The sequence below is a fragment of the Hydra vulgaris genome, chromosome 03 (genome assembly GCF_038396675.1).
Source record: "Hydra vulgaris chromosome 03, alternate assembly HydraT2T_AEP".
In the NCBI taxonomy this organism is placed as follows: domain Eukaryota; kingdom Metazoa; phylum Cnidaria; class Hydrozoa; order Anthoathecata; family Hydridae; genus Hydra; species Hydra vulgaris.
In genome coordinates, this window is record NC_088922.1 from 35,968,510 (window position 1) to 36,031,654 (window position 63,145).

Here is a 63,145-nt window from a genome sequence, read left to right on the forward strand (position 1 = left end):
CCGATATGGAACTAAAAGGAAAAATACTGTTGCAACATGTAATACAGAGCCAATAATTCATGGAAGATTTTTTTAATAAACTAAAATCATTATTATTTAAAAAACTACATTTCTTGTGGATTGAACTTAGGCAGTAGTTGCATTGAAGTGAATGATAATTAGAACGAACAATTTTATTACAAATTTTGCAGAGTTGAGACATACTAAGTAGAAATTTATTTAGAAATAAAGATATTGATATTAATAAGATTATTACAACAGAAATAATATAACAATAGTAATAACTATACGATAATATAACAATGATGAAGTTAATGATAGAAATACTAACAATATAACAATAATAACAACAATAATAATAATAACAACCATAAAAATAGCAATAATAAAAATAGTGACAGTAATAACAAAAGAAGTAGTAGTAATGTATAACAAAACATAAATACTATAAATATGACTAACGCTTAATAATGAAATATACAATTATATAGCTAATAATAATATAATTATAATATGATAAAATTGATATATAAAAAAGAAAATAAATTGAATGAGCTAAAAAAAAGAACAGAAAAAGCAGTAAAATAAAAAAAAAAGTTAATAAAACTTCAAATATAACCGTAAGGGGCTGTTCAAATAATACGTGAGATATCAAATAATACGACATTTTGAAGAACCCCCTTCCTTGTGTGACGTGACAAAGACAAAAAAAAATTTTTATAAGTGCATATTTTAATTGTAATAGTTTATTTTTATAAAAAAATACAATTGATGAATATCTGTCTAAAACCTAAACTTGTTCCCAAATCGGACTTTGACCTTCAAGTATTGGAGTTCCGTGTTCTTTAATAATTTTTGAAAGTCAGTTGAGGTCAGAGGTATCAACATCGTCCAAAATTTAATTAATAATTCGGCAAAATTTGCCTTCTCTATAACTTTGTCTATTGTTTCTCCTCTTGAATTAAGATGGCTTCCAAAATGATCAAATGGTAGTATAATTCCTGCTAGGACATGGCTTAACGGAGACATTCTTCTATCTACCCTGTTTAAGGCACTTCTGCGAGGAGCATTAGTGGCCACAAACATTTCATCAAGGTCAGGTTTGAGTCTAAGTCTAAGCACAATGAATTGTTTTTTCATATCTTGGATTTTCATCTTGCCCACCATTAACAGTTATAATCATGACTGGTTTGCTAACTCCACCTAACTTCCATCAGGAAGATGGTTTATTATGTTCATGTCTTCTAAGTGACTAAGTGCTGTTGATCAATCATGTTTTGCACTTCTGATTGCTATGTATGTTGGGCCAGAGTATGTGACTGGTTATTTTTCCATGCCTTCCTTTTTAATTTCTATGGCTGCAATTACTGAAGGAATAAGTTTGTGTTGAGGAGCATTTACAAAATCATGATCAGCTAAAGTTACCTTGTACTCCATATGCATCATCATTGGTGCTTATTTGTTTGCAGCTGTCAATCCAATTGGCACCCTGGATTTATCATCCTGGGAGTGAAACGTCACTTCTTTAGGACCCAAAACTGCCGTAAGTTCTTCAAGGGCACTAATGGATGATTTGGCAAATTTTGTGTCTGCATGATATTTATGCTCAGAATTTTGTGCTTTAACCGGACAGGTGCAGTTTTAACATATCTTTTTCCTTCTGTGCTCAATGATCTGCTTGGAAGTAATATTAAGTTAACTCCTGATCTCGAGAGATTGTAACAATGATTTTTCAATTCTTCAACCAAGTTATTTAATATTTTTACAGTTCGAAACATTTCACTTTTTCTCGTATCATCAGAAGCAGACCCTTTAATGGCAATACCTATAGTTGCTTTTATTAAACTGTCCTGATCACAAGCTGGCGGTCGACCTTTTGATACTGAATTTTTAATTCCACACAACTTTTTCCTAATATCTAGATCTAATGCTTCTATAGCTTTTTTTCTTTTTAGTCTGGTTGCTGTTTGGCGTTCAGTGGCTTTTTGACGAAGTACAAGATCTCGGTTTTTTTCTACCAAAAGTTTTTGCTTTTGCCCTAGTATTTCGTAGTCTTCTTGTGACAACAAGTTGCAATTTCTTTTTTCAGTGAAATATGCAATATCTTTTTGTAAAATAAAAATTTCATTTTATAACTGATCTTGTTTCGGAGCATGTTTTGTTAAAACTTTTGAGAAATTGGAATTTTCTTTTTCACACTCTTCTCTTGTTGTAACTGATGGGGTCGCATCAGCCACGCCATCAAAAGTGATTTTAGATTCAACTGCACGCTTTTTTGGTGTATTCGGTACTTGGTTCGGTAATTTTGTCCAGTAAGATAAAATACCAACTTTATTTCAAAATTGAACTTTTGTTCAATTTGTTTTAGTTCTTTAAATTTTTTTTTAACTTCTACATTTAATTCGGATAATGTTTTGCTCTTTGTTTTAATCTCAGACCAGATTTTATTTGTTTCTTCTTGAGACTTTTACTTTGATTTATTTGCAAATGCTTTTAAATATCCTTCATAAATAGATTTGTAAAGTTTTTCTTTTTTACTAGACATTTTTAATCTATAACAACAAGAAATTAATTTTTCTTACCACCATTACGTTAAATAAGTATTTAGTAAAGATAGTATTAGTAATAGCATTAATAATAGTACTACTATTACTAAAATTTTATATCATACTAACTAAATAACCTAATATATAATAGAAATGATACCGTAACTAAAGTAGTTCGACAAATTCATTAGAGTAACACAAAACATTAAAAGTAATAAAAACAATAACATTAAAAATTAAAGTATTGTAAAACTAAAATATTTATAGATCAGATGACGATCAAGAATAATATTTATGTTTAAAGATCAAATTTAAAACAACTATTAATACTAAAATTTTTAGTATGTTCATACAAATATTCGTTAAAAAATAAAGTTAAATTTTTAACGGTAACGTAAATTGCTTTTAAATTGTCGCCCACTATCTGGTTTTTCTATGTTTGTAGAATCAAAGTTTCTTTTTATGGCCGCGATTACCACAAGTAACTTAAAAAAAAACTAGGGTCATGGCACCCCCTACCGTGAAGAAGCACCTACCGTGGTTTTTGAAAAAATCAGTAAATTTTTTTTTTTTTTTTTTTGATTAATTTTTTTACCATTGTTTTATACAAAATTAACTTATTTCACTAATAAATAATTTTTAAAAAGATGTATTTTTAAAGATTTGAGATGTTTTTTTACGCGCAAATGTTTTTTTATTGCTTAAGAAAATCTTTAACAGTAAAAAAAAGTTTGTCTGGTTTTTTTAAGGCTTAAAACTTATATAATTTTTTTGATAAAAGTTTAAAATAGTTGTAAAAACATTGAATATTTTAAATTTTATCAAAAAATATTAGTATTTTTTGTATAATTGAATATTTTAAATTTTATCAAAAAATATTAGTATTTTTTGTATAACAAATTTTGTTTAATCTTTTACACGATAGGTGATTACGAAAATTATAATACTTAGCACTTACCGTTTATAAAAATATTTTTTCGGACGTGTTTTCTTTTGTGAAGTTTTCTCTCTAAAAAACCATTTCAGTTCAACTCAATTACCAATTAAAGGTAATTTAATCAAGGGAGTATTTATTTGATATGTTTTTTTATACTTTATTTATTATGTGAAATGAATTTAACCCTAGGGAGTATTTATTTCATATGTTTTTCATACTCTATTTATTATGTGAAATGAATTCGATTAGAAAGATGCAAGGTTCAAAAAAGAAAAAAAATATTCAAAAAAAGCTTTTTTATTCAGAAGAACAACTGCATGCAGCACTGTTTTTAATTTAGACGAAACTGGTTTTGAGTTAGCACCAAAAACTGTAAAAGTAATTGGCATTAGAGGAAGAAATGTTTATGAAGAATGCAACAACAGCGATAAGGAAAACCTTACAACTCTATTTTGCGTAAATGCAAATGGTCAATTTGCACCATCATTGTCTTTGTACAAGTAAAAGTGACAGCGGCTGGATGACCGCCGAATGCTTTTATGAGTACTTCACAAATGTGTTAGTACCATATTTGAAATCTATTAATACACAATTACCTATATCTATGTTCATGGATGGACACCGCTCGCATCTGTCTAAAGAGCTCAGCATGTGTTGCTCTTCGGAAAGAATTCATTTGATTTCGTTGTTTCCTAAAGCTACACACATCTTACAACCATTAGATGTGTTAGTTTTCGGACCAATGAAAAAAAAATGGCAGAACATTTGTCGGCAATTTAAATTGGATAACGATTTTAATGAAATTTGCAAAGAAAATGTACCTATATTGTTGAATAATTTTGTTATGGATCCAAGTATGAAAAAAAATATTATTATCGGATTTAGTTCGACAGGAATATTCCCATTTAATGCGACAATAAAAAAGTAATTCAACGTGTTAAATTGAATTCCACAATTGATAATAATGAAACGAATCCTTCAAGCCATAATAACGTGGGAAACTTATTTGAAAACAACGTTGCACCTGAAGTATTGCTACAGTTTGAAAAAACTGGAAATAAAGAATGGGGAGGTAAAACTGACTTCAGAGAATTATTTAATTTTTGGAAAAAACTTAAATTTAACGATAGCTCCAAACAAACCATAAATTTAATAGAAGCCAACAATAATGTATTGAACAATGAAATCGATAAAGAATTGTATTTAGATAATAGCAGTACGCAAAATGAAATCGTATCTAGTAATGTTAACAAATTTGGAAAAAGGGTAATAATTGATGAATCCGGTGAAAGTAAATTAGCAGCAGATCCACCAGATTCAAATAATAAACAAATAGTAAAAGATGTAAACCCATTACACGACTTTCTTTTATGGTCAAAACAACCAATCACGAAAAAAAGGCTGAAACAAGTTGAACGATTACCGAGCGTTGTAACTTCATCCAAATGGTTAGAGATTCAAATAACTAGAGAAAATGCAAAGGAAGAAGAAGATATCAAAAAAATTGAACGTAAAAATAATGATTAAAAAAAATAATTCAAACAAAAACAAAAACAACAAAAATCTAAAACAAAACAAGCTGTAAAAAAAAAAAAAAAAATAAAAGACAAAAAAAAAAAAAAAACATTAAAAAAAAAATTTTAAAAAGAAAAAAAGTTTAAATTCAAAAAAAAACTTTGGTGGATAATTTTTTAACCAATGTCTTCTTTGTTTTGTAATCATATTAAATTTATGTATTTGTTTCTTTGATTTAAATATATAAAAGTAAAATTAAAATATACGATTTTCTTTCATACACGGTAGGTGGAGAATCGATTACGGTAGGTGGTGCTTTATCACGGTAGGTGAAGAAACGTACTAGATCTTACAAAAAATTAAAAATAACATTAAAAAAATAACTTTACTGAAATTCGAATTATATAATTTAGTTAATAAATGAGTATAAAATATTAATTCGAAAACCCTAAATAAAAATCTGTTATGGTTTTGGAGTTAAGAAGTTTTGAAGTTAAAAGTTTTCTTAAAGTCGCGGTAGGTGGTGCCACGACCCTAATTTAAATTTTTTATTTTCATTTGTTATGACTCCGTTAAACAATAAACGCTACTTGTGAAGTTGTTGCATAGCATTTTTCTTGAAAATTTTCGTATTATGTATAATTATCTCAAATTTGTTGAGATAATTATACATCAGATGAATTTAATTAAGACGCCAGCGTGGAAACTTTTTGTTTTAAATATATTTTGATGTTAGTATATATTTACAATATTTCGCTGACCTATAGCGGTCAGCATCATCAGGTGTAATAAAAAATGTTACAAAAAACGGCAGCATATAAACTTTTTGTTTTTAATATATTTTGATGTTATTATATATTTACAATATTTCGCCGTCTTAATTAAATTCAACAAATATAAAAATATCGTATAACAAGAATGTGACTTTAAAATATTTAATTACTGCTTTTTACGGCAAAGAGGTTCACAAAAAAACGAAGGAAAAAAACAAAAAAGAATATCAAATTTAAAGTTGAAAATATAATGAATAAAAACAAGAGAACTTAGAGACTATTTTGGTCAAAATTTTAACTGACGCCATTATATTAATTAATAAAAACTATTTTTATTTTACGCCTGATATGTCTTCCTTTTTTGACGGTTTGAATTCTTTAGTTTTGTAGCAATTTTTTGTTACGTTTTATATCACACCTGATGATGCTGACCGCTATAGGTCAGCGAAATATTGTAAATATATACTAACATCTAAATATATTTAAAACAAAAAGTTTTACACTGGCATCTTAATTAAATTCAACAAATATGAAAATATCGTATAACAAGAATATGATTTTAAAAGATAATTATCTCGGAGTTTGCAATTTTAAAAAATTACGCAGTGATTTAAAAAAATTTAATTTAAAAAGTTGTTTACACGTCACAATGTAGCAAACCGCACACCCCCTCCCCCATATGATATTTGGTGACAATTTTTAATACCCCCTCCCCCTAAGACTGTCACGTATTATTTGAAAAGCCCCTAAATTCTTAAACTTCTTTAATTCTTCTTCTTTTTACTTGACTCGCTGATGGATGGCAAAAAATTTAAAGTTATTTTTCTAAATTCGAATTACTTTGTTGTTTTTCCTTTTTTTTTTATTATTATCTGTAAGCAGGTATAATCCGCCGCATTCAATATAAACTTTATTTAATCGATTACTTATTAATTGAATAATTTTTAACTTAAGTAATTTTTTTTAAACAAAAGATTAGAAGTTAACTTTTTGTCAAATGGTATAAAGCACGACCTGTAATTCTGTTAGCTGGAATAACATTAGGAACTTCTTCTCGAATAATAATTTTAAAGTCAACAAACCGAATTTAAATCACCACTTTTTCTTTGTTGAGTAAGGATACTTTATCTATCAGAAGAGTATAAAGTTTGGCCTTTTTTATTTCTAAGAAAAGATCAGCTTGAATCAAATGATAACCAACAATGACAATAAGTTAATTTAGCTAAAGCAATCCAATAAAGTTTCCTTGCTTGACACTTGTATTAGTATTAAATATCTTTTCGTTAGATTCACGAAATGCCAGCAAAAATCCCCCCAAAAATAATTGCTTCAATAATGCAATCTTCAAGGATGTGTTTTTTAAAGCGAATTCTTTTTTTGCAATGTTGTATCAAGCTTTATTTGTATTTGTGTATCGGGATAATTGCACATTCTCGTTGCATCATTCAAATGGTGCAACGCATACGAATGATATTTGTTTGAAACATGTTTGGCAAGATGTTTCGCTAAATTTTTCCAATCATTAGCTGGAGTCAAAAAAAATCGCCCTTTACCTTCCTTATTACCAACTGGCAAAAAAAGAATACAAGCACCACAGTATAGGCATTAAAACCATTTTTTTCCTTACTGTACCTTAAGTAAGGATATTTATCGAGTAGTTTAATGGGAAAACGTCACTTTTTTCCATCACCTGATAACGAAAGTGGTGTTGACACAGGTCAACAATTTTTATCTTTTTTTTTTTACTAAAGCCCTTTATATATCCAAAGAATCACTTTGTATTAAGATATATTTACTTTTATTTAAATTTTAGTTAAATAGTTGCTAATTCTAAAAATTATTTAACAAACTTGATAAAACTTTAAAACGCGGATTTGCAATTTTTTAGTCTCAAATCCTATAACTTCTTCATAATGTGGAACTGAATAACAAACTCTTCTGGTGGAATAAACTAAAAGAAAGTTGATGCAACAAACTTTAAAAATAAAAATTTATCACTAGATTTACACTACAGAATGCGCACTACAGAAAAAATCAAAATTTATCACTAGATTTGAAACTCTATTATCGATATTGTATAATAGATTTGAAATACATAGATAAATTTATAGAAATATATAAAGAATATAAATGAACATATAGATTTGAAACTCTATTATTGATATTATTATATGCCCACGACGTTTTGAATAAGACTGTAGATTATTTATCATCTTTGTATATAAAAATGTATTTTTTTATTTTTAATCTATTAGCCCCACATTCTGGATGAATAATATTACAACGTTTTTATTATTATAAAGTCTACTGAGTTTTAAAGGAACTACGCAAATAATCTACAGGCACTCTTCATTCGTCACTATTTTCATTTTAACTTACCTGTTTGTAAACACTATATCCTGTAGCACCATTGAAACCAGCCTTGCATCTAAACGTCAGTTTAGTTAATTCCTTAGCATTATGTTTTGTATACCACATAGCTTTTTAAGAGTGTTTAGAAAATCTTTTAGCGGTATTTGTACTGAATAGCCATCCATTTGAACGTTCTTGGAATAGCATTTAGCTTTTGAAGATCCTATACTATTATACAAAGGATATATGTTGCAGCCGTTTTTTCAGCACCATTTTTTTTAGAAGTTGGAATGTTGATTTTGATATATCACCATTAATTATGAATGCTAAAGCTTCATTAAATGAATATATCTAAGCAAGTTTAATGGGTATTTATTTTAAATAATAGAAAATTTTGTGCCAGTTTTGTACTTAAACTCACTTCTTAGTTTCAATTTTGTTTCATGTTGCATATTGCATGTTGCATGTTGCAACATGCAATATGCAACATGAAACAAAATTGAAAAGTAATTTATGGTTAAATAAAATATTAAAAACATTGTTAAGCTTATTCTTTTTGTTTTGCTACAAGCTTTTTTAAAAGAGCGACATGGTTTCCCAACTTCATTAACTGATGATGTTGCATTAATGAACTGAAGGTGTATTGAAAATCTTGAGCTAGGCAGTTTTCATTACTTCTCTAAATGAGTATTATTATTTTTTGCAGCTATCAACTTTTTACATTGTAATTTTATAAATTTTTTCACTCAGAATCCTCTAGTTTAATATCTTCAGAAACTAGAACAGTTAATTTTAATGAAAAGAATGCCATATCATAAAAACTAGTTTATATTGTTGTATAAGTCCGTAAATGTCACCAATTCTTATATTATTACTATATAAAAAAACAAAAAAAATGTTAGGTTAACAGTGATTTCAAGCAAATAAGATAAGCTACAAGTCATTATTTTAAAATGTTAAAGAAACCCAAAAGGGGAAGTTAGGGGCAATGTATATAGTTCAAATAGGTTATACACATATTACATTTACAAGTTCAAGCATTCAATATAGGTTCTCGTAGGTTCCCTATATTATGTGACACTTTTTGTACAAAATAAAAGTATTAAATGTTAAAAATTTACCACGATATTTTAAAGCCAGATTATAAGTGTATTATAAAGGCTGATCTTTACTTTATTTTTTTTTTCGAAAAGATTTACTGTTAAATATTTTAAATTTATAAACTAATCCTGTAAGCTCATAAAATATTAAAACTTACTGTTTACTATAGCTATGCATAAAAAATAAAAATTTTACGCTTTTTTTTAAAAAAAATTTTTTTTTCATTTTACATGAAACCGCAATTGGTTTTGTGGTTTTAAAAGATACTATTATACTCAAACAATTTTTAAAATTTTAAACGAGAGTATTACAAATATATTTTATTATATGGTTTTGAATATAATAAACATTTATTTTTTAGGTTTTGTCCACCACCTGGCCCACTGTGGATTGTTGAGCTACATTACCATCAAAGTCAGATTGTTAAGCTGTATCACGATCAATGTCAGATTGTTGAGTTGTATCATCATCACTGCCAGATTTTTGTGCTACAATATTATCACTGTCAGCTGGTTTGTGTTATGTCAAAAGTGTTTGGAGTAGATCATAGTTTTCCAAAGAAATTTGTAATTTTAGTAAGCGATTTGGCTGCTTCCTTTATAACCTTTTGCTCTTCGGCATGCTTGAATTCTGAACCTGATTTTTTTCTTTTAGTTGATTGTAACATTTCTAAAACTATAATTTTTAAATAATTGACTCATAAAATAATATAATTACCATTTTTTGTAGTGTATTGAATATTATTTTTTCAGATATTTTGTTTAAATTGGCCCTATATGTTGTCAAAATATTGTTAACTAGATGTTAACAATATTTTAACAACATCATGACAAAACGTTTATTGCAGCAAAAACATCGAATGGAACTTTTGCACTTTTAAACGTGAATAATTTTTCAATTAATTGCTTATAAGTTATAGTTCTTATATAAATATTAATCAAGATAAAATTTTATATCCAACCGTATAAAGTTTATAAGATTTTAGAGGTGTCAAAATAGACCCTTTTTTGCCCCTAAAATTACCTTGGGTTTTTTTTACGCCCACGCAATGAGTGTGCACTTTCTCTCTGCCAAATTTCAGCATTATTCTATTTTTGACTGAGTTTGACCGTATTTTAAGCTAATTTTCTCTGATTGCGCTAATTTTCTCTGAATTTCGTTTTTACTTTTTGCGACACTATTCTGTATTTACTTTATGTGACACTATTCCGATTTTATTATTTGCGACACTATCCCGTTTTTACTATTTGCGACACTATTCCGTTTTTACTATTTGTGTCACTATTCCGTTTTCACTATTTGCAACACTATTCCTTTTTTTTGTTTTCAAAACTATTCATTAAATTCATTTGCGACACTATTCTTTTTTTTTGCGACATAAGGCCTTTTTCATATATTCGACACTATTCCGAAATTCATTTATCGACATTATTCCTGTCACCCTTTTTTAATTTCAATTAATCAACTGATTTTTATTATTCTAATAAATATTCTATTGCAACATTTGAAAGGCGCAAATAGGACAAGGCGGGCGGTGGGGGATGGGGGAGCACGTGCTTAACTGTGCTCCCCCCTCCCTACGACCCTGTTTAAACATTTATATGTTTATACTAATGTCAAATAAGGATGCTTTGCAGAGAATTGCAATGATTGGAGCCTGGGAACAAAAAAGACCTAAAGTTTTAGCCCCCCTCCTCCTGCTCCAAACGTGAGAGCAACAAGTTCATGAAATATTTTTTGAAATATTTTCAACTAGACTTGTATTCATCGATAAAATTTAAATTTGATTGTAAAATATATTGACGGGATTGCAAATTTTATATGGTCATAATTTTGAACGCTGAGAAATTATACTATGAAACTTAAAATTTCTCGATGAATATAAGTCTAGTTGAAAATAGTACAAAAAATATTTCATCAACTTTTTGCTCTCACGTTTGGGGCAGGACGGGGGGCATAATTTTGAGGCTTATTTGTTACCAGGCTTCAATCATCGCAACTTTTTGAAAGCATCCATATTCGACATAAGTATAAACATAAATATTTGGAGTTTGCTACATATCTGGAAGCTAGATATCTCGAAGACCAAAAAATGCTGGCGCCACCCCTGATTACAACTGGTTTTAATTATTTGGTTTTACTTGCATTTTCAAAACCTAAAAAAAAAAAAAACATTTTGGGGGTTGCGTTAGATCATGAATTATAACTTAAAAATATATATATATATATATATATATATATATATATATATATATATATATATATATATATATATATATATATATATATATATATATATATATATATATATATATAATTATATTTAGATGAATAAAAACAACTGATTAGCGGGACTTGTTTTTATTCATCTAAATATAATTATATATAGCTCTATTATTCAGTAATATTGAGCACTGTAACACGTACAAGAGACTTCGTATTATTACATCAAAATACTTAACCTCGAATATATTCTATATATCGATATCTATACAAATATATATATATATATATATATATATATATATATATATATATATATATATATATATATATATATATATTGTATATGTTTATATATATATATAATAACTATATGAGTATATGTATACAGATAACTTTTTATTTAAAGATATTTATTGTTTATAGAAAAATTAAAAAATTGTTTCTAATATCTAACATATTAAAGTAACCCTGGAATATTAAAAATGACTGAACTTAAAATAATAAAGGAAGCAATTATAAAACAGTTTATCGTTAATCGCTCCTTGAAAATGTCGATAAAATATATATTTAAGCTAAATGAAAACGTTTAATAGGCTTAATTAACAGTTTGTATACCGGTTTTTGCATTTAATCCGGAGGTTTTTTGCATTTGATCTGGTGGTTTTAAAATTTATATAAACTTTATAATTCCTGTTATGAACCGCTTAAATAATTAGTAATAAAAAATATTTCACATATTCCAGTTAAAAATAAATATAGATGTGTAACAAATAGTATAATCCAATAGTATTGAGTAATAATGATAATTATAATAATTGTAATAACAAATAATAATAACAATATATATATATATATATATATATATATATATATATATATATATATATATATATATATATATATACAAAGAGTTTGATTATTTGAAAAAATACAACTTTGTAATGGAACCTAAAGTTTCATGCCCTTCGGCAATCATAAGCCATATTTCATTCTTTAAATTAAGGAAAAACCGTTAAAAAATACAAAATACAGAAATTGACAGAAAAAACATAACAAAGCAATGGAATAATTCCATTGCTTTGTTATGTTGTATTTTTTCAAATAATCAAACTCTTTATATATTAATACTGATCTATTTTGTAAACAATCTACTTAATATTGATCACTCTCCAACGAACAAGAGACTTTGTATCATAACTTGGTACAATAAAACAACATCATATATATATATATATATATATATATATATATATATATATATATATATATATATATATATATATATATATATATATATATATATATATATATATATATATATATATATATATATATATATATATAATTAGAAAAAAATCACTTATCAAACTTTTATATTTTACACTGTGTTTGATCAATAAAGGCTCATTAGAAAGAAATGATATTTTCAGAAATAATTTATTTATATACTTATATACACAACTTTTATATACACAAAACAAATTTTTAAAAATTACCGCTTTATTCTTTATTAATGTTCTCTCCATTTACACATTGCATAAGAAAAGATTCGCAGTGCCTCGCGAAGTTTGAAAGATCATGTTCAGTAATGTGCTCACAACTACTTCTCATTTGTTCTAATAAGTCGTTATTTCCGATAGGAGCTATTTGAATTTTTTGTAGTATTCTTAACTTTCGCGAATGTCACTTCACAAGGATTTAGAAAAGGTGAGTATCGTGGTAAAAAAAAATTATCATAGGGATAATATCATAAAAATCTAATAATGAATGATGAAAGTTAATGTTGTACATTGTTGTACATTAACTTTCACCAAAATACTTTTAAGTATATTTAAGAATCCTTTAAAGATATCTGCTGTCACCCCTACGCCTATTATTGCTTCACTCTGGACTATGCCAATTTAATGCTAGTATCATGGTTATGTTACGGCCTCTTGATGACAAAACGCGTTGATTTGGGGTTGTTCCTCGAGACTGTATCCGTGGTTTCCAATCATATGAAGATTGAACGGACTTTCATCAATATAAATAATATTTCTGTAACCTTGTTGCAATGTTAAGTTTAAATACCGTGAAACATGTTTTTCTTTCTTCTTTTACCTCTGCAGTATTACGTTTTCCAAAAATTGTGCAAATGCCATCTAGAAGAAATTTTTGTTGCCTTTCAAAATATCGTATTGCGAAAGTGAAAAAACAATGACAATCCTACGAAAAATGTGTTTTAAAATTGCCCATCCATTAATATACGCACACTTTTTTATCAGTTGTGAAAGTTTCTTTTGCTTATATCTCAAAATGAGATTTTAGATATGTTGTTGTTGTTGTTGCTGTTGTTGTTGTTGTTGTTGCTGTTGTTGTTGTTGTTGTTGTTGTTGTTGTTGTTGTTGTTGTTGTTGTTGTTGTTGTTGTTGTTGTTGTTTGTCAATATATTACTCATAGTGTTACTATTATTACTTACTTTTGTTATACTACTGTATTTATAGCTTTATTATATTTATGTTAATATTATTATTGTTGTGTTGTTATTGATATTATTATTATTTTTATTATTATTATTATGATCATTTTTATTATGAATATTCTTATTGTTTTTATTATTAATATTATTACGGCTATTACCGTAATATTGTTGTTATAGTTCAATCTCTCTAATTGAAATCTCCTTGATTCGAAAACCTTCATATTTCAATTAAATGCTAAAACATACTGAAATACGACCGTTTAAAGTCATAACTTACATTATTTCCGAGCAAATTCGTTTGGAGAGTTTGAGTTACTTGAAAGGATAATAAATAACTCGAATGATGAAAGTCGTACATGCATAAAGAGAAAGCAAATTGATGAAAATTTTTCAAAATGCTATTTTTAAAAAAATGCAATAAAAACCTGAATAAGTTGTGTTTAATGGCGGATCCATAGGGTAGCGGTGGCGGCGATCGCCCCTCTTAGACATTTTAAAAAGAACTTTTTTGAATATTTATATATTTAGCAAAGCATGTTGCTTGAAAACGGAAGTAAATTATTGAGATTGTTTAAAATAGAATAATTAAGAAATTTTAATAAAATTATGTGGTGTAAAAATATCGGAATCAGTGTAAGACTTCTACTCTAAAAAATTTTTATGATTAATGGGCTTGCGGCTTACATTAAATCTGAAAATTGCCCCTTTCCCTAGAAAGGAAGGAAGGATGTAATTTTTTGATTTGCTATCCACTAAATCAAAAAATTACATCCTTCCTTTTTTTCTAGATGGTCTGGCTCCTCAAATCAAAAAAGTTTAATATCGCTCCCCTCCCTTACTAGATGATCTGGATTCGCCCCTGTTTGTGTTGCAGTATAAATCAAACTGAGGCAGATAAGTTTAGCGTAAGTTTAATGGACCAGTTAGAAGTTTGATTTTTGAAACAGCTTACTCTTTATTTCCGCCGGCCAATCAATCGTGAACGACTGAAACAATAGCAAAACTTCAAAAAAAATCAAAAGATCAATTGAAAGAAAAATTCTTTTTTTAATATGCAGGGATAGTCTTGTTAGAAAAATAAAAATACTTAACGCTATTGAATTGTGTAGTGAATATGGCGAGCACTTTATATACTTATAATCATGCTGATGCTTGTTGTAAACAGTTTTTTATTTGTAAATACTTTCTTGCCATTTATTTTTAAAAGTTATAAGGAAGTAAAAATGCTAAAATCTAATTTTCACAAAATGTATTTTTTTATCTTTTTAAAAATGTTTACAAAGTTTATGGAAGCAATATTATATAGCTTTAATTTAAAAAAATAATCCACTTTATAATCTATTGAAATCAGGCTGAAATTTCAATCTTTTTATTAAAACAGTTTTTACATTTTGCATTTCATTTTTTATAAAAGTAATCTTATTTAAATGCTAATTAAAATGTAGTTACCTGTCGAGCATAGTTGTCTTACATATTCTTCTTGCTAAGTAGTTGTCTTGATTTTTATGATTATTCACTAGTTAGTAGCTAGCAATCCGCGTGGCCAAGTCGCTGTCTTTTTAGTTATGAGTTATCGCTAGCTTATATGGCTGGCGATCCTCGAAGCCAAATTGCCGTCTTTATTGTTTCGAGTCGTCATTAGCTACTCTCTAGCTTATATAGCCAGCTAGCCACTAGCTTATATAGCTAGCTAGTCGCTAGCTTATATACCTCGTGAACAAATCACTGTCCTTACCGTTATGAATGTCACTAGCTAGTCGCTAGGCGATTTCCCACCGGGCAATGTGTAAATAAAAAATATAAAAAAATTATGTTATTAAAATTTTTAATGACAACTTCAAAGAGCTTAATTGATATATATTAGTTAATTTAGGATAGATACAAACAGGTGCGGACTGGGGTTGCAAATCCTTTCAGGAAATTAAGAGGATGGGCGCTATAAGGGCGGAAAGGGATTGAAAATGGGTTGGGGTGGGAGTATTTTGCTACTTTAAGTTACAACATTTATCCATATGAAGATTTTCTTAAATTTAAATATAAATAGGTAAAATAAAAACTTCTAAAGTTCAAAGTTCAATCGGCTTACAATATAATTTAGTCTGTCATACATAATACATTATTTGATTATGTAGACAATAAATCTATATAATAATGCTGAATTTAATAGTAGTAGTAGTGCCCTTTCGAGCATGTTTGACACAGAACTCTTGGCAGCCATTGCAACCGAGGTAATGGCGAGAAAGAGTCGCTGCACTTTGTTTATAAGAAAATATGAGCGAAAGTGTATGCAAATATCTAACTTATGTAAACTTTAAATTATGTAATGTTAAAACATATATACACATGCGTCAAGTTTTGCAATTTGATTTTCACTTAAAAATTGCATTGCGTCAACCTCTCCTTAATTTTGATCTATAGCTTTTATTTCTGTTAAAAAGAAATATTATATAGTTTTAAAATTTCGTAAGTCGACGCGCCAGCGTGGCCGAGTGGTTAGCGCGCTGAGCTTCTGAACACAAGAGCCATGGTTCGAGATATATATATATATATATATATATATATATATATATATATATATATATATATATATATATATATATATATATATATATATATATATATATATATATATATATATATATTAGTAAGAAAACATCAATTAATACGAATTCTCTTAACAAAATTAATAATTTGTTATTAGAAATTTTTATTGGACTATGGTTACCAGTAGTTCGTAAAAAATTTATACAAAAAGTTTTTTTGCAACGTTAGAAACAGTTTAAAATTAACTGACGTCAGCAGTTGAATAGCTTCTTACTTACTTTCGTAAAAGTGTAAAAACGGAGCCCAAAATTTAGTTTTCACAAACTGTCCGTTATCTAAATTAATTCTGCCATGTAAAGGTGAACATTGATACCTCTGTATTTCAAGAACTTTTTGATCAAATTTTTTCGTTTTAACTATAATTGTTTTTACGTTTTCCCACTTTATTTCATGTGAGCCAAACTTATTATGGGTGGCTATTGCCGACTGATAATGTTTTCCCTTGTTTAAACTTTTTAGATTTTGCTGAGTTTGACTCCTAATTTAAAGTTTAGTTTCGCCTACGTATCTCTTTGAGCATTTGCAATCAATCAAATAAGTTCAGGGTTGACTATTATGTGGCACTTTAGTTTTGTTTTTTGACGTTAGTAATGTTCTTAAATTTGAGTTTGATTTGAAGACTACTCTATAGCCAGCTTTCCGAAATAATTTCCTTAGTTTCGGGGACAGTGATGGTATCCACGATACAGTAGGGAGGTTAAGAAAGTCTGATTGAATTTAGTTAACAGTTTGACCGTTGACCGTTGACCGATTTTTAAGGACCGTTTATTTCCAATTAAGTTTGCAATCTGTTTAAGTTGGCATATGTATTACCCATTTTTGTTAAACATTTGAAAAAGGAAATTAATCTCATCTTGTTAATATAAATTACTGCATATAAAATAAGCTTTGTGAATGTAACCTTTAAATATTGCGTTTAGAATCTTAGGGTCATGATTTGAGTGAGGTTTAATTTGGATATTAGTAATGGCTTCCTTTCTGTAAACTTTAAACTCGTATTTTTCTTTGTTGTTATTTATTATGGTTAAATCGAGGAAGCTTAGAGTTCTATTTTTGCTTTCAGTTTCAATCGTATATTGTATCGCAGGGTTTTGTTTACTCAAGATAATTAGGAATCGTTCAGCTTCTTGAGTGTTGGAAAATCTAGCGTGACTATCGTCCACAAATCTTAGATACTGCAATTCCAATTTTGAATGCGTTTTGTTCGTGATGTTGTAAAAATGATTCTGCAAGTACGACCATGAATTAAAGACCTATAGGACCAGAATTCTCAAGCTCATATATTTCACTGTTCTACAGGAAATAACAACGGTGTAAACAAAGCTCTATGAGTTGTCTTGTTTCAGTTATAGTAAGCTTTGTAGAATATTTTCCCAAACTCTATTGTCCAGTTATATAAAAATTTGGCTGTTCCAACACTAACTTATGGTCTTGAGCTTTGTGAAAATTAAAAAACATTAATGCGAAAAAAATTTCTATTTACAAATTATATATTGTATTAAGAGTACTCGTATTAATTGATGTTTTCTTACTAATATAACATATACTCTTATACACGATGCAAACACTAAAGATACATATTTCAGCTAAATGCGGAGCTGATGTTTACAAATAAATTGAACAGTTACAATTATTAAAGAAGTCGGTTGCAAAGTCTAAAAACCACTATACATTTTTACAAAAATGTGAAAAGCACAAACTTATTCCGGAATCATTACGAATTATCAGTCCTGTAAATACAAAGAGAGCAGCGAGTATATTTATTTGACATAGATTTGAAATTTTAGTTTGTTTTAAAAACGACGCTAAAAAACGGTATTATATGCTTGTCAATGAAACTAAAAATCTCAAGAAAGATCTTAAAGTAATTCTTGATAAAATAGACTGCAAAAAAGTTGAACAAGTTACTGAAAAAGCTCGCGAAATAATGTTTCTGAAATCAAAAGAGAAATTATTTAAAAAGGTTAAAGTTCTTCAAAACGAATTTAAAAATAAGTAATAAAATCTGTAAGTTAACAACCCATACAAAGAACGCTGTTTTAAACTTATGCAATGTTGATGTTCCAAAAAACCAAAACAATCTTCTTAATCTTGGACCACATTTTGTACCTTCGTTGAAATATATACCTTATATGGATATTATTGCAACAACAGAGATATCGGCTTTAAAATTGGAATATAGCAACAAGATTGAAAATACGCAGGATTTAAAAAAACTTAAAATGGGTAAAAAAAAGAATCAAAATTTAACAAGAGAACAAATAAAAGCTCTTATTGAAGTTAAGAAAAACAAAATTATCGATATATATCCGTTTTGATAAGGGTAATGGTTTTGTAAGAATAAAACAAGATAAAGCTTTAGAAAAAATTTGCGAACAAATTGGCCCAATGAGAGTTTTAAATGAAGATCAAACATCTAGTTATGCTAATAAAATTAAAACTTACCTCTCACAGCTTAATAAAAACAGCGATTTTCAAAAACGGAATATGATAGTATATATCCAAGTGATCCCATCCCGCCTCGTATGTATGGTCTAATTAAAACTCACAACCCTGAATAATCCTATCCTATGAGAATAGTTACATCAACTACCGGCACTACTAGTTATGGAATTTCGAACTACTTAGTAAAGAAAATACAACCTGTCTTAAACAAAAACCAAACACATCTGAAAAATTATTTTGATTTTATTAGTAAAGCAAGTTCATGGGAGATTAACAAAAACGAGGTTCAAGTTTTATTTGATGTAATAAACTTGTATCCATCAATATCAATAAAGAATGCCACTTTAATTCTTATAGACTATTATTCTTATAGATCCATTTATTTAACCATAAAGTATGAAAATTTACAATAATGTTTTATAAACATAAATAAGGGTAGGTGTAACTCATATAGTTAAAAACTAGTAATGGAGTGACACCTAAAAAAACAACAATGAAAACAAAAAATAAAAAATAAATAAATATTAAAACATAGAAGAATTTAAAATAAAATAAAGAGGGAAAAAAAAAATGAAAGAAAAGAAAATAAAGCACTTATAAATAAAGATAATATTAATAATTGCAACAATATTTTATTGCATATATTATTGCATATATTTTTTTATTCATATTATTATTATTATTATTATTATTATAATATGAATAAAAAAAACATTACAAATAGTAACTATAAAATGATAACTGTACTAAAAAGTTTAACTAATGATAAAAACTATGGTAAAAATAATTATAGTAAAGTTTATAACTATGACAGAAATTACTACAATAAACATAACATTAGCAAAAATGAGGGCAATAACCATAACACTATTACTACAATGGAATTTTTAAAACTGCTTGGGTAGAAGCTGTTAAGTGGCCAGCTGCCCTTCACATTGAACTGAGCCCGTATCATGGGGACTAGTTCGAGGGAAATGAATGCAAAAAGCTTCTTAAAAATGTAAATGTGCTCTAGCAACTTGCTGATACAAACTCAGTTCTCAACATTCTTCACATAAACATTTACTTTTAGAATTAACTTTTTCAAAGTGTTTGTTTAATCCATCTTCATATTTCGATCATCACTTTTCAGGACAATCACCTTCAAATTGTGTATCAAACACTTTTATGCCTGTGAAAACTCTAACTGAGCCCTCTTTTTCCAATACATGTCTGTGAGACCTGCAATTGATCCCTCTTTTTCCAATAAAAACATAGGATCAATAAAACAATAAAAAAATTTTCGCGTTTTAGTTACTTCTCGTATTTGTATGAATTTTCCTAATGGTATCAGAAATTTGGGTTTTAACTTGCATCAGGTAGGTTTTTGCATATTTTTAGTGAACTTATGATATCTTTTTTTTTTCCATGCACTGGTAGGTATGTTGCAGCACTTTTTCTGCGCCTGCACCAATGAACTTGAACTAATCTATAATTTAAAAAGATATCTGTCAATATTTAGTATGTTACCAAAAGTTAAAAGGCTGGAACTATTAAATCTGTTATTTAAATTCTTAAAAGTAAAAATATGATTGGCTAATGACAATTTTGTTGTTCTTAAAGTTTAAGTCAGTTTATATTTACAAATTCAAAAGACTGAATGGTTTGGAACTTATTATCTTTAAGCCCGGAGTCCCGGAGTCCTGGAGTCCTTGCCACCGTTAAATCTAAGGACTCCAAAGTCAAAAATTGATTGTTCCTCTAACCTAAAAGTCTAAATTTTTTCTTAAAAGTTGTCCATAAGCTTCTTCACATTTTTAGAGCTCCTGGATACCAAAAATCAGAATGAAATAATGTTTTTGTGACTTTAAAATGCGGAGTCCATTTTGGCACTCCGCATTCCTATCTGGCGCAGCTTTTTGACACTTCGCATTTTTACCTGGCGCTCATAATTTTTTTTTAATTTTGCTCTCAAGTCTTCTTCATTCAGATTTTTAGTTCTAAAATATCATATTAAAGTTTTTTCCAATAACATGTAAAAACTTTGTTTTTAATTAGTTTAAAAGTTATAAGTATTTTAACAGGTTATTACTATTTATTTCTTGGAAATTAATAACATTGAATTAACTGCGTCCAAATGTGTAGCTTTGCTCGTCAGTTTCTTGCTTCTGCTCAACATTAAGATATAATTGGAAACCAAACAATTTTTACCTTATAATGGTGTTATATTTGCTGTTATATTATGCTGTTATGTTATGGTGTTATATTTAAAGATGTTTGCTGTTATATTTGCTGTTATTTTTATTAATAGTTTTGCATTTATACTTGCTGTTAAATTTAATGTCACACACGTGACAGCAAATACATCAGCAAAATATCACTGCTATGTAGGTACGTGCGTATCTGGCTTTTTAAGGCACCGATTTCAAAGACAAAAACTGTGACCTTCTTTTTCACAGCGTGCTCGAAGTCGGTGTTGTAAAGACGTATTTGTTTGTCTTTTTTTTTAGAATTTTATATCAACTTTGACTTTATTAAAAAAGTAGAATGTTTTATCTGGAAGGTTATGAGAAAGAGATTAACTATTTTGGCAAACGAAATGGCAATTACGAAGAGAAAGAGGATATTAAATATAAATATGAATAAGATAAAGAGGATATTAAAGGTTTAAGAGATAAGGCAAAGGCTAGACCATACAGATTTAAATATCTAAATCAAGTTATTACTCGTAAGAAAAAGATAATTTCTCAACTTAGAAAAAAATTAAAAGAAAAGTTTTCAAATATACAGTTGAAAAAACTTCAAAATCAAATTTTGTTTGAAACAACAGTTGACATCCACGCAAAGAAAGTTTTCTTATCAAAAGGCAATGTTAAGCCAACAACTTGCTGAAAAAAATTCTTGTACTGCAAAATGACATTCTGAATTTAGAGGAAGAGTTGGAGGAAATTCAGCAAGTAACACAAAACACCAAAAATGAAAAATGCTACTCAACAGATATTAGGCGACTGATATATGGCTACCGATTTAGTCAAATTCCACATTTTACAACTGTAGAACAAATGATGCGTGAGCTTGGTGTGCTTTCAGACTTACAGGCTGCTGAGATTTGAGATGAGATGCTGAGAGCATTTACAACAAAAGAACTGACACTTGGTTTTGATGCAACAACCCAGGAGGGTGTTCATGTAAATGCTGTGCACTTGACAACGGAATCAGTATGTATGGTTGTAGCTATTGATCAACTTCCTGTAGGTACAGCTTATGACTATCAGACATTGTTGTACAGCTGAACAAACTTTGCTACAAGGATGGTACTCTAACTAATCTAAACCATTCTTTTACTTTAATATATTTAGTTTTGTGAATAAAATTTCGAGTTAAAATGAAATATCATAATTAGTGCATGTTTTTATTTCACATTCTTCTTGCAATCGCCAAAATGAGCTTTTTTATGATATTCATAGGTGATCCAAAAGGTTTTGTAACCTTTTTGGACCAACACGAGTTGCCCAGAGGATTGCTACCACGCTATAGAGGCAACAGACTACATATGCTTTTTCACACATGTGGTATTTTGATCCGTCATTATGCCATATTGATAGAGATGCAAAAAAAAACGTGTTTTTTTTGCTATCGTGTTTTTTTCACCCGAAAAAGCGTGTTTTTTTGGTTTTTTGGGGTTTCTTTGGTTTTTACAGATCCTTATAACGTTTTTTTTTACTTACTTTTAATTTTTTTTAAATGTTTCCAACTTATCTAAAATGTTTCTATTTAGTTTTGTTTGAGTATTTTAGATTCTATATTAGATTATATTAAAATTAATTTATTAAAGCATAAACAGAGTTCACAAAAGAGTTAAATTTATGATTTTTTAATTGCTAAAATGGTTAACAAACTATTTGTTCTTTTCAAAATTTGAATTCAAAAATTGATAAGAAATAATTCTATTTTTAAGTTTTTTTAATCTAAAACAACATTCTTGGTCAAGTGACTCAAATTCTTGTTCAGGTGACTCTTCATCCGAAACATTTATTGATTCGTGAGATTTATCAGAAATATTTATTAGTTCTTTAGACAGAATTGGTTATTGTGTTGCACAGATATCCATTGCTTCAAGTTTGAAATTTTGCGATAAAAACACTAATTTTGCTGCTCTTTCATTTGTTAATCTGTTTCTTTTGGCACTGTGAATATTTGCATAACTGCTAAAACTTCTTTCGCAAGCAACACTTGTAGCAGAAAGCTGAAGAAATGAGATTGGGACATGACTGTGTCATCATTTAAAAATTTGTGTTTGACTTCAACTGGACATTTTGTACATTTCTTAATATGCAAGGTCATTCGTATTTCACTTTTCGACATAGCATCATTGCAAAAAGAACATTGAACTCTTTCTGCTTTGCTCATCTGGCTTCCTGGCTTAAATAAAATGCTCACAGATGTTTTCTTTCTACCCCCAGTGAGGCTATAGACTACTCTATTATTACTACTCATTAGTATGTTCTAATCAAACAACTAAATGATGTGACTATTTTGGTTAGAAAACTGTTTAATTAATGCTTACAATACCTTATAATGGCTATAAAATAATTTCATAATTCAGTAATATTATTAAAAAACTACTAATAATAATTGTATCACCGAAAATTTACTTTATTAAAAATTATGATAAACTGGTACATTAAGTATTTTCAAAACAACAATATATCATCATTAATAATCTTTTGTTTCAAAACTATTAACATAAAGGTTTAATATCAAAAAATAAAAATACTACAACACACTTATGCAATATTATTTATAACATGATTGAAAATACTATTTCCGCTTTCTGAAATTAAATGTTGACAAATTTAATTTGCAATTGCAGATATAAAACTAAAAAACAAAAAGCATAAGATAAAATAGCAAAATTAAAAAAAAAATTAAAACTATGCAAAACTTATACGATACATATAAATTCTGCATTGCAGTGTTACTTCATTTATAAATTAAAAACCTCATTTATAAATTATAAAGTTCTCATTCATTCTACAAATTACAATAATTAGTTTTTATTCATTCTTTTGAAAAATTTGTTTTTAACGTTAAGGAAAAATAGTTTTGAACTCAAAAAACATATCTACATAAAAAAACAAACAAAAAAAGACCCTTTACTTATGGTGTCTTTGTATTTTATAAAAAAAAGTGTTTCTTTAAATAATTTTTTTAATTTTATTTTAGCTTAATATAAGTAAGTTATTGAAGAAAAATTATTAAAGTTATTTGATGAACATTTGAAGAACTTGTAAAACAAGACAGATAAATTGTATGTTAAATAGGAGAATGACAAAGTCTTTTAATAAATATCTCCTAAAAACACACTGTTGAGGTGATATTTATTTAAATGTTAAAGTTTAAGGTGTTAAAGTAGTTAGTTAAAAAAATACACGAAAAAAAAAAAAAGGAGGGGGGGATCTGCTACTTGAAGAACTTTAGGCAATTCTAATAAAATCATATGTTAAATAAAAGAATGAAAACTCTCCTTTAATAAATAACACCTAAAAAAAATTTTTTTAAATTATTTCAGTGTTTAAAATAAGAAAAAAAGTAATTTAAAAAAACCCAAAAAAAAACAAAAAATGAAGCAGTTTGTTTTTTTGGCAAAAAAAACGTTTTTTTTTTGCAAAAAAACAAGAACCAAAAAAACGACTCACATCTCTACATATTGAAGATATTTCTGTGTTCTGGCTTGGCGTTATGCGGAGGTCTGCGAAATAGTTTATTTCAAGACTTTACATCTGAAACAGGTATCTTTTTTCTTTTTTATACCTGTTTAGTCCATTTGATAAAGTGCTACACAATATTATAGGCTATAGAATTAGTTACAAGTATAGTTACAAATACAAATTACAAATAGTAATGACACTTGCAAGATTAACGGGGAGTAAAGACTATTTTAAACAAAGGTTATTCTTTGTTACTAATTAACTTTTTCACCTTAGGTATCCGTGAGTTATGTGTTTTAGCTTTAATTGGAAAGCTACTTTCTGGTTCTTGGATGACAAAATTTTATATTACACCAGGTATGGGACTTGACTACATATCTGGCATTCAGGTAGTAAAAGATGTTCGGAACACAAGTAAGTCAGCTAGGCTTCACAACATTGATTTAGAAGAACTTATGGGTATGTTTAGCGCTGCAAAGCACAAAGCTCTAAATACCACTCTTTGATTTCTTTCTACAAAACTTTGTGCTTGTAAAAATAAAACAACTGCTCTGCTCTGCTATGCAAAAAGCCAAATGATATTCAAAACAAGTTGATATTATGGGCTAATGCCAGAAAAAAGCGGTTCTAATACCAGAAAAAAGCGGTTTACAAATATGCAATGTCATGATGACCTGAAGTTAGAATTGATAAAACGAATGGCAGAAAAAATTCAGATAAAAGAAAACAAAGAACGTAGAAATGTAGAAAAAATATTAAAAAATTGCATGCCTGATCAGGTAAAAGAAATGTTTCCTGACCTAGAAAATAATGAGGCCTCAGAAATTGAAGAAATTCTTATTGGAGTTTCTATTGGAAGAAGTATTTGCCACATGTGGTTCGATAATCCCACTAACATCCAGAATGTATATTAAGGCAGAATTGTTAGCATTAAAAAGAAGAAAAGTGATGTATATATAGTTTCTTATTGGAAACCAAAAGAGAATGAAGATGATGATGGTGTTGAGTATAAAATGAGCAAATATCAACTTTCTGCATACATAATAAGTGGTGATATGGTGATAACATAATAGAAATGTGTAATAAGGTATATGTTATTTTAAATAATAGTATGTCTTATAAACTTGCATTAACAGATATTATTTACAGATAGTAGGTTAATCTTTACTTTTATAATAAATTTTACAGTGCCTAATGTATATCATATTCTCTACCCTCCCCTTTTTTTAAGATAATGAAAAGATTTATAATTATTTAATTTGTTTTTATGTATATACATATATGTATATAGAAATGTAATTTTAGGTAGTCGGTTAGTTACCGATATCCAACAACCATGGTTGACCTGGCTGCAAGAAGCTATGGGAAAACAAAGCTCGTTTACTATTTGACATAAGCAAATTGCCTGGCTCATGACAATTAATGTTAATCATAATGGTGGCTATACATTGTTTCTACCCAGAAAGACAGACTTTTGCTTGCATGGATTGAGAGATGTTAGTGTTTAGTTACAATAAATCAGTACACTCTAGGCAAATGGCATAATTGCTAAATATCTAATATAATTTTATTTATCTTTTATTGCAAGGTTTTAACTATGATGGCAGCTTGCTACTGTAGATGTTCATCTTTAAGACCTCAAGATTATATTTATTAATTCAGTAATAACAGTTACATGTTAATTTATTATACATTAGTTAATTGTTAGCCTTAATTTTTTTATAAATTTTATATATCTGATATATTTTATCTTATCTATCATTGCAAGGTTACACAACATGATGAAAACCACACGATTGCTTCGATGGATGTTGATCTTTTTCATATCAAGATTAAACCGGTTCATATTTTTTAGAGATTGGTTATGTTTATTAATACAACAATAACAGTTATATATTTATTTATTATCCGCGACATAAGGCATCCTTATTAAATAGGTATAGCGATATTAATTTAGGGGTTTACTTTATTTTAAATATCATTGGATGTGGTTTCGTTTGCGTACTAAAGAATCGACTCTTTCTAGCTATGGATGTCACAGTTTTGTTTGCTTCAAAAGCTAAGCTTTCTTCAAAGCTGCAATTCTTTTAAAAACATTACGAAGCAAAAAAGAAAATAATTATTAGTCTAAATTTTTTGTTAAAGAAGTATGTAAAAAAATTATTTTTATTTTTTGCGGTTCGTTGGAATTTATATAAAGTTAGATAGATATATGGATTAAGGAAGGAAAAATGAAGGAGAGCCGTGGTGGACATGCCCCCCCCCCCTCCATTGTTTAGATGGATATTTTTGTGTAGGTTTTTAGTTGAACTATTAGGTAACCAAAAAAGTTCGTGCGGTTTTTGGTAATTGAATTGTTTTTAGCATTTTTTACAACACCCACATCGCACAAGGCAAGTAGCTTTGTTGCGTAATAGAACGCGTGTGTCACGCGCAGTTGCTGCATATATAGTGTAGGCTTGTAACGAGCTTACAGGAAAGGTTTTGTGTAAAGAAAGGATGGCAACCCAACCAACGATTATTCGATCTTGCTTACTTTACGAGTTCAAACTTGGAAGGAATGCAACACAAGCGGCCAAAAACATCTGCACAGCATTTGGAGAAGGTACAGTAATTGAACGCACAGCACAGAAGTGGTTTCAGCGATTCTCTTCGGGAGATGAGTCCATCGAAGACCTGCCGCGTTCTGGACGCCCATTGTTGGTTGATGAGGATGAACTGAAGGACGCTGTCGAGTCTGACTCCAGCCAAACTTGCCAAGAACTTGCAGTGAGGTTTGCTGTGAGTGTTGAAACCATCCGCCTGCATCTGCATGCGATTGGGAAAGCGTGGAAGCTGAGTCGGTGGGTTCCGCACAAATTGTCAATCGACAACAAGAAGCAACGGCTTACGATCTGCACATCACTCTTATCACGCCACAATGTTGAGCCTTTTCTTGATCGTTTATTGACATGCGACGAAAAATGGATTGTGTACAACAATATCAAGCGTTGCTACCATTGGTTGTCCCCCGATGACCCCATCCCAAAGACACCCAAGCCTAATCTCCACGAGCGGAAGGTTTTGCTCTGCATTTGGTGGACTACAGCTGGTGTGGTGCATTACGAGCTGCTCCCAACAGGCCAAACCATTACTGGACTGGTCTACTCAGCACAGCTGTAACGAGTTCACGACCTGTTGCTTGTAAAGCAGCCTGCACTGGTGCACAGGAGAGGAGTTCTGCTTCTCCACGACAACGCGAGACCGCACACCGCTCGCGTGACTCAGGACAAGCTCCAAAGCCTTGGTTGGGAGAGTTTGCCTCATCCACCATACTCGCCAGACCTCTCCCCTACTGATTTCCATTTTTTCCTTTCCCTGGGAAATCATTTAAAAGGACAGCAGTTCCGAGACCAGGACGCGGTTGAAATGGAGTTGAAAGCTTTTATAGACTCAAAGGACCGAGAATTTTTTAGAAGTGGAATAAATAAGCTTGTTTTACGTTGGGTAAAGGTTTAGATGCTAATGGTGACTATTTTGATGAATAAATGTACTTACTTTTGTCGTTTTGTGTGTTTTTATTATATACGGAAAAACCGCACGAACTTTTTTGGTTACCTGATATATGGTGTTTTATGATTGTTTTTTTGTACTTCGGCCCCACTAAAATGACACGCCTTTTCTGATGTTATACATGTATATATATCTTTTTTGTATATATCTTTCATTGAAATTCATTAGTAACGATAAAAACGAGGCGAAAACGCTAAGGCTTTTAATTATTTAAATTTCACCTATACGCTATAGAAAATCTAGCCTTGGTGCATAAATACATATACCCTTAACCATAAATATATATATATATATAAAAAAAAAAAATCGCATACTTTTGCGATATTTACAATATATATATATATATATATATATATATATATATATATATATATATATATATATATATATATATATATATATATATATATATATATATATATATATATATGTATGTATATATATATATATATGTATATATATAAATTAGTAAAAAACACTTATCTAACTTTTATCTTCTACTATAAGTTTCACCATTGCTGGATCGTCAGGAAGAGTTACTAAATCTCAAAAAAAATTCAATTTATAGAAAAAAATATTTTCCAGGAAGTTATAAATTATTATAAAAAAAATTTTTAATTACTATTTTTTTTTTGTTAACGGGAAGTTACAGAAAGTAATTATTAAATAATTTTCTTTGGAATGGGAATAGTTTAATTTGGTCATTTGTTTTTGTAATTTTTTAAAAAGGTTTTTTACTAATTTATTATAGCTCTGTTCTTTAAGAACATTGAGCACTCTATATGTAAAATACACTAACATAATTTACATTAATTTCACTATGCAAAATCATGCGCAAATTAACAATAGTTCTATTACAAAGCTGCCGTTAGCCAAACGCGAGTTTTATACGTAAGTTGCATTTTTCTTAAGCAATGCTTCATAAAAAATAATGTTACTTAAATGAGCATAACTTTTTTTGTAATTATTCTTTTTCCATAAAGTTTTCACCATTTTATTACAAGTTCAAAGCTCTTTCGAACCATATATAAAACTTAGATAAATAAATGGTTTGCTCAAGCTGAACAGTTTGGGACTCAACGGGAAGATATGTGTATGGCTTATGAAAGAAAACATCAGGTTGTGAAGAACTTTCGACACTTTAATTTCAAGAACATTCCCTTTTCAGCATGTAAAATGATGGTTATTAATACCACAAGCAATTTATTTAATGCAGCTGGGGAAAGACATGGTGATGTATACGGACAAGTGGATGAGTTGAAGTTTAAAAAAGGCTCTATTATTTCTGCTAAAGTAAATGGCATAATTTACAAGATTAATGATATTATTTCATGCCTACATGAAGAAAAGTTAATATTCTACAAAATCCTTTCAATAGCATCAGAAAATGACAAACGCGCTTTTAAATGCTCTAATCTTATAGTACAAGTGCACTCAGCATATTTGATATGTTGTGAATCTTCTGAACAAGTTCTTATTTATCCAGATACTTTGATATTTCCTTGGTGCGTCATACAATATTTTAATTCTTCTAGTTCTGTGAATGGCAGAATCAATATTTTCCCTTTAGCAGTACCAAATCTAAGTTTTTTTAATATATTTATATAAGTTTACATTTTAAAGTACATTATAATAATTTGTTAATTTTATTATATTTTTTATTTTTAATGCAGAAACACATTTAAAATATGAAAATATTGTTTGAATAAAAATTCAAAAGAAATTCAGACTTTAATATATATATTGTACCCTTTTGTATGTACAGAAAATTTGGTTAGAAATACCAAAATCTATTGTATAACTCTTGCATTTTATTTTATTTTCTGGCTATTATACTTTCATAAATGTTGGCATTTTGAGATGACACAGCAACCAATACCAACCAATTTTGAAATGACACAACAACCAATAAATATGTGTTGCAATTAAAATCACTAATAATGTTCTTAAAAAGATATGAACATTGTCTAACATGGTTCTTTCATGCATAACACAATATAAATACTTGTGACATTTGATTACAAATTATATAAAATTTATCTAAACCTTATTGTAAACAATGTAATGTTATTCAATGTATGTTGCTTATAATAAGGTCTGATTTTTAATACGCCACCATGAAACACCTTAAATTTTAAGTCTCAAAAACCATTTAAACAATCGCCCCACTGTGATTTACCTAATATATCACACATTTTACTATTATATTTATTATGTCAGACATTTTACTGAGTTAATGTTTTTTTAGATTTCAACCGTTCCTTTTGATTCAGATGAAGTTGCTCACCTGAGGACTTTTTTTAGTACATCATCTTTGAACTTTTTAAACATTGTCTCAACAAATGATATTTTGAAAAAGGAGTTAAAAAATAGCATTCTTCAGTATTGTTATGTTGCTCTTCCTTTAGACAATGATGCATGGGTTCGGAGAGAGTTTTTTTCTAAACTTAAGTCAACACTTCTTTTTAATTTTACAAACTGCTTGGAACACTGGGTAAGAATTGTTTTAAAAATTATTTACAACCTCATGGCACTGCTATAATTTTTTAGGTGTGTTTATGATACATGCATGTTTTGTTGTTGTTGTATGGAATAGGTATTTATTTATGCACCCTTAAATGATATAGTTTAAATGATATAGTTTTTAATGATATAGGATTCACTTCTAACCCAAGTATCAAACATAGTTAGGCACAAAGTTGGACTAAAAGTCATCCAACTTCAAATGGAAAAGCAATTAGACAATTTCAACAGGTTTCAAAACCTAAAAAGTCTCCATATATTATGGATTGAATATCCAAAGCTAAACCAGTACTTCCAGAAGATCAGCTTCTTCTTGAAGTTGAGGTTGTATTTTTAATTTATATATTATGCTAACTTAATTTGAACAGCAATATGATTATTAATACTTGAAATGGTTGACTAAATTAGTTACTATTATATAATTAGTAATTATTATATAGTTTTTTTTACTAATTAATACTTTTTTACGATCAAAAATACTTTAAAAAATTGTTTAATCTATAATATATCAAGTAATTTTATAAAGTGTGTTATACACACCTTAGCACGATGCATCATATCATGTTATTTTATACGATTTTATGATAAACAATTTTTGGTTGGTTAAGTGATTATGTGCACCATTGCTTATTTTCGAATTTACAGTATTTTCATTTTTATATTTTTAGAATGAAATAACAAAACTAGTAATAATTGCATTGAAAGATAATGTTAAATAGATAAAATAACTGCTATTAATTATATATTTATAAATATTAATGATTAGTTTAGATCTTACTTGGATAAAAACAAAACATTTAAAAAATATATATAACGGCATATTATGCCGTTAGCTTGGTTTTTGAATATAACACCAAATATAATACTATTGGATAACGATATAACAGCATTTTGCTGTTATTTATATTTAAATAGCAGCATTTTGCTGTTATTTTTGCTGTTATTTATAAAAATATAACAGCATAAGTGAAAAAATAACAGCATAATAACATCATAACGATACAAGATAACGCCATTTATGCTGTTATATCATGTCCCAATGCTGTTATATTTTTGTTAAATATATTTTTGTTAAATATAACAGAATAATTATTTAGTGTGTTACTTGTTTATTTTATTTTATTTTGTCATTAAAAAAAGAATACAATGCCGTTTTATATAAATAAAATTTACATGACCGGGGCTAAAAGAAGACAATATTTGCCTTATCACTATGCCCCGACGTGCTTTCATCAGCAAGCGTGTACAATCATTAAATGTAAACATAAAATTACTTTGTACCATATAAAAAATAAATACAAATTTTACAAGTATGTTAGGATCAGTAACTAATCTATAATCAAAAGAAAATCGTAAAAAAAAGATAAAAAAATAATAATAATAGTAATAATAGTTACACCTAAAAATTAAAAATAAGTTAATAGGAGAATTTTAGGAAAATTTAAATTAAAGACCAGTTAATAAGATAGTTGTTAAAAAAGAAAAAAAAATTAAAAAAAAAAGTTTTTGTTTAAGTTTTTGTTTGAATAGAGAAAGTGAAGAACAATTTTTCAGCTGGTTATTTAATAAAGTGTTCCATAATTTAGGACCTCTGATGGCAATTGAAAATTTAGTAACCAAATAGTGCATTTTAGGTTGCTGATAATTGTAATTTGAAAATCTTGTAGGGTGCTCGTGGTTAATTTTATTGAAAAGTGTATTAAATATTATTGGAGTTACTTTATTATGAAAATTGTACATAGATATAAGAATTTGATAAAGGTTCAACTGAAAAACATTAAGTATGTGATGATTTTTAAATAGTTCTTTAGAATGTGTAAAACAACCTGCACCTGAAATAATTATGACAGCGTGTTTTTGTCTACTAAGCAATTTTGTTAACTTTACTTACATTAGAGCTGCACCATGCAATATTTGCATAGTTTATATCACAATGTATGAAGGAGAAATATAAGATTTTTAAACAGTTTTGGTTTAATAATTGCTTAGCTTTGTATAGAATGCCCATATTTTTTGAAATTTTATTTAATTAATTTTATTTAAATTTAAATTTAAGGACAATTTGTTTGCCTTAAACCATTTCACTAGATTTAAAAATTCCTTGTTTACTATTTTAAATAAAAGATTGGATCTCCATTAGAATAAAATAAATTTGTGTCATCTGCAAATAAAACTAAATTTAAAATGTTTGAAAACTTATGGAAGTTGTTTACATAAATAAGGAATAACAGTGGACCCAGAATTGAGCCTTGGGGAACACCGCAAGTTATAGTCAAGAAATCAGTTTTTCCTTCTTCGTATGCTATGTATTGTTTTCTATTGCTTAGATAACTTTTGAGCCATTCTAAATATGTGCTTTCAATTCCTTTTGTCTCCTGATTTGAAAATAGGTATGACCCTCGTAATTTTAAGTTTTTCCAGATAAATACCTAGTTTTAAAGATAGATTAAAAATATGTAAAAGAAGGATTGTTAAGTATTTTATCGATTTTTTAATTACATTACTACTAATATTATTATACCCCACACTTTTGTTTAGTTTTAAAAGATATACTGCATCTAAGAGTTCCTTTTCAGTAATTTCATAATTATCCATCTTAGAGGTCTTATTAGGAATAAAATATAACTCAAAGTTTACTTCAGTAGTTTCTATTTTCGACACTAAAGTGGAACCTACATTGACAAAATATTGATTAAGTGTTTCATCAATTAAAGATTTATTTGTAATAGTTTGTAAAGATTTATTTGTAATAGATTTATTTGTAATAGTTTATTTGTAATAGTTTTGTAATAGTTAATCTAAATATTTTCAATGTTTAGATTTATAGGAAGACTATTTCCGTCAGTTTGTTTCGTGCCAATTACTTCTTTAATTATGTTCCAAGTATTTTTTGGATCATTTTTATGTTTTATTAAATGCTCGGTATAGTAATATTTCTTTGAGTTTTTAATAACCATCTCAAAAACACGTGTATAATTTTTCTAATTAGTTTCATTCTTGAAAGTTCATTTTTTTGAGAAACTTATATAATCGTTGCTTTTTTTTTGACGAATTTATAATTCCAGGCGTTATCCATGGATTTAATAATTTATTTTTTTTCCCACACATTTTGTAACTACAGGAAAAGCCGTATTGTAAAGTTGTTGTAATTTATCAAGTTTCCATATCATGTCAGTTCTTTTGATCTAAACAAATCAAAGAGCTACTTTATTGACAAAATTTTAATACTTTAATAATATAATCATTAATAGAATTTTTTGAATTTATAACTTTCATTTAAAAATATAAATAATATAATAAAATATACTTAAGGACTTAAGACTTTTGAATGAAAAAATGTTGCCTAAAGCTAGTTTTAATGTACTAAGATATGAGGTGATACTTACTTTGGGGCAATGATCACAAACAAAGTATGGACTTTTTATAACTTTCTACTTGAGGCTTTCTATTAAACCTTTATTTTTTAATCTTGAAAATTAGACATTTACAGTTACAAAGTATTTTGAGTACATGATCTAATAAGAATTAAAAAAAAACAGCTAGGTACATAAAAATCAGAAAGCATTCCTAATGATCCTGCTAAAAGAGAAACTGATAGTAGAAACTAAAGCTAGATAAGCATTTTTTTACTAATTTATATATATATACATACATATATATATATATATATATATATATATATATATATATATATATATATATATATATATATATATATTACTTTTTCAGTATAGGGGAACATGGGGGAAGATGACGACCAACCGTTATCTTTAAAACAAAACTAAATATGACAGTTGAATTTATCTGAGAGAAAAGTAGATTATATATACTAGATTTGCTTATGCTTTCTTTTGAAATACTATTTTTGTGACGAAAGCTAATTATTGAAAAGGTTTTTCCGATGTTGAGAAAAAATTTTTATTCTCGTTTGACTTAATTTATTTCATCGCTACATCAACAGCTAAAAGTAGGCAAGAAGTTTTTATTTAGTTTGATCAATCTGGAAGCCATACAAGAAGTATTATGCTATGATAACTTGATGGCATAATTCTGATTTATTTTAAAGACTGTATTAGCCTGGGGCAAGATGACCGTGGCAAGATGACGTGACCGTCATCTCGCCCTGGACATCACAACACATGTTTTACTATAAAATGTATGAATTTTGTTTCGTTAATTTAATTTTGTTGAATACAAAACTTTGTTTAACTTAAAATAATAGGCAAAACTATTATACAATAGCTTAAAATAATAGCTTAATCAAAGTTAATTAAAGTTATATTTAAATGTTGTTTGTGTACCTATATCATAAAATATCATTAAATTCTGTTATATTGCTTGTAGTTATTAAAATGGTTCGTAACTATATCAGAAAAACAAGTAGAGGTGTCAATGGAAACTGGAAAATGCAAAGTTTCTATCTATCTATTGAAGCATACAAATCCAAATACTCTATCTATTGAAGCATACAATTCCATTGTTTGCAGCAAAAACCAAGTTGCTTTAAATTTGGGAAGTCCAGATGCGACGTTACCTTAAAAAGTCTTCTGACCAGTTTCCAATCAGCAATGGAAGGTTTTGTTCAGTATTCTCAGACGACATGGAAAAATCACTTGCAGATTATTAGAGTTGAGAAAAAGATTTTTTGGTATGACACCAGTGCAGTGTTTGGAAAGTTCCTTTTTAAAAGGATCTCGTTCTGTTCCTTTCGTTTATTAAGAACTCGTTCCAGATCCTCGCTCCTTATATAAAAAAACAACTTTTTCCAAATTCATGAAAAAAAGGAATTCATTCCAATTTCGTTCCTTTTTTTTTAAATATTTTAAATTGTAAAATATATTATATTGCTAAGAGCGAAGGTTTTTTATGTGTTTATTTTTAAATCATTTTTAAATATTTTTAATATCCTGCTTTCTTGCCGGCCTAGTCCAGAGGCGGACTGGGGGCCCAGGATGCTAGTGGGTCAAAGTGCTCACGTGGACTTGAGCCCGGGATGCTAGTGGGTCCAAGGCCACCAATTTTTTTCTTGGCCGCCGGCCGAGGAAAAATGTTGAAAAAAGCCGCTCGACCGGCGCACTGGATGGAAGAGGTGTGTTAAGTTCTAAAAAAACCTACTTAACCGCTGAGTATAATAATAATAACTTCAACTATGATCCACATTTTCAAACAACGGTTTTAAAAAGATTTCGGCTGTGAAACGTTTGACACCATTGAGCCATAATAGTTTGAAACGGGTTAACAAACATGATGCTAATATCAGTTCTTTTTTCCCATATAGTACTAAATCGAGTTTGAACTAAAGATTTTACTGTGTTGACGGTGGATCACAAAAGTTCAAATTTTTTTGTTGCAATGAAGTTAGTTTTTTTATCCAAAGCATAAAGTATAGGTAATAATTATCCCATAAACATTACTTCACAGTACTCTTGAATTAATTGAACTTCTTGATTTGTGAATCTTTGTATATCACAGAAATCCAATATATTTCTCATTTAGTTATGTCCATTAGATTCTGAAAAAATTTTTTTGATTTGTAATAAGCTATCATAGGTACAGTTATATCTTGTTTTATTTGGTGTTTTAAAATAAACATCTAGTGTATTGTGAATTTTTTCTGCAACTCTATTTGACATATTTTGCTTACTCCATAAAGGTGAACACTTACCCATTGCTTTTCTATAAATTTTCTATAAATTTTCTTAAAATTACTGGGTGAATTCTGTACTAATTTCTCAAAATCACTTTTTGCTATTAAGTCTAGTGTATGACTAGCACATCGAAAATGCTGAGGTAACTGAAAAAATAATTCACTCACTTCTTGTTCATGGATATTTTTGTCCAATATTTCATACAAACTTATATTTTCATGGTAAAAATTATCACTGTCATTGTCATCACTATCCTCATCATTCTCTGAATTTTTGGAAGCAGGATATGATTTAAAAGCTTTTATAAACTTAGAGTCCCTGTCTGTTGTTGTAGCAACTATCTTGTTTAGTATTTTTAGGTTGTATGAATCTTAGACAAAACAGTCGTCAAAGCAATATATGTATATCTTCCTTTTATTCGGCTGCATGCTAAATATACTGAATGACGCTGGATAGTCTTTTGATCTATATAATGGAAAGCCAATAGCAATATACCCTATTTTACCTTTACTCCAACAGTCAGCTGTAGTTGCAACATACATAACATCTCCAAGTGTTGAAATAATATTTTCAGTCATTAATAAATACAGATTATTAATACGAAGTTTTAAAGTTTTACTGCAAATAACTTTTAGGTCTTTAGGTAGGCCTAATTTTATCAAATTCACAAATGATGGTTTAACCCCTATAGATAAAGGTTGTGTTTCATTAACAACAAAATTTACAACAAGTTGGTCTAAACTTTTTTGATTTATTTTAAAACGCTCATATCCTTTATCAGATCCATATTTCTCAAGAGTTGATTGCACAGCACCTTCTTTTAATTCTCCAATAAACTCCGTTTTTCCTTTTTAACATCTTTTTTTTTTTACCTTCTTTTATAGCTTTTTCAAAAGCAATCATTTTGAATGGGTGAACTCTCTAAAAATGGAAAATAGAAAGTTAAAGAAAAATTGAATTTGAATAAAATTAACTTTTATAAATTAAATATAAAGTTTATCAAAAACTTCAGCAAATTCAAAAAAATTTGGTCTTTATAATAAAGTTTATTAAAAATAAAGTTTATAATAAAGTTTTTAAAACAGTCAAAATCGCTAATTTCAATTTACCTTAACATGGCGTTTTAAATTAGACGATGTATTTTTAGCTGTACTTATATATTTTCCTGAAAGGCCACACAAAACACATTTTGCGTTTATATTATTTCCATTTATTTCATTAAATATAAAAAAAGGTTCTAAACCATTCCAAGGCAAACAATTAACTGAAAGAAAAAGCAAAAATTTTATCGTTTAATTAATAGCTAATATTTTACTTAAATAGACCTAAGCCTTATGATTATAGCTAATACGTTGACGGAAAGCAAATTTATAAATTTTTGAGGAACTTTTGCTTTTCGTTCAGGTTCCTCAGAAAAAAGAATTCGTTCTCGTTCCTCGTTCCAATGTTTTAAAAGGAACCAGTTCCAAGCTTCCTTCCTCAAAAAAGGAACTCGTTCCAGGAATTCGTTCCTTTTGGAACGCGTTTTTCCACACACTGCACCAGTGCAGCTCATAAAATTTGCATTTAAACTTGCAGAATTTAATAATGTTTAATATAATTTTAACCGGGAATTAAAAATTGCTGGTCTTGACTGGTTAAATAGGTTTTTTAAACAGCACAACAAAATATCAATGCAAATTCTTTAAATGACATCTTTTGGTAGAATTCAAGGTTTTAACTCCTCGCAGGTTTCAATTTTTTTTTTGATTTACTTAGAGACCTTTTGAAAACGCACAAATTTTCACCTTTAAGAATTTTTAATGCTGACAAAAGTAGGGTACCGAATAAAATACTAAAAGTATTTTCTATCAAAGGCATTAAACGAGTGGGCAAGGTGGTATCTACTGAAAGAAGGAAAACGATAACCATAATTTGCTGCATAAATGCTGTTGGAATTTTTTTACCCCCAGCTTTTATATTTCCACAAAAAAAGTTGCGGCTTGATTTTCTGGACAATTCTCCTTTTGATTCTGTTGGGTTTGTCCATAAATCTGGTTGGTAGACAGAAGAAGTTTTTGTAGATTATCTAAAACACTTTGCATATCATATAAAACTAACCGTTACTGATCCTGTTTTGTTAATTATGGATAACCATAACTTGCACATTAGTTTTTCACTGTAGAAAGCATTCAATCATATATGCTAACATAACCACCACATGCCAGCCATATGATGCAGCCTTTTAATGTTATCTTCTATCCGTTTAAAGCATACTACGGTCAAGCATTTGATAATTGAATGGTATATCACCCAGGTAGACCAATCACTGAAGCACAGATTCCTGCACTCGTAAGGCAGCCGTAAAACCAATCAGCAACAACTGGTGTTGCAAGAAAAGGACTTGAAGAAACCAGAATCTGGCCCTTCAATCCTCAGATTTTTTTTTTGACTGAATTTGTTTATGTTTACTGTTTTTTAAATAAATCTTGACCTGACTGTTTTTATATTTATTATTTAAGTAAGCTAATAATTTCAATGTATTTAAATTATTGAACACTTATACTAAATAATAAAATATGAAATAACATAAAAATAAAACTAATTTTATGGTACTTGTTATATAGATTTTTTATAATAATTTTTTCCCCAGGAAGATGTGATCATCCTCAACACTCAACATCAAAGCTGGAGCTTGATGCAGTTTCATCAGTATTGAACATACCATTGAACAACAAGGAGTCTTTATTGTTGCCTTTTGTTAACAGTAAACCAAAATGCATTCAGTGGAATGCAGATATAAGTGTTGATAGAACTTAGGTAGAGTTAAAGAAAGTGCCAAAAACTTTATCACCCGACAACATTTAATATATCATTTAATGTATTAAATGTTTAACCTATTTAATATATTATTATAATATTTTTTTAAAGTGATTTTATTATTTATATTATTTTTTTAACTCACTTATTTTTATATTTTTTTTAAGGGAAACTTATTTTCATGCCTGCATTTAGAATTCGGTTCAGATTTTTTTATTTAATAAACATTCTTGGTTTGCATGTGTAATTATTTTTTAATCTGGTAATTTAATATTTTTGGAAATATTTTTTTTACGCAGGTGCTGGTTTAAGGAACAATTCAAAATAAAATTATAAATTTTTTTTTCTCAATTACCAGATGTATTCTGAAAGCATAGTGTCTTTTTAATACCTTTTATTTTTAAAAGATTGCTTATGAGTAGCAAAAAAATTTTTTCAATTCACTCTCTGTTAAGCCAACATATTGTTTGCCACTTTAAAGAAAAACACATTTTTTAAAGGACGGGAAGCGTTTACCCACCAGTTTTTAAGAAAATCTTTTCTATGATAGTGAAAACGTTTTTCTATATGGAAAGTACATATATTGTATATACTTTCTATACGGGGGCTTGAACCAAACTAACTAACACAAAAACTAGAAACATAATTTTATAAAATGATAATAGTTCAAACAAAGCTTTTAGTAATAGCTTCAAATATTTTTTTTTACTAAATTTTAGTGGTACTTAATAAAGCTTTGCCTCAATAAAATTAAAAACATTGGGTAATATGCGAAGGGTATTCGAATATTACCCAATGTTTTTAATTTAAATAGGCACTCAAAAAATGTTCCATAAACGACAAAAAAAAAAAAAAAAAGAAGAAAAGAAAAAACACAAATAAATGAAAAAGATAAAAGTACCGAGAACGAAGAAATTATAAATATTTTAATCACAATTTTTTCCAATCAAAAAAAAAAATATATTGCATTGAACAAGTTACCTGTAACAAGTTAAATGTAAACTTGATATTAAAAAACATGGTCTGTAACAAATGACATAATAGTAAATAATGACAGAAGTAATATATAGACATTATTACCACAAAGAATTAATATCAATAGTTCAGATTTATTATGTCATAATAAAATGTCAGAGAAGTTCAATAAATACTTTACAAATGTTGACTTTAATTATGCAAACAAAATGATACAAACGATTAATTCACAGAAAATGGATATAAAACCGTCATAATACGCAATAATAATAGTAATGTTTCATAATATGTGTATATGCATGGTTAAACTTAATTTTTTTTTTTTTAAATCCCTTTTTTTTTCTTTTAAAAACTAATTACCCGCATTTAATAAAAGATCCAGTAACAAACCTATTTTGAACAAAAAAACAGTAAATAATCTTCTTTCCATATAGTGAAACTCTCATCAACTGACGACATTGATTGGATCAAAGTAAGGTTTTTTTTTTTCTGATGAACAAATTATAACATAATTACATTATTATGAATAATTTCATAACTTATATTATATTAAAAGTATTATAAGCATTAAATATATTTATTTTTTTATCAGAGCAATAGAAGTAAGACAGACATTTAGTTTTAAAATGCGCTATCATTCTTGGCAATTTGATTGAAAAATCTGGAATAAGCACTTAAATATTGTTTTTCCAAAACCTAAGCTGAAAGCAAAACATAATGCGTAAATTAGAGCTATATTTGACATTTAAACAATACAAAACTTATCGTTTTATCATTAGCAGTTGAAACGTTATGCAATTTAAACAATACAAAACTTATCGTTTTATCATTAGTAGTTGAAACGTTATGCAATTTAAACAATACAAAACTTTATCGTTTTATCATTAGCAGTTGAAACGTTATGCAATTTAAACAATACAAAACTTATCGTTTTATCATTAGTTGAAACGTTATGCAATTTAAACTACAAAATTGTGTTTGTGTTTTACATGTTGTTTTTTTGTTTGATTTTTGACGTTTTCTGCGATTAACATTTAACACATCTGTACTTCTACCGCCTTGTATTATGTGTCAATAAACAAGACCAATGTCTTCTCTTTTATTGTTTTAGATTTTAGTGAAAGCCTTATAGGTGGGCACCACCCACTTTTGACATAATGGATCCCTATGTACATACGACTGCACTTTTTTCGAAATTCTTTATATAACATCAATATAAATACAGTTTTATGGTAAAATAAACTAGTTTGTTTTTAAAAAGTTCAATTTAAAAAAGCTTTACATCAAAAAAATGTCAAATTAAAATATTAAGTAATTAAATTTTATTTTAGCAACTTATAGTTATTAAAATTCTTGCTAAATTAATCGACTGACGTAAGCGAGTTCTTGCTAAATTCATCGACTGACGTAAGCAAGTTCTGAGTTACTTTTTAAGGAAACATTTACGGTTCTTGTGTATAGAAAAGAGCGCATTATTATATTTTTATGACACCTTTAGCGTTCTTTGCGTCTTCCGCAACCAATCATTTTTTTTAGAAAAAACTACTGACTTATGGATATGTTGTCTATTTGGCCCATACTTTAGGACGTCTACGCATGAGTTAAAAAATACAAAATAATAAAAAAAAAACATTCGACATTTTATCATTTTACGAAATAGGGTAGAATTGGGACATTTTGGGACATTGGGACAGTGGGGCATAACGAAAAAGTTATGCCTGAAGCTTATTATCTCACCAGAAAATTTTTTTTAAAAAAGTTTATATTTTTCAGACATTGTTTTTTATCCTCATTTTAGAATCTTGTTTTAAAAAAATATCTGAAATTGAACTTTTTGAATAGTTTTAATTTCATTAGTTAAGACAATGTCTCCATGCCACAATTAAAGCCAAACAAAAGATGTAGAATCTGAAAACACACAAGTTCTCCTTTCAAGATAAGAATTGAAGAATCAATTTAAAGTTATTTAAAAAAATCTCTTAAAAGTAAAGAGAGGTTACCTCTTGTCTCTTAGTAAGAGTCTTACAATGAAAAATAGTAGCTCCTTAAAAGGATTTCTATTCAGGATGGGAATATTTTACTAGAAAATAGCGAATGTTTTGGATGTGGTTTGTGGGGGAATGATGTCACAAAAAATAATTAGTCTAGATAGATATCTGTAGTTTTTGGGCTTTATAATAAAACACAAAAAATGGGCGTGTAAAATTTTTGGGATATTTTTCTTTTTTTGAGAATTTAATGTTTAAAGATGTTTAAATGATAGATAACTTGCATTTTTTGATTTATAAAGTTTTACAATCAACGAACAACTGCTGCTATTTAACTGTCCTATTTTTCCAAACCCACTTTTAAAATATGAAAAATTTGCTACTCTAGAGTTTTGTTACTTTGATTTGTCGTAGATTATTTTAATTGTTTTTTTGCCTTTTTTTTTTTCTTATATCTACATCATTTATAAAAACTTATAAAAATTTTTGTTACTTATGATTGGTTTCTACGCAACAAGCATTAGTTTCTTAAGTGTTCCAATATGCCCCGCTTGACTCCAATCTCCCAAAACCACATCAGTCAAAAAAACATCTAAGTTTACTTTTATTCTTTTACTCTTCGACGATTTTCAAACAATTTTCAACAATATTCTTAACAATTAATAATAAATCTTTTAGTAATACTCACACCTATATTCTTAACTATATAATCTTAATTATAACCAATACCCGATATTCTTAACTATGAAAATTATGATAATCAACTTATTTATGATAAATATGATAATCAACTTATCTTTGATGAATATGATAATTAACATAATTATGATAATTTTTCCTTTGAACATTTTACACGTAATCACACTGTTAACATTTCACACGTAATCTGGGTTGTATATATATATATATATATATATATATATATATATATATATATATATATATATATATATATATATATATATATATAAGTATGTAAGGTGTCTGTCAAAAGTTTTCTCTAGCTTGTACAGTGTCTAAAAGTTTTGGTTTTTTGTTAAAAGGGCTGAAGTCCGTTTAACAAAAAACAAGAAGCTTTGCGCTAAAGACAGCGGACCAAACGTAACCTCAGTTTCTTGTTTGACTCTGTACAACATCGTGGTGATTAAAGTTGATTTATTACGTGTGATCATTTTAATACTTATTTAAGTTGATTAACTGCTTTTAAATGGGTGATAGTGGTTGTGAGTCTGATCATACAAGTTATAAAAAAAAAAAAGAAACCCAGATGATTATAAAAGGAACAAGATTAAGAAATCTAGGCTTGCTGGTGTGGCATATGAAAACCACAGGGAACAAAAAGTTGATGCAAAGTATATCGGAGATCAATGCAGGTAAGAGATAATACACAATAATTCTTAATTTAATAATAGGCCTATGTCAGATTGTAATAATTTGTCTAAAATTTGGTCAGATATAGGCTCTGTAATTTATAGTTTGTCTATAGACTTAGGTTGTTGATTGCCTGTTTAGGTTGTAAATATTTGTAGGCCTAAGAAAATAGAATGACATTTTTAGGTTAGTCTACAATCACTTATCGTATATTAACTTATCTACAATCACTTATCGTATATTAACTTATCTACAATCACTTATCGTATATTAACTTAAACCCTGTTTTGCTTCCTTAACTAAGCTACCTATAATTTTTTTATAAAGTAAAATTACAACATAGTTTTTTTTTTTCAGTTGATCAAAAAGTGTTTTAAATCTATTAGCAAAGACAACTTTGATAATGCATTTATGAACTTCTACAGCCAGTTCAATACAAAAGATGAACAGGATTTATTTTTGCACGGCTTGATTGATGCTACAAACATTGTGAGAAAGAGGCCTGGTTCAAGAGATAGCAAGGGAAAAAGTCGTGATGCTAATGAAGATACTGTACGAAAAAGAAAAATTAACGGAGGAAACAAAAAAGAACTTAAGTATCATGTTTTAATCGGAGATAAATAAGTACAGGTATGTGTTGTGGCATTTTTATCAATATTTTCCGTGTCAGAAAAGAGGGTTCGAAGAGTAAGGGATTTAAAAATGGATGGAGAAGTAGTTAAAGATTTGAGAGGAGCACATACAAGTTACATTACTAGTCACGATATTCTAGCTGAGGTATACGCTCACATAGACTCCTTTCCAAACAAACTGATCCACTATGGCGGAAAGGAGAGGTATTTTTTGAGTGAAGATTTGAACGTGAAATTAATGTATAAACTATTAATGAGAAAAAAAAGAATATATATATATAATATATATGTATATAACATATATGTATATATATACATATATATATATATATATATATATATATATATATATATACATATATATATATATATATATATATATATACATATATATATATATATATATATATATATATATATATATACATATATATATATATATATATATATGTATATATATATATGTATATATATATATATGTATATATATATATATGTATATATATATATATATATATATATATATATATATATATATATATATATATATATATATATATATATATATATATATATATATATATATATATATATAGATAGATAGATAGATAGATAGATAGATAGATAGATAGATAAATAGATAGATAGATAAATAGATAGATAGTTCATGGAGTTGGAACGACGGATCCTTTGTTTCTAAGGCAAGTGTGTACCACTGCGCCACGCCTTTTCAAAGTATATATATATTATATAATTTAGATGATTTTTCGCCTTAACTTTGAAATACTGTATAAAAGATTTGCAGCTCGACACTCAGAGCTAAATATGGTATTTGGATTTGTTAAACAGTTGAACTTTATTTTTTAATTTTTGTAAAATCAAGACAGATAAAAATTGCATACAGTATTGACAAAAACATTTGCAACCAACATCGAACAATGCTAAAAAGTGTTCCTAATTTTACATGTCTTAAAAACGAAACGAACTATACTACCACAGCAAACAGTTCAGGAGTCTGGAGTCATAGCATGCCATGACATAAGCAATCAGCTGACAGGTGACAGCACACAGGCAGAATTTCGTTGACAAGTGCCATTTTGCAGCGGACAAAACAAGTGCAACTTTTTTGGTTTGTTTCATTTTCTTAAGTCTGGTCCGTGTCAACGTCACGGAAGTTTTTTAATAATTAAAGGAAGTATCCAGAAGTTTCCAGAATCATGCAGAAGCTTCCAGAAGTTTCCAGAAGAAGCATCTGGAAGCATCCAGTAGCATCCAGAAGTATCCAGAAACATTCAGAAACATCCAGACGCACCTAGAAGCATCGAAAAGAAGCATCTAAAATCTTCCAGAACAGGTTCACACGGGTTCATTTTACTATAGAAGAGAAATGTAAATCGACATGTAATTCAGCCAGTATATGGAAGTTAATCAGTCAGTATTATCAAGACAGTTTATCAAAGTGAGTTTTATCAAAGTGTTTTATCGAAGAACATCAATACAAGAAGTGAAATACAACAAGTTTTTCATTACATCAATACAGTCCACATCCAACCAAGACGTTGTGTTCCGCAGAGCATTATTGTATCATCACAAGGTAAATGTAACACGATAAGCCTTGAGAAGCGTGATTATTTATTTTTATTATTTTTATGACTTCAAGTGCAAAAATGGCTCCCGACAGTCTTGGATTGAAACTAAGAAAGAAAATTATTGACGATTACGTAAGTGGAATGTCACAAAAAAGTATTTGTGATAAATATCGCGTGAAAAAATGGACCGTATCAAGACTATGTTCCAAATATCGTTCTACGGGAAAGTTGGCAGCAGATAACAAAGGTGGAAGACCGCGTTCCACCACTTCTAGAGAGGATTCTATGATCGTCAGATCCGTCAAGAAGGATCCCTGGATATCATCAGTCGAGATACAAAAGCAATTAGAGCTGCCTGTATCGGACCGAACAATCAGACGACGTGCTGTTGAGGCCGGATTGTTTTCTCGACGCCCAGGAAAGAAACCGCTGATTTTACTAAAAAACCAGAAGAAAAGACTCCTGTTTGCTATATCTCATATTGACTGCAATGTGCTGAAATGGCGAACTGTCCTGTTCAGTGATGAATCGAAGTTCAACATCATTGGGAGCGATGGCATTTGCCGTGAATGTCGACCGGCCAGAAAACGCCTCGATTTACGTTACTGCCATAAGACCGTGAAGCATGGTGGAGGCAATGTAATGATCTGGGGGTGTTTTTTCTGCTAACGGTCTAGGTCCAATACATCAAAACGATGGAATAATGGACCGTTTCATGTAGAAAAATATCCTGAAAGATGTTATGTTACCTCATGCTGAATGGAATATGCTAATAAAATGGGTTTTTCAGCAAGACAATGATCCAAAACACACTGCAAAAGTAGTCAAGCAGTGGTTTCAAGACAACCACCTATCGGTGATGGATTGGTCACCTTAATCTCCGGATCTCAACCCTATCAAGAACCTGCGGGAGATCGTCAACCACAGAATTAATCGTGAAGGTGTTCCTAATAAGGATCAACTGTTTGAACAAATCCAAAAGGCCTGGGCAGCGATTCCACAATGTTTCATTAATCACCTGATCGAATCTATGCCTCGAAGATGCAAGGCTGTGATTGACAACAAAGGATTCGCCACAAAATATTGATAGCGAAATACAGCTTGGTCAACATTTTGTCGAGTTGCACTTGTTTTGTCCAGAAGGAAATCAACTTTTTTTAATACTTTTGATTAATTTATTAATTTTCGTGTACAAATAATGAACTTTGTGATGAATCAAACTTGAAGAACTTTGTCTCTAAACAGTTACATAGTTATTTCTCTAAATTGAAAAAATGCAGCACTTTTATATAAAGAAACTAAATTAGCATTATTTGGTTGCACTCGTTTTGTCCGATACTGTATGTATCTGCAAGATCGTTAAATGATTCAAAAATATGCTAAAAAATTTTTAGACACATCTGAAACCTCTGCTACAGTTAATATTTTCTCTGCAGTTTTTACCGCATTTATCACTTTTTACCGTTTTTATCACTTTTTACCTTTTTTTATCACAATTTACCGCTTTCTTTGCTGGTTACCGAAAAACTAAACAAGGGTTTTTTAAATTGCTTTTTGTATTTCTAATAGTAAATTTTACATTTACAGTTTAAACAAACAAGTTATTAATAAAAAATTAATGATCAGATATTTCATCATCTGTCTCTAATAAAATATTTGCAAACTCAGATGCTCTGTACTTTTTTTCTTATTCCCTTTTCATTTCGACTTCATTATATTACTTAATTTTGTTTTTTTGCTTCTACTTTGTTTTTGCTTGAGTGTCATTGGAATAAACAAAGAGACATTTTGACTTTGGTCTTCACCTTGAGTCCCTTCATACCCTTCTTGTTGAGCTAGAGTCCGTTGACTCTCTTAAGTAGCTAACTGTAGCTCTTGCTGCTCTTTAGGTTCAGAACCAGTTTGAGTACCTGATTGAGTTGGAAAAGTCTTTTCAGGTGTACCTCTTTTTTTAGTTTCAGTTTGACTATGTGATTTTCCCTGTTGGTGAGTCTTCTTAGTTGGTAGTGACATGTGGTAATTCATATGACTCTTCTTCGCAAATTTTTCATAATCGCTGAGGTTATAAGGAACTCTTGCGATATTTTGACTCGCAAAAGCTAACATGCTAGTGTTTTCTGATTTTACATTATGCCTAAAATCAGTAACCGTCCTACCTCCTACTGAAAACATTCGTTTCAGTAGTAGACAGTTTATAAAAAATAAATATATGAAACAGAAGAAAATTTTTTGATGGCGGCGGATATAAGGAACTGCTATATGAAAATTAAGAAACTGATGATAATCAAGTTTTATATCTTAAGCTCAAATATTGATAAGTTTCAAATAATAATATATTTTTTTGTTTAGCATAAAATTTTTTTCATAAAAATAAAATTAATTATCGCTTTCATATTACTGTAAAGTCTTATAAGATTTACATCGTTCCCCGCTTAAAGCTTTGATCGCGGCCATCTTGGGAGGCCAATTTTGGCTTCCATTGTTTTTCCAAAAACAGTAGAATACGCTTTCCAGTTATATTTTGAGATCAGTGGTTTAAAATATACTAAATTATAGTAAGAGTAAAACACATACTTTAGGTGAGCTTTAACTAACTTTTACTTTAGGTAAGCTTTAGGTGAGCTCCATTAGTGCTACCTTGAGACAGCTTAATCACTTATTTGCACTTATTGCATTCAGCAAATCCTGATTTTCTTCCAGAGCCAGAGATGTTATCCTCTTCTCTGTCAAGCTTGGTAAAATAACTCCAAAGAGACATAGTTTCTTCAAGATAGTTTGATTTGGTAGTGATTTTGATATACTAATCAGGTCACTGAAGTAAGAACTTTGAGACCGTTAGTATTTCTTGACTTTAGTCAAGCTTATATAGAAGGCTAGTTTAATTTTAGGAGGTAATTAATTATTTAACAACTATCTGTCTTGATAAAAATAAAGTGATTTTTTACGCTATTTTACCATAATAATTACCGCTTTTACTATCTTTTATCACAAATTACCGGAATTTCCGATTTTTACCGTTTTTACGCAGTTTTACCGTTTTTACGCAATTTTACCGTTTTTACGCATTTTACGCAATTTTACCGTCTTCTGTAATAAAAAAAGCGTAAAAATGCGTAATACTCATTTTTAAGGCATACGGTAATAATGCATATTACGCATTTTACCGCTGGTGCGGTAACGCCGATACTTAATGTGAACCTTATTAATACGTTTATCATTTATACTTGTTGCGTCAAATGTAAAAGTGAAGCCTTCGCTGTTCAAAATGCTTTTACAGAGTTGGTTAATATTCTTTTCTTTAAATGAAGGCTAAATAATGTCCCAGTAAACACATATTGGTTCAGAGTTGGTCAGTATTTAGTCGAAATTGGTCGAAAAATGGATAAAATATTTAGCGACCTATTATTCACTAAAAATCGACGCTTGATTTGAAATGTATATTTCAAACTTTGTTATATATACGTTTACTAAACGTTGATCTAACGTTTAGAATATCGACTTGCATAAGTCAATATTGTAAACCTTTAATCGACCTTAATTAAACGTAAGTATTTATAGATTTAAAATCTACGCTTTAAATCTTTTAATATATGCGTTTATTAAACGTATATATAAACGATCAAACGTTTACAATATTGACTAACATAGGTCGTTATTCTAAACGTTTGATCAACGTTTGATAAACCTATATTAAATTATAATATAGTAATATAGCCATTGGTCAGAAGACTTGCATAACAGCTTGAGTCACGCTGTTTAAATAGGCATAATCATAACGAAGTTTAACATAATTAAAAAAGTTTACTGCTGAAAAAATATTTTTCATTGCCTGAATAATTAAATTAGACCTAAATGCGTTTTCAAGATTCACTTTCTTATAACAACTGAAAGCAAAACGACTGATAAATAAACAAGTTTGGGGAGCGCCATTTTAATTCATCGAAGTTAAAAAGCTTTTTTCGCGACAATCTACCCAACAAATCAATGGACTCCGATGTTTTAGAAATTATTGATAGCCACATTGACACAGTGAAAAAATATGAGTTGCTGATCTATCGTTATAAAAGTCCTGCTGCAAAAACATTTTTTGTAAGTTTTATAAACACTTTAAATTCATTTTGTAAACGCTAGTATGATTGTGTAACAGTATGTATTCATCTTTGCTATAATCACGAGATTTAATAACTAAATAATTATTTTTCTTGTTTTAGATGCATTTTAACTTAATTTAGTTACATCTGCTAAAGAATATTGTTGAAACAGAGCTGGTAAAACCATTGCACATGTTATGTCGCGACGTTACTAATTTTTTAAACATGGATGGTACAGGAAATTTTGGAAAACTTACAGTCAGATAATCCTCTCAATATATAGTCGTTCTGTTTAATTCCAATTTTGGTTTATGAATTTGTATTTAAAATGCTAACTATTTTGCCCTAGTTTTTTGCGGTTACAAATCAGGTTCGACGATCGGGATACGAATGTAGAAGATGATGTTGCACAAGAACAGGTGCATGATAAACAAGCGGTAGACGGTATACTCGGAAAATTTTTGAGAATGCATAAACCAGAGAAAGCAGTGATCGAAAATATTTGTTTATGAGTTTATTAATTTTATTAGTTATCTTTAACTTAATATTAATGAAAACTTTTATTTCCTGCTTATGAGAATTTAAAAAATATTTGAAAGAAATTGTTACTATAAAATTTCCACTGCAAAAAGCTTGATAATTTAATTTTTTTTAATTACCGAAACATAATAAAGTATAGTGCATGAACATTTTTTCTCTAAATCCCCACTACATGAAAACGTTTTATGTAAGTTTAAAACTTTATATATAGTTTTATAATATAAAAGTATAGTCTTAGTAGTATAAAAGTTTATAAACAATATAATAGTTATAAAAAATAAGACCTGGTCTTTTATAGCCATATCTTATTTATAAATTTCATTGCTTTTATAACTATATCTTATTTATAAATTTCAAGACCTATATAGTTCTTATTACTTATATAAAAATAAAAAGTTATAACGTAATTTTAATTTATATAAGTTTTTAAACTTATATAACTTGAAATTACGTTAATTAAATCAAAGAAACTATTAGACAAGATCTCAAAGTTTAATACATGTTTACTTAGATTAAATCTAAACGCTTTACATACGTTAATTAGACTAGATTTAAATGTAAATTAGATCAAATCTAAAAGCTTTATATGCGTATAATAATCTTATAATAGACGTCTAAAATACGTTTGATTATAGACGTTTTATGGACGTTTGTTCCAAACGTTAATCTGGATTTCATTCTAAACGGATAATCGACCAAATCTGAATGTTTTGTCGAAACGTTGTTTTGACGTTTAATAGACGTTTGTGTGTTTACTGAGGTCCTTTCTAAGCTTTTCTTTTCTTTTTAGAGAGCTATAAAGTCTTTTTGAAATAATAATGTTCTACCATTGATTTTCAAAGTTGATTAGTCATAGTTATTTTTGCATAATTTTTTAATTGTTGAATTTTCCTTTTTTTTTTACTTGAATTTATCATTAACTCTTTGCAGTTCATTTGATTTCTTATTTGAACAACAATAAATTGTCTTTGTTTATAATGATGAATAATATTTTAAAGACATAAATATATTTTTTGGTGGGATTTTTTTCCTGAACTGGATTGTCGTGGCTCAAAAGATTTGAAGTCTTGGTTAAAAGGTTTGACGAAAAAAAAAAAAAGTCTTATAATAAGTTCAAAGTCAATAAATGTATAAACATTAGGTAGGTAATAAATGTATAAACATTAGGTAGGTAATAAATGTATAAACATTAGGTAGGTAATAAATGTATAAACATTAGGTAGGTAATAAATGTATAAACATTAGGTAGGTAATAAATGTATAAACTTTAGGTAGGTAATAAATGTATAAACATAGAGGTAATCCACCGATTTATGGTGGTAGCTCTTCCACAAATGGATTCAGATGGCAAGACTTTAGGTAATGTTTTTAATAAATTTTTTTGTACCAAGTCAGTTGTACCTTTGATAATAGTTTTCTAACTATTCACAACTTATGAAGCAAAGAAGATTTTTAAAACAAAGAGGATTTTTAAAACAAAGAGGATTTTTAAAACAAAGCAATTATCATTCAACTTCTTTCTTAAAAGTTTTTTGTAAAAATACATGGAAGCCATGAATGTAAGAAAACTGGTAATGATTTGCTAAAGGTGTTTCTTTCCCATTATTTAATTGCCCTGTTTTTATGTTTTGAATTTATTTAGGCAACTACCTGTTAGAATAAAACACAATGATATAAAAGCTTTGCTCCAGGAAGTTACTTATCTTCGATCAGAGGTAAAACAGTCTCTGAGTTTTTAAAATAAAATAAAGGTTTTAATAAATAAAATGAACTACAAATGTTAAACGACAACATAATTCAATATGCTCATAAAAATGTAAACAACGTTGATATTCTTTTTATATTTGATGAAATAAACTCAAGCCGATAAGATATAGAAATATATATAATTTATAAAAACAACAAAACCAGTTTTGATAAATAAAATGAACCACCAAGTGTTAAACGAGAACCAAATTTAATATGCTCATAAAAATGTAAACAACAATGATATTCACAATAATGCTGACTATCCTCCCATAAAAAAAGAATAACTTTTACAAAAAGAGGAAAAAACTTATACACATTAACTATTCTCAGAATTCATCAAAATAGTAAAGAATTCTCAGAATTTATCAAAGTATGTAATAATAGTTAAAAAAAAGGAATTAAAAAATAATAATTTTACTTCAGGACTTTCTGGTTCCAATAAGCGACTTAAACTTACATTGAATAATAATCTACCTAAACGGAATTTTGATATTTTTGTTTCGTGACTATACAGGGGCGGATCCAGCATTTTTTATTCTTTGAGATAGCTAAGTTCCAGACATGGAGCAAACTCCAAATATTTATATGTTTATACTTATGTCAAATATAGATGCTTTGCAAAAATTGCGATGATTTGAGCCTGGGAACAAAAAATCCCTAAAATCAGCCCCCCCCCCCACCCGGTGTAAGTGCAAACAAGTTGATAAAATGTTTTTTGTACTGTTCTAACTAGACTTATATTCATAAGTTTCACAGTATAATCTCTCAGCGTTCAAACGTTATGACCATGTAAATTTTGTAACCCCCTCAAAACGAGGGGGGTCCAAACTGGTCATAATTTTTAAACGCTGAAATATTTTACTATGAAACTGAAAATTTATCGATGAATATAAGACTAGTTAGAAATGGTACAAAAAACATTTTATCAACTTATTCTTCTCACGTTTGGGGCAGGAGAGGGGCAAAAATTTTGGGGCTTTGCTATTCCCAGGCTCTAATCATTGCAATTTTTGCAAGACATCCTTTTTTGACAAAAGTATAAACATATAAATGTTTGGAATTTGCTCCATGTCTTAAAGACCAAATGGTGTTGGATCCGCCCTTGTGACTACAGATGTTATTGTACCAATTAGGTTTTGCAAATTGAAAATGAAGGATCTACAAAATATGAGAATTTAATTTCTAAACTTTCTGGATAGGCTTTGTATTAAAGTTTTCTGAATATTTTTTGTACATATGTATCTGCCAACTGATATTAAATTTATTTTGATATGCTATAATTATGTTAAGAATACTTTAAAAAAAAAGTTTCTGTTATGAAGAAAATGTTTAATGTATAAAACTTTTGTGTATTTTAAGAGAATCGGTTATTGACTTATGAGCTTAATTTATTGAACTATTTTCATCATAGTACTGGTTTATCTGCCGTAAATATTTCATCTAATCTAATGCTCGGAAAACCGTACGGTGGTACATTACAACGTAATGATTTTGCTTGAAGTATTTATATTATTGAAAGTCGTATTAGAATATTAAAGTTAGCCAAATAGTAAGTTGCTATGTATCACACTTCACTTCCTTTTCTAAATTTTAATGTATCTATGGAAATTGTGCCTGATTGTATAATCAGGCACAGATGTATATGTTATCTTCAAAAATTACATATGTATATGTTATCTTGTACATATGTATATGTTATCTTCAAAAATTTAGAAGGACACAAAATAGAAATTTTCAAGGTTAACTTTATAGTGGAAGGCACATTTTATGTGTTATTTGATGCTTACCTTTCAAAGTAATGCACTTTTTTGGGTAATAAAATTATATTGGTTAATTATCTTAAATATAAACAAATAACAACAAATAACAAACGTGTATTTTGATTTTGACTTTTGATAAAGTTTGGCACGCTTGCCTTCTCTTTAGCTCTTTTCATATAATTTATCTGGAAAAATTTTATAATTATTGAATTGTACTTTGCTAATTGTAATAGTAAAGTCATCCTTGATATACAGCACTCTCCTTCATTGTTAATAACCCTGGTCCTGTGTTGTTTCTTATTTATAATAACAATTTTTATGATAACTTTATTTTTAAAGTGGCTCTTAATGATGAAACAGCTAATATACTCCAGTCTTGATGAGAAACAGTTATTATTTCATCGCTTTGCATTCAAATAGTATAGGATGTCGGTTTTGAAAACTATTTCTCTTCTGTGAAAGCTTTTAGTTTGTAGTGGCAGCTGAACTTTACCCCAAATGAATCTCAGTTGTTTACTCAATACTTATTGCAGTATTGTTGGTATTTCTATACGTATGAAACGAAAAACGTTTATAAAGTCTTTGATTACCTTTTTTGATTACCGTTTCCTATTGACTTTTTATAAAAACAATATATTTAATTCGCTGTAAAGATAACGTTTACAAAAGTTTTATCGTGCTTGCCACTCCAACTTCTTATTCCACTTTTTATCTCTGTAAATTTGATATAAAATTGCTAGCCTAAGAAGCTAGAGATTCGTGGTTCAATGCCACCTCAAGGCAAGTTTCATAACATCGGTGAGAAAGAAGCCGTGAACTTCTTTTCAAATGCTCTTCCGCTATGGTCTGTGAGAAGACTGTAAGAGCACGTAAAATTTAAAATAAAATCTTTTATCTTTTATCAAACTCTTTGTCTCTATCAATCTTTTATCTTTTGTTTTCTCTACCAATCTTTTATCTTTTGTTACACTCTTTATCTATATAAATCTGTTATCTGCTCTTGCATGGAATACTGTTGACATGTTTGGGTTGGTTTTTCTTATCATGTCCATTCTCTTTTATCCAGTATCTGTTAACTAATTGTAAATGTAGTTGAATTTGTGTTAGCTTTCAAAGCTGAGCTTCTTTTCCATCGTCGTAAAATTGCACCATTTTTCTGCAAATATTACCATGGGGGCTGCTTAAGCAAACTGTTACCTCTTATTCTATCAACTAAAGCTAAATCTTGAGTAACTTGCCATTCAGCGAATTGTTGCAATATTTTATTGTACCTGTTCAAAGAACTTTTATTTATCTAGTTAGTTTCCTCAAATATCAATGCTTTCGAATTCTTTTCACGACATTTTAATGTTTCGCGACTCATTTAATTTAATTTTTAAAGTCTTCTTATATTTTCGCTCTTAAAATCTAATAAATCTTTACTTTCTAATAAATCTCAACTTAAATAGTTATTATTCGCAGCCGCATTGGAATTATATTTTAAAGCTAATTAACGTGTTTAACTCATCATTGTAGACACTGCAACATAAATATTTGATTTCCTAGTTCTAAGTTCGATTTTAAGGAAATAGTTATAAATTAATTTTTTACTAATATAGTACATCATTTTTTATTAATAATTTCAATTTGTAGGCAGTAAAAAAAAATAAAGACCCGCTTTTAAAAACGGAAGTCAATGTTATGAAATTCAAATTATTTAAAGTTAAAAACTTTCAATAAAATTGTTTAACTCATTTCTTTATTAAAAGTTGTTTATCGTTATTTTTTTCCTTATCTTTTTCACCCAAAAAAAAAATAATTTTTGGAATTGTTCTTGCTATTTGTGTTGTTATTATTTTATTATTATACGTGGTTGATCGTAAAATGAAATATGAAAACTTGTACTTACATATAATACATTTTTAACTTAATATATTTTCAAAATACATAGTTCTTTACCATTAATTTAAAAGTTTATTTGCAATTTATACAGGCGAAAGTTTAACAACACAAAATCTCAATATGAGTTCATTTTTGTGGCCACTCTTATCTTTAATTCATCTTCAGCTTTTAAGCGTCTCCATTTTGCACGTCTATTTTGAAACCATGTTTTAATTTGTCGCTCAGAGAGATCAAGCGAGCGTGAAATTTGTTTTCGTTCGTATGGAGAAATGTATTTTTGAACTAAAAACACTCGTTCAAGCTCTGTGGATTGACTATGAGAAAATCGCACCTGAACACACTTTTTAGAATCGTCGTTATTTGGGTATAAAAAGTCTTGTTTTCGATGTGAGCACGGATAACGTAATGACGAACCTAAAAAATAAAAAAATAAAAAGTATATATATATATATACATATATATATATATATATATATATATATATATATATATATATATATATATATATATATATATATATATATATATATATATATATATATGTATGTATGTAATATTATATTATATTACATTATATTATATTATATTATATAAGGTACCAGTTTCTAACTACATAAACTTATTAATTTTATCACTGTTTATTTGAGTTTTGAATTTATTATTATTTTAGCTATGTTTGAATTTATGTTTAAAGACTTAAACGAAAAGACATGTCAAGAACTTGTTGCCCTCTTCAAGTGTTACGTCACTAGAGAACTGTTGCGAAATCCAAAAAGTCTAACTTTTTTTCGTTTTGTTTTATTTATACAAAACGCTTTTTTTCTTTCTTACTAAACAAATATTTAATGACTTCTTTAAATATCTGCGCCAGTAATCGAAGTCGTTTATTGCCTGTTAATCACTTATTTATTGTTTTGACTACGATAAGGAACGCTTTACAAAAGTAATCGCAAACAGAAACAATTTGTTTATTATGTTTCTACTTTCACACGGAAGTGACCGCTTCAAGTTTTTTTCTTTGAAAAAAAAAAAGCTGAGAATATTCATTGTGATTTTTGGTTGTCTAATTATAAAACTATAACTGATTCATACAAAGATAATTAACTTATAAAACGATAACTTATAAACTTTATTAAGTCGTTATTTAGTCGTTATTTATTTCAAATATAACTAAAGAATAAAATTTGCCTCCTTTTTTTTTTTTTACAGAAAATTCCACACCCATACAATTAAACCAGACAAACAGTTTAACCTGAATGTATGAACAGTTATCATTTTACACCCTGGAACATATGTTCGGCTAATATTAGCACATCTTAATTTTAAAATTTACGCGGCATATGATTATCTGGGAAAATACACAGATTTTTGATATCACAGTAGCATATTTAAGGTGGAGCTTCTTTACCAAATTATCTTATTACATTAATTAATTAATAAAATTATCTAAGTTACAGGATTTTAAGAGGTACTGTATTAAAGATAGAAACATGCTTTTTACGTCGTTTTTTTAGAGGTCTAATCTTACATACTATATTTGTTACCGGGGCTGTGCTTAACAATTGCTTCAAAGCATCACATATTTAAATGCATTATTAACCTTGTATTTATGGCATATTTATACACTAATAAGTAATAAAGAAATACAAAATAAATAAGCTTTTATAAATAAATTATAAAAGATATTTAAACAATAAAAACTCTTAAAACTTAATAATAATTTGTAGTAGTATAATATTTAAAGATCTAAATAAAGAAATGACAAAGAAAATAATATATATATATATATATATATATATATATATATATATATATATATATATATATATATATATATATATATGTATATATATATATATATATATAATACAATAAATACATACTTTTTAAAGATAAGTGATCGTTCCACAACGGTACACTAAATGCTGATCGAACACAATCGCTTTGGTTTTGAAGTATATTTAAAGAAGGATATGTTGTTCTTTTGTAAAATTCTTCATAAAGTTCCATTTTTGTTTCAATAGGCCGTTCACCAAATAAAATTTTTAAAGAAGTATTTTCTTTGAACTCACTTTCCACCAACAGTCCCGCTAATGCTTTTGGTGATGAACCGAATGGTTTGTGGTGATTGTGGTGAATCTTTTGTTCTCTAGATAACATGAACTCGTTTACTGAGCCGTTTATTTTTTCTGATAGTTTAATGTCCTTTATTTTTTCTGATGTTTCACTGCACTTAATGCTTGTCTCTAATTTTTTTTTGTGGAAAAATACATTTGGGTAACAATTTCCGTCAAAGTTAGATATACTTTTAATACAGCCTTTTGGCTTTTTGAGCAGATTTTCGATACTGAATTCTGATGAAAATTCTCTTTCTTCTTTTCTCTTTAGCATTTTAAAAAGCGTTATAATGTTGATCACTTTGTCAAGAAATTTATTGTGAGTTTCTTTTGAATGCTTTAAAAAATTGCCTCTTTATAATGTTAAAAAACACTTTAAACTTTTTTGCTTCTGCAGATTTTAAAAAGCCCGTCAAATCGCTACAAATTCTTGGCAAAGCCTAAATGAACAATGCACAAGAATTTGCGATACCAATCATAATTAGCTGTTCTTTCGGATTTATAATAAAATATAAGTATTTGTTTAGTATGTTTATATAGTGTAAGCACTATCCCCCGTTATTATTGATGAGTTAACAATGGTAATTTAAGAGTTCATGCTCCACTATGGGCGAGGTTGTCTCCATTACTCACGTTTTATCCTTTAAACCTGTCAATACATTTTTTAAGTATATCAAGTCTTATTTTTTGATTGGTTAAAAAAATATTTCATTCAACTGATATAGAACTAAACTTTTAAGCTATTATTTTCTATTGACCATTATATTGGATTTATGAAACACACACTGTACACATATATTTATGGGTGTATAGATTATTATTATTTACGCTTTTAGATAATGTATATGGCGCCTTTAAAATGAAAGTTTATACCAAATAAAAGCAATAGATCCTAACAATAATATTAACAAAACCATGCCAATCATAAATCAATTATTCCTAAAGAATTTATTTAACTTAGGGTGCTTTACAACTCTTTGACATGGCATGCGTAATCTTTAATATAATGACTTCGGTATACATTATTCTGCATGACCTTGGCATTATTTAACATTATATTGTCATCAATATTGAAAATATTTGTGCAACTAAAACTGTTCATAAACAATGTTCGTTTGTCTTATTCACTTTACTTATAAATAAAAATCACGCGCATTTAGGTTTTAATAAAACTTACATAGCTATTTATTGACAATAATTATTATCTTTTATTTCTAAAATATTTTTAAAACAACATTTGTTTGTTAAACATTTCTTTATATAGTTTTAAATAAACAGTAAAAAATTAAATAAACAATTCAACAAGCATAAACAGAAAAACTAAACTCCGATTTCTGTTTTATAAAACTCAAAAATAAAAAGTATATTTTAAAAATATTAAAAGAAATTTGAGCTGTTTTAATATATAGTAAAGTATAAAATATAATTATATAATGCTTTTGTATGTTTGATGATTTGTAAATTATGTTTCTACCTTCAAACATACAATGCAAAGATCAAAATCATGGTTTAGGTATATCTTTGTATTATTATCACTGGCACATTGATGCAAGACGATTCATGGATCATAAATCACGAATGGGTACCCTGATTATGATTCATGGTCTATACTGGTATTAATTATGGGTATATGCATCGTGAATGAATCGCATATGTACCCGTAAAACAGAATAGTTATTTCATAAAATTACTGAAGTTATTTTATAAATGTTTTCAATGTTTACAAATTATTTAAAATGTTAGAGTAGAGTCATGTCAAATTGGAGTAAATTTGACATGATTTTACTCTAATAAAATTATGGAATAAATTGAATCTTTTTTTTTAATAAGGGATTTTTCGATTTATTTTTTAATATTTTATTAAGAAAGAAAGGTTTCTGAGTGAAAAAGTATTACACAAAATATGTTTTTAAAATTTTAAACTAAAAATATCCTGCTTTACACAGCCATTTAATTTCACTATTATTATTAAAGTGGTTTTTAATGTTAATTGCGTAGTTAATAATAATTACATAATTAATAATAGCTACATAATTAATAATAATTAGAAATATTAACTAATAAAGTAAAACGAGTAATTATTTGACAAACATTTTTAAATTAATTAATAAGTGCAAAAATTTTCGAGTATAATTTTAGAGAAAGTTGCATCTTTGTAATTTTTTAAACTTTTGTCAGCAAGTAATTTATTCAATTTAAAAAAATTTTGTTTTGCGATATTTTGTTAAACTTTTTTAAACAAATGTCAAAAAAACTTCATTTTAAAATCTATAAAACTATACCATTTAATAGAGCAAAAAATTGTGTACAAAGCATTGAAAAGTAAACTAAAATTTTTTTTTATTTTTTATTAAAATTAAAAAATGCTTCAGGGCCTAATTTAATATACAACTTAATTTGACTTGATTTTTTTGTAACATTAAACAGAAAACTTTATCGACAAAAAAATTAGTTGTATTTTTAGTTTACTTGGTTGTTGCAGTAACTCATTACTATAATCAACTAATGCAAAGTTATTGTTTTCTTCAATAATTTCATTTTTTAAACTAAGAAAAAAAAACGTTTTTAATGTAATCAATTGTTATCATTTTCATTGGAAAATATGCATGTCTTTAAATCTTTTTCTTCTTTTTTTTTTTATCTTAAAAAACCACTAACCACTCAGCATTTGCCAAACAACTCAAAATTTAAACATGTTTTAAAAAACTTCTAAAATACCTTTATAAACTTTAACTCTATTCAATTAAAAGACATTGCTCAAATGATTTAATAACATAACTCAGTTTCGCACAAATTTTAGGATAGTGCTCCCAGTTTACCACTTACAAAATAGAATAGCTAAAGTATAAAATAAGGATAAATTATAAAAATTTTTTTAAGAAACATTTCTTATCTATTTGTATCGAAAACATTTCTAATCGATTTTTAGTACTTTTTAGTATTTTTATTTGCATGTAATACAATCTTATCTGTACTTTTTTTGTTTTATAAATCCTGTCAACCATCAATGTAAACGGTGTTACATTGTAAACCATTAATGTAAACGGAGTTAGAACATCCTCTTGACCAGCAACCACGTTACGTAGCATGAAATATTTAATTTATATATCTATTAATTAAAAAAAGCGCGAAAATTTTTTGATAAATTATTTATGTGAACAAATTACACAAGTGCACATAAACGCTCCTGATAAAAAGGTACTGAAAAGTAAAGGCTTTTATCCTTTTCAAACATAGAAAAAAAGGTATTGAAAGTAAAACTTAATGTTATTAGGCAGTTAAAACCTTTGTATTTAGAAAATGAAATTAAGCAGTTTATAATACTCTTTAACTTCTTACAGATACATTTGTTAACTCGACGTGTCAGCTAACAATATTTATATATTTTTTTTTAAGTTTCTTTTTAGGATTTAACGGGCTTTATTTTTAATTAATAAAATAGGGATAACTGTTGAAGTATAAGAATTTTTATTTTAATAAATAAGCAGAAATTAGTTAATAAAAAAATAGAATAGAATGTAAAAAAAGTAAAAGTAAAATGTGACAGTAAATTAAAATGGAAGATAATGAGAAAAATGTGACCAGTGGCACAAATAGCACTACAACTTTTATTAAAAAAACAATGAATAAATTAATCTAAGAAGTTTAAACTTTAAAGAGCATCAAGAGCCTCGAAGATTACCTTAAATACTCACGGATATAAATAAATTGAGTGACCTAAAAACTGTAGATTGTCGATCGACAGTTTTCCAGTCGATGTGGTTGTTAACTTGACGCGTTTGCTAGTTACCAATATTTATATTTTTATGAAATGCATGTAAATTGAAAATCGTTTTTGTTTAATCAGAAATGAAAACAAATAAAAGTTGTAAAGTTTCACAAGAAAAAGTTCCCTATTGAGACTGGGAGGGGATTTAATAGGGCCACTTGTCAAAATTTGAGGATTTTATTTATAAGTAATTAAAACTAATCGCAAATAAGTTAGGTAATAGACTAAGTTACTTGTGTTGTTTTTTTATGAATTACTTTAAAATACGGTTGAATTTGTAAAGTAACTTGTTTATGTTTATTATAAATTGAGTAACGTAACAGAACTTTTGAAAAAAAACGTTTTAGCTCACCTACGCTAATTTTTTATCTCATATCAAATCAATTTATTCATTAATATGAATAAGACGCCGTATATCCGAAACAATTTTAAGTGTTTATTTCGGAAATACAACGTCAGCGTCTAATCAAGATGTTCAGAGAATTTTCCCAAAAAACTATGTAATATTTAATATATATATATATATATATATATATATATATATATATATATATATATATATATATATATATATATATATATATATATATATATATATATATATAGTGTTTTCAAAAAAAATAGGCGCAGTAAAATTTTGTTGCTTAAAGCATATTTATACTACCATGAAATAAAAACTAAAAAAGATATTAAACAAATTTTATTTTATTTGTGACAAAAATATTTTTTTTTTAAATCTTGCATATTGGATGGCATATATAAACATAAAATTTTGTATAAAAACAAAATCTAGTAATTGAACTGGCCTGGCCATAAAATTTACTTCATTTTCTTTCATCTATGCTTTTACTGTATGAGTTATGCGGGCAGGTGCCAAATCTTGTTGAAATTGCCACTATTCGTTTCAAGCATGTCCACTCTATATATATGTTGGTTGATTATATCTGTATAAATATTACACACTCCTACTCCGTTAAAATTAAAGCAGCCCCGAATATCAACACTGCCACCGCCACTTTGCAACCTCTGTACAACAAAGAGATTACTATATTTTTCCGATTTAAATATTTTAACGAGAACTTTTCTTTTTCTGTTTATTACTTTAAAGTTACTTTTATCACTAAAATTTTTTTATTCCACTTCTCCAAAGACCACCCAATTCTCTCTTTACGCCATCTATATCTTGTGAGCTGATCTCTGGGCGACAAAACATAGGTTTTCTAACAGCTTCAGACACCAATTTTTTCCTTAGTAAAATGTTTCTAACTACATTTGAAGAAATGCATTTTTCACAATTTTTGTTGAATAAGTTGGTGAGTTTACAATAACTTAATATTGGATTGGCTCTGACTTGACAAAATATGACTATTTTCACGTTCAGTAGTTTTTTTAACTTTCCTGAACCTGCATGTCTTTGGATGCCACATGTTGTTTTATATGTCTTTAGAGTATATCTGACGCAATTCTCTGAAATTTTTTATTTTTATGTTACTTCTTTATTACTGATTATT

The 63,145-nt window shown here is 28.1% G+C and overlaps 2 protein-coding genes and 2 long non-coding RNA genes across 4 annotated transcripts; 2 read left to right on the forward strand and 2 right to left on the reverse strand.

Moving 5' to 3' along the window:
- The first annotated feature begins 27,149 nt into the window (after positions 1-27,149).
- LOC136078646 (histone-lysine N-methyltransferase SETMAR-like) lies at positions 27,150-27,812 on the forward strand. The gene has a single exon (XM_065794430.1). The coding sequence runs from the start codon at positions 27,150-27,152 to the stop codon at positions 27,810-27,812; it is 663 nt and encodes a 220-aa protein (XP_065650502.1).
- Positions 27,813-32,407: 4,595 nt separating this feature from the next.
- LOC136077720 (uncharacterized) lies at positions 32,408-40,641 on the reverse strand. The gene is made up of 2 exons (XR_010637213.1): positions 40,538-40,641; positions 32,408-33,910 (listed from the first exon to the last, which is right to left on the reverse strand). It is a non-coding gene; the product is annotated as an uncharacterized LOC136077720 (long non-coding RNA).
- Positions 40,642-49,227: 8,586 nt separating this feature from the next.
- On the forward strand, positions 49,228-50,456 carry LOC136077721 (uncharacterized). The gene is made up of 2 exons (XR_010637214.1): positions 49,228-49,816; positions 49,939-50,456. It is a non-coding gene; the product is annotated as an uncharacterized LOC136077721 (long non-coding RNA).
- Positions 50,457-55,745: 5,289 nt separating this feature from the next.
- LOC101236390 (homeobox protein ceh-28) lies at positions 55,746-58,338 on the reverse strand. Its single transcript, XM_065793056.1, has 2 exons — positions 57,632-58,338; positions 55,746-56,162 (listed from the first exon to the last, which is right to left on the reverse strand). Exons 1-2 carry the CDS (start codon positions 58,137-58,139, stop codon positions 55,864-55,866), a joined length of 807 nt encoding a protein of 268 aa, XP_065649128.1. The 5' UTR covers positions 58,140-58,338; the 3' UTR covers positions 55,746-55,863.
- Positions 58,339-63,145: the final 4,807 nt, after the last annotated feature.

Coding starts and splice junctions, on each gene's coding strand:
- LOC101236390 (XM_065793056.1), bottom strand. CDS start 58,139: ATGCTAAAGAGAAAAGAAGAAAGAGAATTTTCATCAGAATTCAGTATC. Junction 56,163..57,631: donor CGATCACTTATCTTTAAAAA/GTATGTATTTAT, acceptor TTTATTTTTTAG/GTTCGTCATTACGTTATCCG.
- LOC136078646 (XM_065794430.1), top strand. CDS start 27,150: ATGGCAACCCAACCAACGATTATTCGATCTTGCTTACTTTACGAGTTC.